Here is a 67424-nt window from a genome sequence, read left to right as displayed (position 1 = left end):
AGATGACATCGTGGTAAAATCTACCTCGGGTATGAGTCATCTCGATCATCTAAGCCAATCATTCGAAAGAATGAGGAAATATGGCTTGAAGATGAATCCCCTTAAATGTGCTTTCTTTGTGCAGGCAGGTGATTTCTTGGGTTTCGTAGTCCACAAAAAAGGGATAGAAATCAACCAAAACAAGACAAAAGCCATTATGGAAACCAAGTCTCCATCCACGAAGAAAGAATTGCAGTCTTTATTGGGTAAGATAAATTTCTTGAGAAGATTTATCTCTAACTTAAGTGGACGCACCCAAGCTTTCTCGCCCCTATTACGGCTTAAGCAAGGAAAGTTCGAATGGAGTGCAGAACATCAAGAAGCTTTCGATCAAATAAAGCAATACTTGACGTGTCCACCAATTCTCATTCCCCCGAATGGGAAGAAGCACATGCGCTTGTATATCTCAGCATCAGATAAAACAATAGGCAGCATGTTAGCCCAAGAAGATGAGAACGGCATCGAAAGAGCCATTTATTACTTAAGTAGAGTACTCAATGATGCAGAGACTAGATATACTGATATAGAAAAACTCTGCCTTTGTTTGTATTTCTCTTGTATCAAACTTAAGTATTATATAAAGCCAGTTGACGTCTACGTTTCATCTCATTGTGACGTTATTAAACACATGTTATCTAAGCCAATACTACACAGTCGGATTGGCAAGTGGGCTTTAGCCCTTACTGAATATTCATTAATATTTCAGCCTCTCAAGGCAATGAAAGGTCAAATTGTGTCAGATTTCATTGTTGACCATGCGGTGGTTGAGAATCATCAACATTATGTGGATTTGAAACCTTGGAAGTTATATTTCGATGGTTCAACACATAGAGAGGGTACTGGTGTTGGAATATTGATAATTTCTCCTGATGGAATTCCAACAAAGCTCAAGTATAAAATTGAAGGTCCATTATGCTCCAATAATGAAGCTGAATATGAAGCATTGATTGTTGGACTTGAGGCTTTGTTAGAATTGGGGGCAACCAGAGTCGAAATTAAAGGAGACTCCGAATTGGTCATCAAGCAATTGACAAAAGAGTACAAGTGCATCAAAGAGAATTTGATCATGTATTTTGTTATTGCAAATAGGCTACTCAAGAAATTTGAATACGTGGAATTAAAACACGTATCAAGAGTGAATAACCAGGAAGCAAACGACTTGGCACAATTAGCCTCAGGATATAAAGTATCAAAAGAAAAGTTGGAAGAATTGATTGAAGTAAGAGGAAGAGCAATGTTTACTAAACTTTCGCCAAGTGATCTGGAGAACTCACGATTGGGTTATGCCAACAAAGAACAATTCGAGGTACTGAATATAGATTCATTAACAGACACAGATTGGAGGAGTCCAATTATTAACTATCTGAAAAATCCTTCGACGGATACAGACAGAAAAATCAAGTATAGAGCCCTGTCATATTATCTGATGGGAAATGAATTGTTCAAGAAAACTCCTGAAGGGGTATTGTTAAAATGCTTGGGAGAAGTAGAAGCATACTTGGCTCTGTCGAACGTACATAGTGGGGCATGTGGTGCACATCAAGCAGGGCACAAAATGAAATGGCTTTTGTTTCGATATGGGATGTATTGGCCTTCGATGTTAAAAGATTGCATAGAATTTGCAAAAGGGTGCCAAGAATGCCAAGAACACGCAGGTATCCAACACGCCCCAGCAAACGAACTAAGTACGATAGTAAAACCATGGCCTTTTAGGGGATGGGCACTAGATTTGATTGGAGAAATTCACCCAAAGTCCTCTAAAGGCCAAAGATACATTTTGGTGGGAATAGACTATTTCACAAAATGGGTCGAAGCAATACCGCTGGCAAATGTGGATCAAGAGGCTGTGATTGAGTTTATTCAAAAACATATTATATATAGGTTTGGAATCCCAGAAAGCATAACAACGGATCAGGGATCAGTCTTTACTGGACGAAAAATGCAAGACTTTGCCAGAGAAACAGGTTTCAAGTTATTTACTTCTACACCTTATTATGCTCAAGCAAATGGCCAAGTTGAAGCAGCAAATAAAGTAATAATTGGCCTTATTAAGAAACATGTAGGAAGGAAACCCAAGAATTGGCATAAGACTTTAGATCAGGCACTTTGGGCTTGTCGAACGTCTCCAAAAGAAGCCACAAATACAACTCCTTTTCAGTTAACGTTTGGACATGACACAGTACTTCCAATTGAGATATGTTTGCAATCAGTAAGAATACAAAGGCAAGCAGACATTCCTCCCAACGTATACTGGGAATTAATGATGAACGAGTTAGTAGATTTGGACGAAGACAGGCTTCGAGCATTGGAAATGATAAAGAGGCAAAAGGAAAGAGTGTCCAGAGCATATAACAAAAAGGTGAAAGGTAAAACTTTTGTTAATAATGATCTAGTTTGGAAAGTTATTCTACCTATAGATCGAAAGAATCAGGCACTTGGTAAATGGTCCCCACGTTGGGAAGGACCCTTTCGAATCTTAAAAGTATTCTCGAACAATGCCTACGAAATAGAAGAGTTAGCAGAAGATCGCAGGATCTTAAGAGTAAACGGGAAATACTTGAAGAGATATAAACCTAGCATGCATGAAGTAAAGATTGCAAAGACGTAGACACTTAAAGTACTACGAAAAGCCAAAATGGTCAGGCATGTGTCAAAGTATACTTCACATTGATCAAAATGGCTTTAGAATCAGAAAAAATTATGGAAAGAAAAATCAAAGCACCAAAATATTCTTTTCATTGCAAGCATGGAAATACATTTCATTACAAAAAGATCCAGAAATAGGATCTGAGATTACAAAAGAGAGGAAGGCATAGACATACAAAAAGATTAAACTTAGACTCGCTAGTTAATTCTGGCGTCCAGACTGTCCAGAGATAGCACAGGAACAGGTTCAGCTTCGAACATATCCCTAGCCCCAGAATCACGCATTCTTCTCACTACGCCTTTCTTGAGAAAAATGTAACTAAGGAGTCTCCCGTATGGAAGGCAAGTTACACTTTCTCGACGGTCCACGCCGATAGCAACAGCTTTGACAAGACCTTTGAAGATCATCAAAGGTATGTTAATCTTTCTTCCCCGAATACCACAGAGAATAAACTCCAGATCTTCAACCATGATGTTATTCTCATCAATCACCCGAGGTTGAAAGTTGCCTACGAGCATTTGGTGCCAAATCCTGATGGTTTGTGCGCTGTAGCGATCACTGTCCATGAGTGTTCTCAACATGATATGAGTAGTCATGCTAAGAACATTATCATCAAAAGTTGCTCCGGTGTTATTGCATCTTATGAGATTGGCAATAGTGGTGGGGGTAATGCTAAGGTGAGCATGTCGAACGGATGAATCAATGGTGGCTCTACCTTCAGGGTCCATGCGTAAAGACGCATTCATCCAAAACTCTGCCACCATATTAGGGTAGATGGCACCCTCCAGGACTTCCTCAAAGTAGAAGTTCAGTTCCTGATTAGCAAAGAGATTTTCAATGTTAAGGAAATGACGAAGGAGTTCATCCTCATCAAGTCTGAACTCACCCTTGATGAGAGCTTTGAGATCGTTAAAGGAAAGAATTCCAGCCATTTCAGGGAAAAATGGTGTTTGAGAGGAAAGAGTTGTGTTTTCTCTTTTTTCTGTGTTTTGGTTTGGGGAAGAAATATTTGAATGAAGAAATAAAAGTGATATGGAACCCTTTATATAGAAGGAGAATACTGAAGGTTGGTTTTACATTTTTAATGAGTGATTAGACTGCGGTTCGTTTTTCAAAGTAAGAAGTTATGGCCTCCGCCGTTTCCCGCCCTTGGAAGTTGAAAAGTAATCATTAAACTGATGCACGCACGTCTGAAAACCGACGTTTTGGAGAAAGTGACATCACTTTTAATAATGATTATGGCTAGAAGAAGTGGAAACGTCAAGTCTAGAGGCAAGAGTGCTGCGAAGGATGTTCAGGTTCTACATGTTGTATTTAATAAAAAGCACTGTAGGAAATCTAAAGATATATTTGGCAGAAAATTGAAAGATTTGTTAAAATTAGTGCAAGCAAATATTATAGATAGAAATGGGAGCCAGGCGTACAAATATTATATGTCTCGATTACAAAATAAAAATCCAACAAATGAAACAAGATTGAAGACATCTAGCTAAAGTCCTCAGGGAGATTCCTTTTGATCTTCAGATATTGAGTTTCCCATGAGGACATTCGAAGGTCAATTAGTGCCCTTTGTTTCTTCAACTTTTCGATCTCTGGCACTAACTTCTGTGCAGTCTCGAAATGTTTGATTCCTGACTGCACCACTTCGAGCAAATCTTGTTGGTTAGATTCTTGGAGGGCTGCTTGGCTACTTTCAGCTTCCTTTATCTTGCCCTCGAGCATTTTTATTTCTTGTTTCCAGGAGCTGATTTTCTTCTCATATTCATCAATGGCTTTTTGATTCGCCGAATGTTTAAGCTTGAGGGCTTCACCTTGTTTTGTGGCTTCCACAGCAGAATTCCATGAAGAGTCATGAGAGGCCACTATCTTAGATAATTCTTTCTCGACATTTTGCTTTTGAAGAATGTCAGCTTGGAGTTGTTCAAGGAGAGAGCCTAGCAGAACAATCATCTCTGAGACTTCTGGGGAAACTTGAAGCAAATCTACTTTCTTTAAAAGTTGATTTAAGTTGTAGCTTTTAACAGGGTCCCGGTTGAGAACATCTACAAGATTGACCCCAAAGAATCTCTCTTTTATCTGTCGAAGAAGGTTAGGAGTATCTTCCTTGTCACTAGAATCTGCAGTTACAGCTGGAGAAACATCAGGCTCCGAAAGTGAAGAAGTATTCACATTCATGATAGCCCTTAGGAACCCAAGAGGATCAGTTTGTTTAAGTTGTTCAAGCTCCGAAGAAGTAGGCTTCGTAGGAGCAGGCGTCGAAGTTGTCTCAGGAATAGTTTTTACATCGGGAGTCGAAGCCCCTTGAGAAATTGGTTTTTCTGGTTGAGAAATCTCCTCCATGGCATCTTTTTCCGATGCAGAATCTTCGTTGCCATGAGTTTGCTGGTTCACATTGTCGCTGTCGGAGAATGGATGATCCTCTTCCAAATCTTTGCCTTGATGAGTAGGTGGGGATTCGTCAGTAGATTGGCTTTCTTCGATTGGCTCATTAGGCAATATAGTGGCAATTGGCCTAACGTCTTCGAAGACTGGTGAGAGAACATGGGTTCTAGCTTGAGAAGTATCTGTTTCGAACGAAGCCAAGATAATCATGAGGTTAAGCCTTCGAAAGTTTTAATTGAGGAAAGTTAAAGTTTAACAATTACCATAAAGTTTATCAACATCAATGGTGAGGCCAGGGTCTTTGAAACCAGAAGTAGCAGTGCCAGCATCATCCTGCAATAACAAGGTAAAATGCCAGTGCAATTAGTTAGTTAAAATTACAAGATAATATGTAAGACAAACGCAAGATACCTTGGGTGGATTATTGTCTGGGCTTGAGTTATGACTTTCCAAAACAAGAGCATTGCTGGCAGTCTTCAAAGGAGACTCTTCAGAAGACGCCTTATTGCCAGGAGAAGCAGCTTTTGAAGGACTTGCCTTTTTCCCTTTTCTTGAAGGGGTAACAGCTTTGTGTTTCTTTTTCTGTCCTTGTCTAGTTTGAGGAGGAGATTTGTCTTCACCGTCTGAGGCATTGGTCGAAGAAGCTTTACGCTTCGAACCCGTTGGGGGTTTCGAGCTCTGGCAAGTGAAAGATGAGAAAGATGAGTACCAATCACAGAGTTGCACCAGATTTAGAGTATGAGATAAGTATTTACCGTGGGCTTCTTGTCCGTGACGATCGAATCACTTTCGTTTGGTTTGTCGCTTTTAGATGCCTCAGACTCTTTTGGGGCAGAAGCTTCTTTAATCTTCCTCCTTCGTGCAACAGCTGTAGTTGAGACTGAAATCAGTATATCAGTAAAAGAAAAGAAAAGTCAGTCGAAAAAGATTGCCTTAATCCAAACCTTCAGGTATTGGAGTCAGGACACAAACGTGTTTAAGATCTATATGAAGATGTCCTTTGAAAGTATCCAAGGTATGCTTAGTCGGAACCACTCGTTCAGCGCGTTTTTTGGCACTCTCTTGAAGAATTTTGAGAGCATTCCCACACACGAACCAGTCTGGGAAAGGAGGACTTAGAGCCACACCAAAATCAGCACTTGGTAGTGGAGGGAATTTTGGAGGATGAAGTTTGAAAGCCACTTCATAACGTAGTTCTGGTCGAACATACGAGGGCAATTTCAATTTATTTAGTTTGGTGGAAAACTTTTCGCGCAAAGTGACTGCAGCCTCACGAACGGTCCGACTAAGATCATCAGGCCTATAGATAGTTTCAAAGAATTTTTGAAAAGCTTGGATTTCTTTAATATGAGTTGAAGTACCTTTTTTGAAGTTCTCCTGCACATCAGTGAAAGCTGCGGTTAGTTCTTGAGCAAGGCTATCAGCATCAAAAATTTGAGAGCTATAATACTCTGTCCACCATTGATGAAAATCTGGTGTAGAGTAAAAAGAAGGTTCGAAAGGAATAGGAGAAAGGTTGGCAACGCCAGTATATTTGTTGATTTTTCGTTCACATTCTTCTTCAGTCAGATACAAAGTGTGGAAACACATATGGTTCCTTTTCTCATATAAGCACTTGGGTGTTATTTGAGTTAGCCCAAAGTGCCTCGAGACCAAATTTGGTTGATAACACATGAGGATACATTGACCCTTTGATGGTCGAAGACGGTGGGAAAATAATCTTGGAGTCAGAAAGGCTTCCCAAATTTCCATGGATTCAGTTTGCTGATCTTGAGATGTTGGTGGAAATTTTCGAGTAAACCATTCAGGACCTATTATTCTGTGTACAAATGGGGCCATGGAAGGATCGAACTGATCACGCCGAGCAAACATCATTGAATACGCCAAGAAATGTTCATGAAGCTTTCCCATTTCCTCTTTTGGAGTTAGGTAAGCTAACCTGGTCCCTTCTATAGTTCGATTTTTGATTGTGCTATCTTCCTCATTGACATCTCCTCGAAAAGGAAGATAAGTTTCGAATGTGGCATTGAGCCACAGTTGCAATAACCAAAAAGGACCAGCATAAAGTAAACTGCCAGATTTGAAATTCTTGGTAAGATTCGCAGCTTCACTAAGGTTTTCGTAAAGAGACCCTAGAAGTAGTTGGCTGAGGTTGAGTTTTCTACCAGCATGCAACTGATTAGCCATGCAAAGGTACCTCTTTGCAACCTGGATAGATCTTGAGCAGAAGGCGCACCGTGAGAGCCATAATGCTAGAAAAGCAATATGCTCTTCGTCAGATACTGTCGCTTCGGTGGTAATATGGTGTTTCTGGATGAATGCCGTGTAAGTAACTTGCGAATCGTTGAAACCTATAGTGTCATTATCCATGTCATTGGGATCAAAGGTTTCACCAGTTGGTCGAAGTCCCGTAATAGCAGCCACATCAAAAAGTGTGGGGGTAACCATTCCACATGGAAGATGGAAGGTATTGTGAGAAGCATCCCAGAAATGAACCGCTGCTACTAACATGGGTTGGTTGTATTCTAAACCTGTTTTTGACAGTTGGATCAAATCGTATATCCCTAACGATTTCCAAAAGGACCCTTTTTGTTTCTCTACCTTTTCTAGCCAAGCATAATACAAGTCAGGATCTTTGGCTAAAGGGATTGACCTAAAAACTTTTACAGAATTGGTCATATAGTTTAACCTAATTTTGGCTAAAGCTAAAGGGGTTGCAGTTGAAGTTTTCTCAACATTAGCAGATTTGCCTAAAGGAGAACGACCGTCTTCATCTATCTTAACTTTGCTAACTAATGGTCTAGTCTTGTAATAAGCAGGGAAGAATTTATTCACAGATTGGATACTTTCACTCGGTAACGGACCCATAAAAGCAAGAGTTTTTCCAGAAAGATCAAAAGGTATGATTACCTGGGAAGCGTAGATTGCGCGTATTTCTTCAGTGTTAGGGTTTGGAACGAACTCTCGTTCCCCAGAACGTGTTGTTGATTGGAGCTTCAAAGCGGGTTGAAGAACATTTGAAGATGAAGCCATGGAAGAGTTTTTGCTAAAAAGAGCAAGATTTTAGAAAGAGTGAAGATATTCTTAGTTTTCTCGGTGTAGAAGATGAATGGAAGGCGGTATAAAGGCACAAGGTCAAATATTTAAAGGTTTAACGGAAACCCTTTTAAATCTTTTGGGTAAAACCCGAGAGACACGTGGCGGCTGGTGATTTAATCCAACGGCGGTCGAATGAGTTAGCTTCACTCCTAGTATGTAGGAGTAATGATCAGGAAGTAAGGTTAAAACGTGGGAATGTAAGTTATGAGAAGACATCTTTGAAAATGACAAGACGTTTCGGAAACAGTGTTATCAGTGATTATGACGTTAGTCAGCAGTCTTGGAACTTTCAAAGATCATAAAAACGAAATCTTATAATGACAAGAAACGCCTATTTCTGTTGATTCTCGAAACAGGCATTTATTGGGGGCAATTTGTTAGCTGAAGATTTCGTTTTATATTGTCCTTCGAAGGAGTTGAGAATCGAAGGAAAGATGGCTACTGATGGTCATGCCTCGAAGATACAGACTTCTAAGTTCGTTGAAGATAGTGAACACTGAAAGACTAATGAAAGCATATGTCTTCGGGACTTAGACAAAATTTATAAAGTATATATTTAAGTGTTACTACTTAGCGTGTTTTCATAGTGTTTTTACACTGCCACGCGTCGAAGATGGACTCAGGCGGGAAGATTTGAAATTCGAAGACGGTTTCGTAACCGTTCAAATACAGATGGCTTCGCTGGAAGTTCTGATGAGAAACGTGGCAGCAGATTAGTGTAGGACCGTTAAGGTCGAAACTAGTATAAATAGGAGTTTTAATGTTAGGATTCCGTGTGTTCATTTTGTACAAATCACTCACATATTTACTCAAGTATCAAGTGTTACGAGAAAGAGTTCGCTGAGAAAATGTACGTATGACACCACCATTTTAATACATGTGTATTGTGTTTCATTTTCGAATACATTTCTGAATTACTGCATTTCATTTATTTCTTGTCATTTACATTCCTGTATCTTTATTTTACTTCCGAATTTACTTTCATGATCATTTACTTTTAAAGTCTTTAACGTTTCTGCAGTTTAAGATTCTTTATGTTTTAACAATCTTTAAGTTTCATATGTTATGTTATTTATCTTTCTTGTCGAAGTTATAATTACATATAACGAAGCAATTACCAAGATTCTTGAATCGAACAATACTCATTGAAGAGGACAAATTACGAATATGATTCAAATGAACATTGATAACAATCTTCTTGACTATGTGTCCTAGGATCAATCTAGTCGATCCTGCAAGTAACCAAATCATATTTATTATAGTTTGGAAGACTAGCGGTTGTTTACCGGAAATCACCGTAAACACACTCATAAAATGAAAAAACCCCTCTCCCTCTACAAACTTAAAAGCTAACTCATCAACAATAATCATCCTAGCTAAAGCTTTCCTACACGCCTCAGCATCAAAATGGACACTGGTGAGAACACTACCAGATCCATTCCCTTCTTCTTTTTTTAGTTGTTGGAGAACAAGAGTCTGTTGAGTGGGATCAAGAGACTCTTTGGGAAACTTCTTACATTGGTTCAACAAATGATGTTTCAAATTACTAGTGCCATTTCTTTGTGAATCAGCGGCATACGTTACATCACACCAATTACACTTAACTCTTGATCCTATTTTTGTAAAATGTTCCCAAGTCCAAGATCTAGGCTTAATAGGTTTTCTGTTACCTGAATCTCCAGCAGCAATATTAGGATCATTGGATGTGGCCAACGTTGAAGCTTCTCCAACTTTCCTTTTCTTATTAGAATTTTCTTCATCATTATTTACTTCATTACTTGGTTCCAATGGAGTTGGAGGTTCGGTTATTTCACCCTGTAAAATAGGAAACACATGAGAATTTTTTTAACATGTAAAAATTTAAGATAATGCTACAAAAGTCAACCCAAAAAGCAGGATGCACAAGCTAATGAAATGAAAACAAATAAAATTAAAAGAGATAAACGTCTCTGTTTTTCTAGTCTGTTCCCTGTTTCAATTATATAATACATTATTCCATGCATATGAAATAATTGTTCCTCGCCCAATATACTACAATTTCAATTTCATAATTTAACTCATTGTATCAATCACAAAAGGACTAGCACCGCCACCCATAACATCAATTTGATTGATAAATTCAGTGTATCAGTCTGAGAAAAATTAAGGTAAAAATAAAATACTTAAAATTAAGTTTTGATACCTGAGTATGATTGCTAATAATATCAGATTGAGTTGATGAAGCAATTGGATCAGAGGACTTTTCTTGACTCATTCCTTTAAAATTTTAACGAATAAAAATTAGAACATATTGAGAAAATTCGAAATTAAATATCAGGAAATTCAAATGAATTAGAACAACTTACTGATATTTGTGGAGTGATGGTTTTAGAATGAGATTCAAAACCAGAAAAGAAATTGAGATGAGCTGAGAGTGAGAACCAAAAATTGAGATGAAAAATTGAGAACTGATAACTGAGAATTGAGATGAGAAGAGCCGCTGGAAACTAGAACTTAAATTGAGAATTGTAAGGAGCAAAATCGGCGGATTGAAACGGCTATAATCAATGTCATTCATTGTGAAATTAATTTGGAGGATATGATTGTTAATATGAGAGCGTGATTTTAGGCGTGGGACGATTGAGAATCTCGGAGAGTTGAAGATGTATGGAACGGCGGCTAAACCTAATTTGGGAGATTCGGAGAAATAATGATAAGGCATTGGAATAAATACCGGTTCGGTTTGGACCGGTTTGGTTCTCTTGCAGCCAACCGTAAACCGAACCGAACCGGTCGGTTATGCTATTTGGTGGTCCAATCACATCCAAACAATTTCGGTTTTTTTGGATTTTGGTTTTTTGGATTCGGTTTTCGGTTTTTTTTTGGATTGGATTGGATCTGAACACCCCTAATCATTTGTCTTTTTATATATCCTAAAAAAAAAAAATTCTAACAAAGTAAAATGATAATAAAAAATAAGTCTTCCTTTCATGCAAACAGATAATGTCTCTATTTTTGCAACCATCATTCACCGACGTTTCTTTATCTAGAATAATATCTTAGAATCTATTAAATTTAACCTTCAATAATGTTTCATCCAATTATCTAGAATAATATCATAGAGTCTATTAAATTTATCTTTCAATAATGCTTCATCCAACAAAGGATTCTGCTAGGAAAATATACTTTCGTCATTTTCCACCTATAAAAAAGAAACTCTCTAGACCACTTCTCCTTAGACACGGCCACTCATTCTCTAATGAAAGCCAAATCTTTCCATCACTCTAACGACTTTCTCCCACTATATTGCACCTCACTTATCTTACTGTCATACTTACGAACCAAGATCCTAGACCATAATTCATCATTATATGATCTATGCTTCCTACACCATTTGCCGAATACAGAAGGATTGAACCTAAATAACCTCTCCACCCAAACCCCATCATCTCAATCAAGACAAAATTTATCTTAGTGATTCTAGTGTTCTTTGCTTATATTGTCTAAAGTGAGGTCACAATCACAAAATTTGTATTATGTTAAAATCATGAAAAATATGAAACTTTATAGCATTAACCTAAGAGGACTTAAGAAAATTTAGGTACCTAAAGATAAAATTATATACATTACACATATGTTTAGCAATCAGATAAAAACAAGAATCTGAAGGGAAATTATAAGCAAATGTAGCGAATAAACAAAAAATGTCTCTTTGGTGGATCCTTACGAATGATTATCATTAGTGACCAAATGATTACTTCTTGGAGTGATGAACCTTTAAAGTTGATTTCACAAATTGATCACGAGAACTGCATGAATAACATCACATTTACTCAGTCCACACAAACAAAATACCTTCACTCATAGTCATAATGTTACTTAATTTGAATGAAGACTTAGAAAGAGAGAGAGTGATGATACGGTTTTAGGTTTAAAAAAACTAGAATTTCTAAAACTAATTTAGTCATTATTTACTTCAACACAAGAATTTTATTTATAGAACCACTTGTGTGGGCTACAAGTTGAACAATACCACTTAAGTACATTGTACCTTTTATCAATTTTTTCTTATGTGTGTGATCCTGTAGGTTGTCATAACGTTTACAATTATATTAAATCACATATTTAATATAACAAACAACGAGTGATATCTCACAACACATCATTTCTACCCAAGTGACACAAATTTCATGTGATCTAATGAAACCTTTATGTGATCATTATTATGTGTACAATTACCCATTTTTTCTCATGTCTATGTTGAACACAAGATATAAACCGTATAACCCTTATCCATTTTAATATTGAGCAGTTACGCTCAACAAGCTCTGAGGAACACTAGACTCTAAATCAAGATTCTAAAGACCAGATTTTAAAGACTCTCTCATACAAACTATGATTAATGTTTTTTATGTCTATGTGATTTTATTTTTAGAGATGCTGCTAGACTATAAATGGAGTATGTTCTATGTCATATGTGTCTCTTGATGATTGTAATACCAACTTATTTTTTACTTAATGGAATAATATTTAATATTAAGTTAGAGCTTTGCATAATTCACACTCCAATTTAAGTGGGATGTTACTCTTATTTGTCACATGTTTTAGTGTATATATATATATATATATATATATATATTTGATAACGTAAACTCACTTGTTTTTACGAAGGTCCATTTTAACAACATGCACCTTAAGGTGCATTTAACTATTTTTTAGTTAAAATTTACTAAAACACACCTTTATAAAAACAAGTGGATGTATTTTAGCAGGCTCATATGGAATTTGCTAAAATACACCCACTTATTTTTATGAAGGTGTGTCTTAGCAACATGCACCTTAAGTTGCATTTAATTATTTTTTAGTTAATACTTACTAAAATAGACTTTTATAAAAATAAATTGGTCTAATTCCAATTTCATCAATAATGAGAATTTATTCTCCATTGTTTTTCTTTTGGATACTAAGATTCTAAGAATAATCTTTCTTTTTTTTTTATTTTCATAATCTAAATATAATCTCTTGGACTTTCTAATTTTAATATACTTGATATTATATTTATTTTTCTTTTTTTTACTTGAGGTATGTAATTTGCTAGGTTATGTTAGTGTTATGTCGTTTAATAGAGGTATTGAAATTTGGTTATGTCTATGGAGTGACCCTTGGCTTTCGTACCGTACGTGTAAGGAATATTAGGTGAAAACTTCCATGAGCTGCTTGATGTGTTTTTTTATGGTATATTAGCTTTTGACTGAATTTGAGTTTGATGTTTTTTTCATGTTGCAAGGTGTCCTGGTATTGGCATCCAAGATGTATGCATCTATTGAATGTATGTTCATCTGATTTTTCACTTAGCTTGATCTGAACCTCTTCACTTAAATGCAGCTTTGATATGGTACTGATATTTGGGTGTTTTTCATTTGCAGGTTAATAATGAAATTGGTACATTGTGGGGATGGCTTTGCGTGTTAAAGTTGTTTGCTGCAGAATGATTAGGCCGCCGTAGGGATGTATTTGGTGGCGGCGTCAAGTTCAGCTCTTAGACTTCAGTGCAAGGACCGATTTGTTATAGCAGCGGGTATAACATATGTTTAATTTAAAATCGAGAAGTATGTTTACCAGAATGAAAGAGTATCTTTGTTTTGCATTAGTTAAATATTGGTTCTAAATTTGTATTGCATCATTAGAAGGAAGGGCATAGGGGTGTATTGATTCAGTTAAAAACCTTGACCAAAATGACTGAGTATATTTGTTTTGCAATCATGTCCAATGGAAAGCCTGAAATAGAAAGACTGTTACAACCATGTCCAATAGCTTCATCAAGGTGTAAACTTACAATTTATCATGTTCCATGTAAGTTGTAGTTAGTTACTCTATTTTTCCATTTAAGTAGCATTTACTCTATTCTTCCTGATATTTCACACTGTTAGATTATGTGGGTTGAACTAGAACTTTGTTGTCTTGTGTTTTGGAGTTTTTGATTTTGTTAGTGTTCTTGGGTTGTTTCTACATTTTCTACTGTTATGGATCTTGTGAGCATACAAATCAATATTTCATCTATGATATTCATTTGAGTGCCTTACTATATTTCTGAATGCCTTACTAACTCTTTAATCTCTCTGTTTCTACAATCTTCTAGAACATGCCTAGGTGACCATCCAGTATTGTTTGTCTTTGTTCAATTCTAATTGAGTGAGAAAAGCTAATTTAACTTAGAGGGTATGAGTATCCTTATTCTTCAAACTATGATTGGCTAACTATCTTTGTTTTGTATGCCTACAGCATTAGGTTCAAGGACTTCTAATACTTAAATTGAAGGAATTGATCAGTTTTCAAATAAAGCATTTAAAAGCAAATTTTGTAGACAGAATGAAGATCTTTTCCATCTTGCATTGCTTATACTACCGATGGGCTCTCCTTGGTGTCTATTATATATGTTTTCCATTGCTAGGTGTTTTCCTTACCAAGCTGTTGATATTCGGCCTCTGATTGCGCAAGAACTAATTCAGACAGAAAGGAATTCAGGAATCGCCTGGAATTGGATACTACCAACACTATCATATAGAATGGAGCAATGAGAGTGTCAGTACTTTTTAAATGTGTGGTTGTGTCAATGATTCACATAACATAAGTTTTGTTGTTGAAATTAGATGATGTTCTTCTTCCTCCATTTCTTTTTTTTAGATGAGCTTTATGATGTTCCTGGCTCTTCAAATTATAAATTCAATCTAATGCAAATTGTTTTGGAATTGGATTAACTTATTTGATACTTTCTGAGTGCAGATTGGTGGAAACAAAGATGGAAATTATGATAATAAGGAATTTCATGCTGTGGCAACAAGTAGTGTTGTAAATATTAAGAGATTGGATGGAAGAATCATGCAGATAACTATTCAATTGTGTAATACCAAAATGAAATATGACTGCAATTATGTAAATTGATTTTAACATAGTTGATGTCAATAAAAGTTATAAGGGGATTGTCCCATAAGTACAGTCAATACAATGTTGCATGAACATTTGAAGAGGATATCAGGCTCTACTGCAGAACTCCTATAGGCCAGTTACTAAGTCATGCTTGCAATTGATCTGTTGGAAATTTGTTGTGCATTAATATCCAAATAAACTAGGATTTGGAGAGAGGGATAAATTTATTCCATTTCATCTTTTATTCTTATACAATTTGACTTCAATTAAAAGTAGAACTAAAGACACATAACAACTTAAACAAATCATATATATCTCTTTCACTTGTGTAATTAACACTTTAACAATTTGATGAATGATAACAATTGGTATTAACAAGAACGCTATATGCTTATTCAATACATGGATGTCTCATTTTCATTTAAAGGTATGTTTGGTAGAGAATTTTATGGCCTAAGTTGTAGCAACAAACAAATGTTACATTGTAGACATATTAGTTTTTTTAATATATTATTCTGTATTGTCTATAAACCAATTATGTTATGTAGGATATTGTCCTGAACACAGAAGGCGTGAGAATATCCATTATCCTCATTGAGTCACTGTGTCCTTCCATCAGCTATAATACATCGAAAATTACAGCAGAATATCTCATTGACCCTTGGATAATAACCATATGATTAAAGAAAACCAACTTTTTTGCAAGCTGTGTTCACTGTTTTTCATCATAGCTTTGGTCCATATTTTGTGGGGTACAGGTCAATTCCACATCCAATCACTTCCATTGTGTAAGTATTCACCTTTTTGTTTATATTTGTTAAATAGTACAACCTTTGGCTATAAAACCGAAAGGTTAAATTACTCCCAAGGTCCTTTAAGTTATTTAATTGTAACAGTTTGGTCCTTCAAGTTTTTTTTGTAACAACTTGGTCCTTTTGGGTGATATCTGCCTCATTTTTTCTCTCATTTTAATCATTTAGACATGTTGATTGTTGTGTTTTTGGAAGCACTTCATCATTTTTACATCCCTCAAAATAATTGCATTCACAATTAGCATATTTTCTCGGTTAAAAAAGGATAATGGTGCACACATTTGATAACATAAAGAACCAAGTTATTACAAAAAAAACTTGAAGGACCAAACTGTTACAATTAAATCAATGTTTTAAAAACCGGACCGATCATCAAACCGGTAAGGGTACTGGGTCACTGGTTCATCGGTCGAACCACTGGGTCACTGGTCGAACCGCATGACCAAACCGGATTAAACCGGATTAAACCTGTCATTATAATAAAACTATATAATCCATTAAACCGGTATAAAACCGGTTGAACCGGATCATTCAATATCTAAAAAATTAGGCCTAATTAGTCCTGAAGTCCTTTAACTTAATTTCAGGTTTCACTTTAGTCCCTTACCTAATAAATGTTACATATAAGTCCTTTAAAAACAGTTCTGTTAGCTAACTTAATCCTTTCCGTTAAATTTTGAAAAAAAGTGATGTGGCAGGATAGCAAAGCATTATTTAAAATAGTGACTGAGCAATACTAATTTAAACAATATGTATACAAATATTCTTCAAATAAATAATAAATAATAAATAATAACAAATATTCTCCAAAATAAATAATAACAAATCTTCTAATAATCTTCAAATCTCTTAAATACAGTAATATATATTAACAAAAAAATAAATATATATTAAAAAATCTTCTCCAAAATAAATAAATAATTACAAATCTTCTAATCTTATATTAACAAAAAAATAAATATTTCTAAATCTTCTCCAAAATAAATAAATAAATAATAACAATTCTTCATATCTTTAAATCTCTTCAAGACAAGGATATATATTAACAAAAAAATAAATTTATATTAACAAATCATGAATAATTAATCACAAATGTTCTAATCTTCAAATCTCTTAAAATAAATGAATATATATATATATTAACAAAAAAATTAACACAGAAAACACAATCTCTTCAAATCTTCCACCTGCTTCAGATCTTCCATCTGCTTCAATAGTATCTCTTCAAATCACCATAAACACAATCTCTTCAATTCAAGATAATCTTTTCAAATCAAAATAAACACTAGTAAACTTAGAATCCAAAAAACCCCTAAACTCAGCAACTCAAAATCTCATTTCTTCAACAACCTCTTAAATCCAGAAATTCAAAATCTCATTTTTCCAACAAATCCAAATCCAAAAATACCCAAAAATCCAAACAGGGAGGGGATAAAGAAATGACGAAGGTAGAAATATAAGCTACCAATGATTTGCGATATTTCCATCACGGAGATTTTTGAGGTAAACTGAACGGAAATTTTTAACACATATCGGAATCAACAATGAAAAAACATACCGTGGGGCGGCAAGATCGAAGATGAAGGCGCGGTGGCGGGGAAGAAAACGGCCGCCGGCGGAGATTCTAGTAAACGGCAGCTGTTGTTGTTCTTTCGTATTCTTCGTTTCCCCTTTCTGAAAATTGAAAATAGGATGGGTTGTGTTTGAATCAGAATGAAAACGTGAAAAGCTATTGAACCACCGGTTCACACGAACCACCGGTTTTTCCGGTTCATGCCGGTTCGCACCGGTTTCCTCCGGTTCAACGACAAGGGCGATCCGTCAAGTGAACCCAGCCGGTTACCTGGCCGGTTCCCGGTCCAACCGGTCCGACCGGCCGGTCCGGTCCGGTTTTTAAAACACTGAATTAAATAACTTAAAGGACCTTGAGAGTAATTTAACCAACCTTTTCAAATTTGTACTTCTTATCTTCTAAAAATACACTTTTTATTATTCATTCGTACTTCTTTTTATTTTTATTTTTTTTACTAACTCCAATCAATATATTAAAATAATATTATTTAGATTTTGTCTTTTTAGTATACTCTTATAATAAAATGCATCACTTAGAACCTAATTTTTCTTAAATCATTTAAAACTACTATTTTATTGCCTCATCAATATATTTTTTATTCAATTTTAATCTTAATTTTTTAATATAAGTTAATTTTAATTTTAATTTTTGTTTTACTTAAATTCAAATTATTTCTAGAAAAGGAATATCGGTCAACACCAGTACCCGTGTGAACATACGAGTAACACACCAGTTTCGTGAGAATGCATAGGTAACCATTCCAAAATCATTGTGAACACACGGGTAACACACCAGTATCTGTACGGACGCACGGTTTTGATTATTTATTTGTCTTATTTATTAAATTTTATAAATCTTTTAATATTACAACTCAATGGATCTTAAAAAAAATAATTTCTTTCTATTTTTCACAATTGATTTTTTTACAAATTTTGTGTTTAATAGTTTTTCTTAACAATAGAAGTTTTAGAAAACTTATACAATTATTTGCAATCTATTTTTTTTCTTTCTTTTTATCAATAATATTTGGATATTTTCTAATGGGTTTGATTTCTCATGACTAACTTGTGACATATCAGCGGTCCGCACCAGAACCTTAGCGGACGCATGGGTTATTATAAATATATACTCTCTCCGTTCCTTTTTAAGTGTCATTTTAGCAAAAAGCTCTTCAACCAAGATAGTGGATTATTAGAGTTAATTTTCCTATCATACCCTTATTTATTTTTCTCTTTCCAAATAAATTCATTCATACACTCTCTTTTTTCAATAACTAATTGAAAAATGTGAGGTGGATTTATTGAGAAAATAAGGGTATAATTGACAAATTATAACATTAAATTATAAAACGACACTTAAATAGGAACAAAAAAATTCTTCTAAAACGACACTTAAATAGGAACGGAGGGAGTACTATTTTTGATTTTTTTTCCAATTTACTATTTTTTGTTTAAACAAATAAAACATTTATATTTCAATTTCATATGAAAACACTTTTCAATCTTTTTACTATAGATCAAATGTATCTGATAAACACAGTCCAACCCACACCACTATTCGTGCGAACACACGGGTAACATATCAGTAACGCGTGAACGCACGGGTAGCACACCTGTAACGTGTGAACGCACGGGTAGCACACCTGTAACGTGTGAACACAGTGTAATCATACCAAAATCCATGCGAACACATGGGTAACATACCAGTAACATGTGGACACACGACTAACATACCAGTAACGTGTGAACGCACAGGTAACACACCCAATAACATGTGAAAGCACGGGTAACACACCAGTAACATGTGGACGCATGGGTAATGTATTACTTTTTAAAAATTCTTTTAAATCATTCTCTTTTTGCACTTTTATGTAAAATTATTTTTCTATTGATGTTCAACTAATTCTGATTTTAAATATTTATTTATCTAATTTATTAAACTTTATAAACCATTTTATTATTACAACTCTATCAACCCTACAAAAATATTTTTTTTTCTTTTTTTTTTAACAATAGTTGTTTAATAGTTTTTAAGAACAATAGTTGTTTTTAAAAACGTAGGCAATTATGTACCCGGTCCAGTCCAAACAAGTACGGACGCACGGATATCCCACTTTCGATTTAATTTTATAACATACATTCAATTGCATATTACTCTTATTCATGTTTAGTAAGTGGAATCGAAAATATTTCATACATTATTTTTTTATTATTATACCATATTTTATAAAAAAAAAATTTGAATTATTTTTTATCAATTTAATATTTTTGCTTAAAAATTAAAACTTCGATATTTTAATTTGATATAAAAAAATTATTTGATAAACCAGATCCAACCCGCACCAGAACCCGTGCGGACGCACGGGTTTCCCACTAGTATATATATATATATATATATATATATATATATATATATATATATATATATATATATATATATATATATATATATATATATATATATATATATATATATATATTTGATAACGTAAACTCACTTGTTTTTACGAAGGTCTATTTTAGCAACATGCACCTTAAGGTGCATTTAACTATTTTTAGTTAAAATTTACTAAAACACACCTTTATAAAAACAAGTGGATGTATTTTAGCAGGCTCATATGGAATTTGCTAAAATACATCCACTTATTTTTATGAAGGTGTGTCTTAGCAACATGCACCTTAAGTTGCATTTAAGTATTTTTTAGTTAATACTTACTAAAATAGACTTTTATAAAAATAAATTGGTCTAATTCCAATTTCATCAATAATGAGAATTTATTCTCCATTGTTTTTCTTTTGGATACTAAGATTCTAAGAATAATTTTTCTTTTTTTTATTTTCATAATCTAAATATAACTTTTTTAAAGAATAAAATAAAAATCTTTGAAACTTATCTCATTTCTCAATATTCCTACCTTATGTTTTATGAAAATGGCTACTCTTTATCATTGCTCGTTTTTTCTCCACGATGAACCTAAACTTACAAACAAACCCACCAATCCAAACCAGAATCCACCATCTTCCTCTTTCACCACAAACCAACAGATTCAAATGCATTACTGCAAAAGCCACCAACGAATCAATTCCACTGCCAACCATGTCCGAAATTCTAGAATCATCAAAATCACAAAAACTCGACCTTCACCTCCAAACTCTAGGACCCTTTTTCAGAATCACAGCAAAGAGTTTGATAACAGATAGAGAGCTTGGAAAAGCTGAGGGCTTGATAAGAATCTGGTTCGGAAAAGGTAGTATTCTTCACTTGGACTCTATTAAACTTCAAAGAGAAACACTTGGCATGGAAAAATCAATCTTTGGACTTGGTTTGTATATTGGAGCTGTTGCTATTCGACATGGATATGATTCTGGTTGCAAAACTGCACAACTACTTGCTATCAATGATTCTGATCTTTACCATTCTAAGGTCCTCTTCTTAATTACCAAGCTTATCCCTAACTTCACTATTTTGTTTACTATCTGCTATATAGACTTTGTTTATTATAAAGGGTAGATAGGTCATTACCTGTTATGATACATTGGATTAGTCCTAGAATGGTTCTTTGATGTTTTTTTTTTCTTTGTAAAAACAGTTGATTAGGTTCTACACAAGACTTGGGTTTAAACCTATTTATGAAGTGACTGGCTCATCTATTGGGGATCTAACACACATGCTTGTTTGGGGAGGAGTTGGTACTCGCATGGATGCTAGTGTTGAAGAACTTATGATCAAATGGTGTAAAAGATTTAAAAAGACAAGTGAGTTATATCATTTCTTATACATGTTGCCGGAGCCGTCTTTGAGGATCGCATAGGGCCTAAAATTTGTCACCCTAAATAGGGCTCATAACATAATGCCACGGTTAAATCATGGTTAAATATAACCTTTATTTGTTTTGTCATAGTTAAACTGCAGTTACCAATCACAGAGTCTCCAAAAACTTGAGACGAATCTGCATATTGCATAAAATGGATAATGCATTTGTCTGTAAAATGTGTGCATTTTAGTGATTATATAGCATACAAGAGAATACATTATACATATCTAGATATATCTTCTTGCAAAGACTATTCATGATTATTAACTATATAATATTTATTCATTGTTTGTATTTATTTTTGACAGTGTGATTTGCTGCTTATTCAGGTGTACGTGAAATACCAAACTAGCCCACTAAGATTCTCAAAATTACAGTTACAATGAGGAATGAGAAGGGCTATTATTGATGTATAGTTGTATATTCTTTCATTTATCTATTGCCAAACTGCGGTCTGCGGATATGTATATTTACAGATTCTCTGGCAAAACAGAAGGTAACTGGTAAAGATTTTGAAGGTAACTATGCTTTTCTGATTGAGAAATTGATAGTATAGATATGATTCTTTCGTATGCAAGTTTAGTAATTTTCCTTGTGGAAAACAAATCTAGTTGTGGTTTTGGTGGAAAATTTGGTGCACAGATTCTTCAATTCTGTTGCTAGGTTAGATGGTCCACAATAAAAAACTCCTGTATAAGAAAATTCACATTCTTAGTTAGCTTAGAAGAAAATATTTAACCTCAAAATTGAAGGGTTGGATGAAGCTTTAACCTAAATTACAAGAAATGTTTTTCTCACCAATTTTAGCTCCTACATGCTTGCGAGCCAATCTGGAAAATATGTTGAACCAATTCGGTCGAGCAAAATGTGTATGTATCTGAAAATTCCGACAAAATAATATAATTTTTCATGATTTGGCTATACATATAATGCTCAAAGTTAAGAATAAGATGCACTTACAGGAGTCCTAGAAACTATGTCGATGCCATTCTTGGCATGGTTTAATGCCTGAATGACACTTAGTAAAGCCGAACGAACATCTCCCTCAGGATATACACTGGTCAGGAAGTTATGCATCTCCACAACCGACTTAAAAATATTACAAGAAAACTATAATGGTCAGAAAATGCTTGAAGATCTTAATTACATATTTAAGATAAGTTGCAGTTTGCATACATACCTTTTGTTTGGTTGAACCTACAATTTCCTTGATTACATCTCTAAACCAATCAAAGGAGTTTTGTTCTCTTGTAACCCAATATAAGTAAGCTTTTGATGGTGAACCCTTTGTTAAGCTGCATTCTCTGAGACCACTCTATTTTCAAATGTCCAAATGTGTCATTTGTTTCATAGAATAGAAGCAGAGAAATTGAATTTTAGGGAAGGCACTATCACACACACATCTAAGAAAAAAAATAGTAACAAAACAAAAGAAGTTTACATGATCAGTTTGTGACGTCTGGACACCATTAGCAACATCTTTGAGGATGCTAATGAAAGGCGTGGCTCCAATGCCAAGTCCAATAAGTACCAGAATGTCATACTTTACATGGTCTTGAGAAGCAGAACCATAAGGGCCGTCTATGTACAGTTTTGGACCCCCTTGTAACCCGGACAACACTGCCTGCAGAATATTGCACTAACAAATTTGAGACTGCAGAATCTTGAAAAGTATATACTTCTGCATTTTAGAAAAAATGTCATCTTTACCTCTTGGAATAGAGCATATATTTGGTAGCTCCAGTCACCGAGAGTTCTAATGTGCACACTGAGGTACTCATCTTGTGGTCCTGATGTCAAGGAAAATGGGTGCCTGAAAATTTAGCCAAAAGAAATTCAAAAATACTGCAAGAATGCCTTAGATTGATATTAGATGAAAATGGTGAAATGTTGAGTGTTGAATGAATACCATTGAAAGGGCGAAATTTGGGGGCACTGGATGAATATATACATGCCACTTCTGTACTTAAAACCGTCTGGTTTTTGCATTTTGAGGTGCAGAACTTTTCCTGGATAGAGACTAGCCTGCATGGAAAATCAAAGAAAGAAATCGGTAAATATTTGATCATATGAAACAGAAAAGTTAAACCTGAAGATTTTATGCATATTTTGAAGATAAAGAAAGTTGATCAAATACCTTCATAATATCAACTTCATAAGATCCTGATCTAATGGCTCGAAAGATCCTCTCTCCGGCATACAATAAAACTGGAAAAGCAATGTACATCCATGTCTGCATATAACAACCACCTAATATTAGTAGCATATATAATCATTACATTCTTCTGATTTCAATCAAGAAAGTAGTAACATTATAGTAACTAGAATGGAGAGGCATACCGTTTTCTCGATCCACTTGTCGGTTAAGAACAAGAACATGGAGTGAACAATGAGCAATACATAGACAACAACAAACAGATGGTGAGAATACCAAAAGGTGTTATAACCAGTGACCCTTCTGAGGGACAAGGGCAACACAGGCGACCGACGCCTTGGCCACTTTGTTGCAAGTGAAAACGCAATGGCCATTAACACCACCATCCCAATCCCACTTGCCACCTCTGTTGTGGCCAAAATTTCCATGTAGGTAGGTTGGTGGTAGCCAAATCCCGCCGCTATTGTTTGCCGGAAAATTGATTTGTCTGAATCACTAATTCTTGGAAAATCACAGGTAAGATGTGTCCCACCATGCAGTATCACACCCACCACTATTCCTCCTGCAATAAGCTGCATATATATTCCACAAACAAACTATCATATACTAATTAATTTAATTGGTAGCTATTCAAAGATATCAGATATCATATGTTTGAGTTGGTAGCTGTGCAGAGATATCAGATGCAGAGGGAAAAATACACTTACCTTATGAAAGTTAATGTTGTCATTAAAAGGAACAACATAGTTAAGACGACGATCCTTTCTTAACCAAGTGATTGTATTTCTACAAACAGGAAGAAGAACAAGAGCCATATTGAACTTCAATGTCTCAGCAGCACCCTTAGCAGTTGGAAGACAATAACCCATCACTTCAAAACCTGATCTTCTACGATACTGTTCAAATTTCCAAACAAACAAACCTAAACAACCTATCAACCAAATCATAACAACCCAACAACGTCTCCAATATGTTCTAAACAACACTTCTGTTTTAGACATTCTTTCTTGTTCTTCTTCATAATCATCACTCTCCTCTTGTATAATTTCTTTTAATTTCATTACTGGAGAATGTTCCTTTAATAAACTTGACTTCAATACACTCTCCATTTCACTTATCTACACATTTATATGTCACCAATAATAATTATTATATTATATTATATTATATTATATATATTTTTCATTATCATTATTAATAATTAATTAATAATTAATTAGTACTACCTCAATGTAGCCTTTGTTTTTCTTATCCACAGATTCCATTATCAAACCTGCATAATCTTCTGCTTCATCACGTGTCACCGATAGCTTATTTATAGAAGCGGTTAATAATATTGTCTGCATAATATCATCAATTAGTATAACTTAATTAATGTTTATTAATTCATTAAATAAAATAAAATAAAATAAAATAAAAAAATAAATAAAAACCTGTTTTATATCTGTCTCAGTAATTCTTCCATCCATGTTTCTGTTACACCTAAAGTCAACAAAAACAAAGACAAAAATTACAAAATTATAAAAATTAATTAACCGGAGTTTATTTAATATAGATGTTTTTTTTTTACATGTCAAAGAACATTCGCATTCTTGAGTTAAAAGAATCCTCATTCATCCGTAACCAAAAACTATGCAATTCAGTTTTTGTGATATCTGATTTCCAATCTTGGCATCCTCTTAGTGCCCTTAGCAATTCTCTAGCCAATTCTGGTGATGATTGCATTCCTATGCCTATAAATTAATAATTGAAAAAAAAAAAGATTAAATTAATCAGGTAGGTATATAGTAGATAAGAAAAATTGTTGATTAATTAATTAACATTAACATTACTCATAATTGAAATAAAGTAAAGTATATGAAAAAAATGAATAATACAAGTTGTCTTATATAGTGGCAACTTAGTGTATGCATAGAACATGGGTAAGGTGGCTAATTAAGTGCTTTATTGATTCTTAGCGGTGCCACAAGGCAAATAGAAAAGACATGAAATTGACTTATCAACGACACCGTTTTTGGCTATCATAATCGTCATGAATTATTATTATGATCATTGAAACAGTTTTGAGATGATAATAATTAATGTTATGAGTATGAATTAAATTAAATGTTTGACTTAATTAATTTCATGTATTGTCACACTCACCAATGCAAAAACCGAATTCGGGCCATGACATTACCGGTTCAGGGGAGTTTCCGGTCCAAGCGACTCGGTCGAACCGGTTTTCTACATCCTTCCATTTCAGTATTCCGCCGTGGCCGAAAATATCATTGAAGAATCTCATTCCCATGCTTTCAATAGCTTCATTTTTTGCCACGTGGCTGTGGTGTGAAGCCTTGAACCCGGTTCGAACCGGAGTGAATGAATGGATAGCATTTTGAGCAGTGTATGAAGAAGTAGAAGAAGAAGAAGTATTAGAAGAAGAATAGGAAGAAGAAGAAGAATAAGATAATGATGAAGATGAAGGTGATGATTTGAAGAGAGCTAAGAGAGAAGTTTTGGATTTGACATGTTCTTCATCCATTTGATGAGTTTTGATGAAGAATGAAGGTTTTATGATTAAGTTATGTGATGTAATGGTGAAATGAAATTTCTTTCATGAAAAGAAAGTGATAATATAATTTTATTTTTATTAAATAGTAGCTTAGAGATAATAATTGAATAATTGAATTAAAGTTTGACCCTAAAAGCAGTTAGATGTTAGCTGGAGTTTGCAAAATGGATTAGTTTAAAATTGTATAGTAATAGAAGAAAATGGGCATTTTCTTCCCATTCTTTTCATGAGAGTATAATTAATTTTTTTTGGAATTGAGTGGTTGAGTAAGAATAGATGAAATACAAGTTTAATGTATTATTTGTATGGTTTGGTGGGAGGGTGTGGAATATGCTGTATAGTTAAATGAAGCTAAGTAGTAGAAGTTTTGGTGGATGTTAGTCAAATTAAGTGAGGGTGGGTGTAAGTTTAACAAATCCACGGCAATGAAAAGTCTGTGACATGTTACATGTGTGAGTGTTTTTTGTGTGTGTTGTTTGGTTGATTTGTTAGGGAAAAAGGTACCCTCTCAAACCATAATTATAAGTAAATATTTTTCTTGGTTCATTGAATAATAAATATACGTGGTCTTTTATGTATCATATATATATATTTATTACTCATAATTTTAAAACGAGAATTTTTTGTTTATAATTATGACCGGAGGAAGCATCAGTATTAAGAAGAAAAGTTAAAAATTCATTTTTCTAGTATATGCAATTTTGAGGCACCAGTCGACATAGTGCTATGTATTATTTTGGGTAAGAAAGAAAAACTCATTACTCATATGTCACTATCACTATGTGTGATGGCTTTTTGTGTCTAATTGGCTTAGACCGAGTCATCGAATAACATGCATATTATGTATGAAGCAAATATCTATTCAAAAGTAAGTGCTAAGTACTAGTTTATATTGAGAGTTTGATAAAAATAAAATTTATATAAAAATAAAAAGGGAACAGACATAAAGAAATAAAAGACAAACATGATAGACTCATACTGTATTCATTATTGTAAAAAGATGCGAGCCATTTATTTGATGGGATAGGCTATTCTCAATACTGTAGCATTATTGTTTATTAAAATAAATGTTTATGTATAATAAACTTATATAAATTATTTTTAAAATAAATAAATAAATAAAATTATTGATTTATATGTCTTAAGCTATTTTTATAAATTATCTAAAATTAAGTTACAAAAATTATAATTGGATAAATATAAATTATAAGTTATAATCTCATGTTTTAAAATAGAAGTGTGAATGTTCTGTTGGTAGACTCTTTAAAAGAAAAAAATGGGTGCTCCTTCTGAAGTAAATGTCTGCATTTGCAATGTCAGAGATTCCTTTAAAACAATGAATGAGCCTATGTCTGACTATGACTACTAACACCGCTACGCATTTTCAACACAAATTTTCAAGAGTGTTTTGTGAGAGTATTTTCTACTACCACATGCGCGGGTATGGATCCTCTCCATTTCCTTAAAAAAATGGAAAATTCCATTACTATAGTTTTAGATGTATAAAATTAAATAATCATTAAATATATGTCACATGTGGTGTTGTTTACACATAAAAGTATAGTAATGGAGTAAATGGAGAGAGAAAAAAATGGAGAGGATTTTAACCCCATATGCGCTACCTTGTTTTATTGAGGAATGTTACTTAACGAAAAAATACATCAACGAAATTGCTTGCAAATTGGGGCATAAAAATAATTGTAAAATATAAAATAGCTACGACAATATTGTTTTTTTTTTTTAGCATGTGATATATACGTACTATCTTGATACACATTCTTCACAACTTTTTTTTTTTTAAAATTTTATTTTTATACATTTTTTACACACCTTTTAGAAAGTAAATCTTTGAACTTAAAGAGCAAAGAGACAGCTGAAGCCAGAGACGTGTGAATTTAAAAATGGTGAATTCTTATCTACCCAACTCAAAAAGTTGGGTAAAGTTACCTCCAATGTAAAATCTCTTGAAAACATCAAATAATTGTATGATTTTATAATTAATTAAATATGTTAAAATTAAATGGGATCTTTTAATTGGTTGAAGGTACTCTACCCAACTTTTTGAGATGGGTAGAGAAGTTGTCCCCTTTAAAAATAATATGTTATCGGCAGCTCATAAGACTTACGCATCAAGATCAAATCAACATTGAGGAAAGGCACGAGAAACAAGTGTAACATTGCTCAAGCACGAAATACGTAATTCGACACCGTTCAAGCGCAAAGCACATAATTTTGACCTCCTGCTAAGTTCTTACAGTTAGATCTAATCGCACAGTGATCCATGCGAAACGTCGAATTAAGCGGAAGCAATTATAACTGCCTAAATTTTATAAACCTATGCATGCGTTAAATTTAAGGATTTTATTCGCTCTCACACTCAAACTACTTCTCACTCATTCAATCATTTGGACGTTGGAGTACTAACCTTGTAAATCTACTTCGCTCTGCCGCATATGAATCTCATTTCACTCCGTCATCAATTATTCGGGTTCATGAATGAAACAATGGCGTCGTCTGAGAGAATATAACATCTAACTCCCGTAAAATTCCACGAGAAACCATGGTTTCTTCACCGTGATTCACGAAACATCCAATCATTGTCTTGTTCGAATCATCGATCTAGCTCGTGAAACAATGGCAACATCCAAAGCTACTCGATCATCTGATCAACGCAGCGCCACCGTTATAGTCACTGCAACAATCAATATTCCTCCTACGGTAGAGAATGATTCTGTCCAGATGACCTCTCATTCTACTACAAAATCCAGTCCCTCTGACAATCAGTCAAGGTTCCAAGTCCTTCCGATTTTCCAGTCTTTTTCAACAATAACTCCAAGGCCAAACCTTGAAGCAACCTACATCACAACCGTTGATTTTTGGAAAAGAGATGCTTCAAAGCCTCCAAACAGCTGTAAGCCAAACTAGGTATGCATGGGGCTATCGATTTTCTTAATATTGTCTATAACATGGTGCTACAACATAGTTCACACTTTCTATCAGAAATAGCACTTTGAATCAGAAAAAAATTACATTATGCTCCTCGTATGGACCATTATGTACACAAGGCTGCCTCACAAGATGATCAAGCATTTGAGTAAAAATTGATTCTTATTGACACCATTTTTTCATGCAAAATCGTCCCTATATCCTCATACCACAACCTACATTAAAAGCACCATACCCCGCCACGTGGTTCCAAGGGAAAAGGAGATATTCACACTCCACCAGAGAATCTTCATCCCCACTGCACCCTAACGTTATACTACTTTTGAAGAGATGAAAGGCACGATATCAAGGCTCTGGCTCCCAAGAGGAAGAGGAACATGTTACCGAAGTGGATCATTGGTAGTAACATCTCTAAATCTCTCGAGAAACCTCCCAAGTTGGAGAACTACGATGGCTCGGGAGATCTAGACGAGCATATCAAGCATGTGTGGGGATTTATGAGGGTTTTTTCAAAAATTGATCATCTAAGCGGAACAATCTTGATGAACGGACCTTAATTAAATTATTAATCACAAACAAATATCAAAGTTTTGATTATCGAAATACCTTTTAAAACGTGGTTTAACTTTGATCAAGAATGTGGAAAATATCATCATTTATACAAAGTCCATGCAAGTACAAAGGAGAACGTGATGCTAATTGTTTTTTCGAGAATGGCGATAACTAGGATTAGTAGATGAAAAACTCCTTTAGTTATATAGAGTTTCTAAAACTATAATGCTCTTAATTTACAAATTTTCAAAATAAGTCCAATCTTAATTATATTTAATTAAACTTTTTTAATTAAATAAAAATTAATTAAATTAAATCATATTTAATTTAATTAATTGTCAATTCTCATTTATTTAATTAAAATATATTCAATCAAATAAATTATATATGTGTTAATGTATTAAATAATTTAAATACTAGGATTAATGAACTTTTTGGTCCCTCTAAATATTTCAGATTTCGTTTTTAGTCCTTCTAGATATTTCCTTCAAAGAATGGTCCCTCTAAAATTTTGCATCAACACTTTTGGTCTCTCATGCTAACTTTCGTTAATAGAGCTGATGTAGCACTGCCACATGGCAATGCCAGCATGACAAAGATGCTGACATGGATGCCACGTGGCACTCTGTCCCCATTTTATTATTTTTATATAAATTTCATTTATAGCGAAAGATATTCCATCACAAAATTCGTTGCTAACCTGAACATCATATAAAAACCCAAAATTTGTAGCTAATCCATAGCTAATTTTCAGCTAATCTGTAGCTAATTCCTAGCTAATTCAAACACATCATTCTTATGACCTAGAATTTATTTTTTTCATGATTTTTTTGCAAGAAAGATAATCAAGTTATAAGGATATCTCTCACCATTTTTTTTTACTTGAGATGAATTAAATATGAATTATTTTACAAAGTCAAATTTCTATATAACCGAAACAAGGAAAACGTTATCATATGATTGATTTTTAAGCTATTATTTTATATGAAGTTATATCATAACATATATAAAATATATGCAAACTTTAATTGCATTCTGAATAAGTCTCGGATTATTTTGATTTTTTGATCAAAACACATATGTCTTTCGATCAGAAAATCAAAATAAATTGAGACTTATTCTAAATGCCATGAAACTTTTCAGATAGTTTTTATGTGTTATCATCTAATTCCTTGAAAAATAGTAGCCTAAAAATCAATCATATGCTAATGTTTTTCTTGTTTCTGTACTAAAGAAAATTGACCCGTAAAAAATTTATATTTAATTCATCTCAAGTAAAAAAAATTAAATTTTTGTGAGAGATATCTTTATAATGTGATAAATGTTATTGCAAAAAATCATGAAAAAAAAAAGGTTCAGGTCATAAGAATGATGTGTTTGAATTAGCTACATATTAGCTGCAAATTAGCTACAAATTAGCAACAAATTCTGGGTTTTCATATGATGTTCATGAAGGAATATATGTCGCTATAAATAAAATTTATTTTAAAAAATTAAATGGGGACAATATGTCACGTGGCATCCATGTCAGCATCTTTGTCATGTTGGCAGTGTCATGTCAACTATGTTAACGAACGTTAGCATGAGGGATCAAAAGTGTAATTGAAAATTTTTAGAGGGACCATTTTCGCTACCGCGAAAATTCAACAGAGTCGCCACTGGCATATTTATCCTGAAAAGGAAGGGAATGCCAGCAAACCAAGAAATAAAACAACGGCCTCACGACCAAAGAAAAAGTTAAGGGAGTCGATTACGCGAGGGGAAGGTATTAGCACTCCTCGCGCCCATCGTACTCGATGGTATCCACGCTAGTGTCTAAATCTATGGGTGTGTAATAAATTTACGCTAATCTGGACTAAAAGGAATTCAGAATGTAGGGAAAAGAAAGGATTATGCTCGCACGGGCCCTACCCCGCTGCCTACGTATTTGTTTTGCAGAATCAGAACTACCGTAACTCGGCTCACATGTTTTAGTTTGTTTTGTGTTTTTTAGGTGAACGAGTTACATTCGCACTCCGCTGCTCGACCTTTGGAGTCTTATTCTTGGGAATGGAGCGGAAATAACAAGCTCTTAAGAAAAGAAAATCAAAGAGTGTGGTTTGTGTTTTAAAGAATGCATGAGGAAAACCTAAGTTAAGGGGGGAAAGCTTGCTACCTATGTTATCATACAAAGGGTATATGTCTAAACTAAACTAGCAACCTACGGGGAAAAAGCGAAAGTAAACAAGAATATCACACAAACGAGTCTTGCTCGTAAAACTAACAACCTACTGGCACTGGCCAAGTAGTAGAAAAGCGGTCCCGCCATAGCCAAGGGGAGAGGATCACCTGAGTCAGCCAAGCATTAGACCTCGCGAAAATGATCGGGCCATAGACAAGAGGAGCGAGTCCCTCTCGGCAACCAAACCGTCAAGGATCCAAAAGGAAAACGGTGCGTGCGTACACCGAGCATCAACGTCAGTCAACGTGAGCTATAGAAAATGCGGGGGTCTGATTGCATGAACCCTTTTCCTGACATACTCAATAACAGGATCTTGTGCTAGTTCATAAGCAAGCAACGCGTAACGTGCGCTTACCGAACGGACTCGATGAGACTGGGCGGGGGTTGATTGCTAACCCTTTCCGCGTGCCTTCCACGAGGACTTAACGGAGTGCCTTTTAGGTCTTATTACACCATGACTCCCTGCCGCAAAGCACAAATATATACACACCAACAAAAACAGAGCCTCTTTCGAGGGCTTGGCCAGATGAATGCCTAAGTCCTACTTCTCATGTTAAAGGATGATGCGAAAAAGCGATAAAGTGCAAGAAAAAGATAAAATGAAACGGAATCAAAACCAAACGGATTATGATCCGTAAACTACGACAGAATAAGAAAGAAAACCAGAGATTCCGCAAGCGAGCTAGCAAAGCAAGAGAAAATAATCAGCACACCGATTAGCCATGTAAGAAAACAAGGGTCGACGTCGTGAAAATAAATCACGCGTCAATGTACGCATCGAGCATAATCACAATACACCTGCAAGAGGAAACATGCAATCCAGACAAACAAGTATAAAGTGAAAGGCGTGTCTCCAAGATGAGAACACGATACGAAGAAGTGGATTTGTGTCTCGCAAATAAAGCGGAACACAAATGAAATAAGCATTATCGGTAAGCATCTTTCTAAATGCCTTGCATACTAGCACAAAAGTTAGATATAACAAAACATCGCAATCGGAATTGCATTATTGCATTCTAATCTAAGAGAAAATGAATAACTAATGCAAACATGAAATGAACAACAAAATGTCAAGTGGAAAACAAAGATGAATAAACCACAATCAATCAATACCAATCATCTCATAAGATATCATGTTTCGCAAGCTTTCCAACGATATAAAGAACATGCAAATCAGAGTTACGAGTAACAAGATATGAAAGATTGAAGTTAGGAAGTAAAAGAAGCAAAAACACAGCTCTAGGTCGACCTACCCTCGACCTAGGTCGACCTAAATGGTCCAGAATCAAATAAAACAGCTTCAGGTCGACCTAAACTCATCCTGGGTCGACCTAAATGGTCCAGAATCAAAGAAAACAGCTCCAGGTCGACCTAAACTCATCCTGGGTCGACCTAAATGGACCAGAAGCGCACAAGAAGGATTTAGGTCGACCTAGATGGAGCTTACGTTGACCTAAACAGTGCCAATTGCCAAAAATCGAATTTTTCTCGCAAGCAAACATGATGCCATTCTTCATGAATGTTCAACATACAAGCAAATATCAAACATGCAATGCTATGAGTCAAGAGCAAACACATTATTCAACAAATTGATTGGTCTTTAAGTGCAAAATTAAACATTCTATCAAACAATTAGCATGCAAGCATTGAATCGTAAGCATTGTGATTATATCATCAAGAGCTAACATTATCAAACCTCAAATGGCATCAATTAAGTGTAGGCATCATGAATTATCAATCCACAATAAATTATCACGTGCTAGTACACAAATTTAAGAGCAAATGCTTCACATAAACCAATTATCAAACACTTAACATGCAATTTCTTGGATCGTAAGCAATACACATGCATCATCAACAACAATTAACCGGTAAATCTCGAATTCAATCAAATAATCAAGATCAACACGAATCATTCAATCAACAAGTAATTATCATTATCAATTATCATAGATCTATCATCCACAATCAAAAGTCATCATTATCAATGTCAAATTAAGCAACAAAATCAATGATCTAGCAAGGTTTGTAGTGAATTTACTGGATCAAATGAAGAGAGTGAGATCGGATGAACACGGACGCGAACACGAACAAAATCCAAGAGATGAGATAGAGAGTGGCGCGTGAGATACTTGTAGAGGGAGAGAGATGCGATTTTGATTTTCAACAATGAAGGAGACTCTTGATTCTTGCTTTGACCTTCATTTGTTCTTGAGATTTGATCTTTGAATTGATGAAGATTGATGAAGGTTTTGTGAGTTTTTGTGGTTTTGATCCAAGAAAATTGAGAGAAAGTGTTTTTGATCTTTTGGGTGAAATTGAAGTTATGAGAGAATGTGAAGAAAAATATTTTATATAGTGTGAGTGGTGAAATGTCCAAAATGCCCTTAATTATCTCTTTTTGTCTCGTTTTCGAGGAAACGCGAATCGGTGCGAAGTTCGGAAACGGGACCACCTTCAACTCGAAGATGACTAAATTTATGACTCATAGCCGCGAGAATCGTCTCAACCCGATAAGCGATGAAGAAATTACGCGCGTTTGAATGACGAGAAACGCCGATTCATCTGGCGCGACTGTGCAGAATTTTGTGCGCACCGCTCAAAGAACTCGATAAAACTCATCCCTTGGCTCGAAATCTGAACAAGCATGTGTGACGAAGAATCGAAGCTAACAAAATTTCCGAGAAAATTCCGCCGGAATGGACTTCATACGATAAAAATCGAAGAAGTTATGAATTTTCAAACTTGTTGCGACATACCCGAAAATACACTTTTCACCGAAAGATTACGACGTTCTTCAAAATGCCGGGAGTTTTCAGTGCATAATTGGTCTTCGGTTTGAACATATGAAATCTCGGTAATGATGGCACGGAGCTACAATTGAAATCTCGAGGGAATCGGACAAGCGGATTATGAGATATGAACTTTTTAGTGTTCGAAAACCTACATTCAACACCATTTTTCACTGTGAAATCTCGAGTAATTTGCAAAGTCGACAACCTTCCTCATGGAATTGGTTTCTGAGTCAAACACGAAAGTTGTAGATAACGTCGAAACAGTCGGGGCCTCGCGGGAACTCAGCTCATATCACCTTCCAAATAAGACTTGTGAATTTTCTCGTATTTCCACTATATAAACCACATTTCACACCATATCTTCTTAAACCCATGAAAAGTTTGTATTATTTTTTCTTCCTTTTTGAACGACGAAATAAACGTCTTGGATAACTTATAGCTTAACTAAAGAGGACAAATTTTGGGGTGCAACAACCATTCTTTGAAGAAAATATTTAGAGGAACTAAAAACGAAATCTGAAATATTTAGAGGGATCAAAAAGTTCATTAATCCTAAATACAATACACATAATTAAATTAAATATTATTTAATTTAATCATTCATTTTACTATCAATATTTTATGGGTTAAATGGCTTCCACCCCCCTGTAATAGTAGCGAGATTTGGTTTTCCCCCCTATTAAAAAAAAATTTTGTCCTGGCCCCTTAACAAACAAAGATTCCAAAATGAAAAACCTTATGGAGCCAGATTCTCTCAATTTAGCATACGTGGACAGAATGTTCATGTTGATGTGGCATGGGGTGACACGCTGGCACTTTGCATTTTATAATTAGGGCCAAATGCAAATCCCCCCTTAGAAAGTTAGGGTTTTCCATTCTGAAAAAACTGCAATGGGGAAGAAGAAGCGTGCTTCTAAGAAGGTGCCGCCACCGTCAAAGCCGTCGGAGAAGTTGTCAAAGACGAAGCTAGGGAGGAAAACGAAGAAGGAGAAGGATGCAGAGAAGCAAACAGAAGATGGAACATCCGTTCACATTGTTCAGGTATGTTTAGTTAGGTTATGGTACCTCCCCTGATGATTAGGTTTAAAGTATTGGTTTTTAATGTGTTTTCATATGATTTCAGTCAAATGATATGTTCAATGCTGTATTCCAATATGGTGGTGAGTTTGTGCTTCTGAACAACGGTGATACGATTTACAGAGGGGGTGTGTCGTCGTTAGTTTCTGAACTCCGTTTAGAAGAGTTTACAATGGATAGTGTACATAGGTTGGTGATGGGTTGGGGGTACCGCGAAGGGACTTATAGAATCTGGACTCTAATTAGTGAAATATGTGAAGATTATTTTCAACTTAAAAAGGATGACGATTGTTACGACTTTGCTGCATATAGTTGTGTTAATCGAATAGATGGAGAACTTTTCATAGAGCATGATGTTGATTATTCTGTAGCATCAGTCATGTCGCCTAGGTGTGTCAATGAGGTTGTTGAGATGGAAGGAAGTGATGAAGATTATGTTGAAGGTTTAGGTGACAGTGAAGATGAGAGGGCCACTGCAATTCTTGATGGTTTTGAAGGGATTGATATAGGTTTACCTATGAAGGATACTACAAAAGGTTTTGAAGATATTAGTGAGCCTAAAGAGAAAAAGTGTGAGGAGGATGAGTATCTTAGTGATGAGTTGGAAAGTTCAGATCCAGATTTGTCAGATAGTGAGAAGGGTAAAGTCAAAAAGTTTGAAAAGTTTAGAATGGACCGTTTAAATAAGGATTTTAAATTTCAGTGGGGCATGCAATTCAACTCCCTAGATGAATTTAGATATGCCATACGTGAATGGTCAGTATTAAATGGGAGAGAAATAACTTTTACCAAAAATGAAAGTGATAGGGTAAGGGTAGTGTGCAGGGCCAAATGTGGGTTTTTAATGCTTTGCTCCAAAGTGGGCCATAAGAGGACTTTTGCTATAAAAACCATAGTAGACAAACACACATGTGCTAGGGTTTTAGACAACAGATCTGCAAATTCAAGGTGGGTTGCTAAGGCGGTTTTGAAGAAGATGCAAAGCTCACAGGATGTTAGAATCACTGATATTATACAAGATCTGAGGCAAAATTACTCTGTAGGTATAACTGTGTGTAGGGCTTGGAAAGCAAAACTCATAGCCAAGAAGATGTTGGAGGGAGATGCAGACAGGCAATATGCAATATTGAGGAGGTATGCTGCAGAATTGCATAGAGCCAACATCGGGAACACATTGTCAATAACTGTTGAAAGGCCAAATCCAACCATCCCACCAAGATTTGGTTCTTTTTATTTCTGCTTTGAAGGATGTAAAAAAGGATTTCTAAATGGTTGCAGGCCTTTTGTTGGTGTGGATGGCTGCCACTTGAAAACCAAGTATGGGGGTCAGTTACTAATTGCTGTAGGGAGGGACCCTAATGATCAGTATTTTCCACTTGCTTTTGGGGTGGTTGAGACTGAAACAAAAGAAAGCTGGAAATGGTTTTTGGAACTGTTGATGAATGATGTGGGCCATAGTAGCAGATTTGTCTTTATATCAGACCAACAAAAGGTATGTTTTAATGATTTAAGTTACATCTACTTGTTGCATTGTTTGATGAATGGTTTATGTGTGGCTAATGGTTGTAAAATTTTAGGGTCTTGTTGCAGTGTTTGAAGAGATGTTTGAAAGGATTGAGCACAGAGTTTGCTTAAGGCATTTATATGCTAATTTCAAAAAAAAAATTGGAGGAGGTGCCCTAATTAGAGATCTCATGATGGAAGCTGCAAAATCCACATACTACCAAGGTTGGCTTCAGAAGATGAATGAGTTAAAGTTGGTAGATCCTAATGCCTGGAGCTGGTTAATGGGTGTTCCTCCAAAGGCCTGGTGTAAGCATGCCTTCTCCTTTTATCCTAAGTGTGATGTTCTGATGAACAATATTTCTGAATCTTTTAATGCTACCATTTTAAGTGTTAGAGACAAGCCTATTTTGACAATGTGCGAGTGGATTAGGAAGTATTTGATGAGTAGGTGTTCTGCCTCATCCCTAAAGCTGAAAAAATGGCCTCATAAAGTAATGCCAATTCCTAGGAAAAGGCTTGATAAAGAGGTCATGCTTAGTGGACATTGGCTGCCCACCTGGGCAATGGATGAGACTTTTGAGGTGAATCATTCCTATAATGGTCAGAAGTTTATAGTTGACATTTCTAAGAGATCTTGTAGTTGTAATTTCTGGGAGCTGGTTGGTATCCCATGTAGACATGCTATTGCTGCTCTAGGTTTTAGACAACAAAATCCAGAAGATTTTGTAGATCATTGTTACCACAGGGACAAGTATGCCATATGCTATAGTTTTGCTATAAGCCCAATTAATGGTGAAGAAATGTGGCCTGAAGTACAGTCTGAGCCAATAATGCCCCCTATGTACAAGAGAGGTCCTGGCAGGCCAAAAAAGTTAAGGATCAGAGAATGTGGTGAAGATGGTGCAAGGAGGAGGAGATTGCCAGGTGTATCCTATAGGTGTACTACATGTGACAAATTTGGTCACAATGCTCAAACTTGCAAAAGCACAACTCAAGATCCCAATGCACTTAAGAGAAAGGTATGTCTACTATACTTATCATGTATGTTGAAATAACAAATCCAAATATGTATATTGAGTTAACAATTTCTGTTTTTGTCTGATGAAGAGGAAAGTGAAAGTGGAAGTTCAAACTGGTACATCTGAGGTTTAGACTCAAGGGCAATCTGAAGTTCAAACTGAAGGGCAAGCTGAAGGACAGGTTGAAGGGCAGGCTGAAGGACAGGTTGAAGGGCATACTGAAGGGCAGGTACAGGCTGAACCACAAACTGAACATGTACAAGACACTGCAGATAATGGCTCAACACAAGTCAACACTGATTTTTTTGGAGACATCACTGATGAACTGCTATCAAGCCTTCCAGAGATTAACTCTACCCAATGTTCTTCTGTGAATGGCAATGCACAAAGGAAAGGTAAGGCAAAGATGTCACCTAAGAAGCATATCAAAAGGAGGACAAGTGAGAGACAGAAATTGTTCTGGTTTAAGAAACCAATCATAGGGCCAGGTGCTAATCCAGATCAGCCAATGACTATAGGTGATGAAGACAACAATGATGATGACTCAAAGCGTGGAAAGAAGAAATTAAAGAAGAAGTGTTAAGTTTTTAGATGCTGATATGATATGTCCTAGTTATGTAATTAGCTAGTGAACATTTGTTTTTTACTTATGTTTTGTGTTGGTACAATGATTAAGTTTTTTGGATGTACTGAATTATGAATTTGGTTGATGTTGGAACAATGGTTATTTTGATATGTAAGACCTGTTAAACTAAATCTTGTTAACAAATTTCTGTTATTTTGGAACAATGGAACAATGATTATGTCTCATATGTTATACTGAAATATGGCAGACACAATTTAAACAAAACTTTTCACCAAAATATAAGACCTTTTATCATTGATTGAGCAAACACATCAGTACACATCATTACAAATCATTACACCTAATTTGGAACAACACACATTACATTACATATAAGTGTACAGTACACCCATTACAATCCAAGACATAACCAACATCACTTTCAGTTGGGAAATTCTTCTCTTCAAATGAGTCTGCTTCACCTTGGATTTTTCCAGCATTGCTTCTACTAACTCATTCTTCATTTTTGCCAACTCACAATGTTTGCATACTTGTTCTGAAGGTGTGATTTCATCATCCCAAACAAAAAGGTCACAACTATTGTCCATCTGCAACGACAATACAATACGATTACGACTTAAATAACAAAAAAATTCTTGTCTCCAGCTTACGACTTAAACCCAGCAAATACAATACATACGATTTATACATTACGACTTACCCCTGCATTTCTGCACTTCCAGAATTTCCGGTTGCGATTTTTTACGGTGTTAGCTACCCACATCTTCATAGGACGACTACATCCACATGTAGGAACATTCGAATGGTAGGAGTTGCAGCTAACGGCACTTTTTCTAGAAGACATTTGGTACGAAGAAGACGATGCAATGGGGGAAGAAGTTTGAAGAAGATGATGCAACAGATGCAGAAGCGTGAAGAAGATGGTGATATGGAGGTACAAATCTGGAATGAATCGTGATTTGGGGATATGGTGATATGGAGCTAGCTTATGAAGAAGACGGTGATTTGGGGATTTCCTGCATTTGGCCCTAATTATAAAATGCAAAGTGCCAGCGTGTCACCCCATGCCACATCAACATGAACATTCTGTCCACGTATGCTAAATTGAGAGAATCTGGCTCCATAAGGTTTTTCATTTTGGAATCTTTGTTTGTTAAGGGGCCAGGACAAAAAAATTTTTTAATAGGGGGGAAAACTAAATCTCGCTACTATTACAGGGGGGTGGAAGCCATTTAACCCATATTTTATGCGTGTGATCCTACATATTCTCGTAATATTGACAATAATAGTTAATCACATGTTTTGTATTATAATTAGTGAGTCAATATCTAGCAACACGTTACTGTTATTTAAGTTATGAGAATGTCATGTGATCTGACATAACCTTTATATGATTATAATCACGTGTATAATTTTTTTTCCCTTATATCTATATTAAACACATTGCATAAAATGTCATCCTCGTATAGTATAATATTATATTTCTTGATCTCAGAGTATATTTGATAACAACAAATAAACTTAATATCTCATATTGACTTATTTGAGCACGGTTATACATTTTACATTCATACTCAATAAAAAGGCCCATAGATATTACTCTTGTGTATGTAGGAGGGGGAAATCCGGTCTAGGTCACTCATGTCCATCAACATGATTTGTAGAGTATTCATCAACCATCTTTATGGTTATCCTGTAATAAATAACGTTTGATTGAGGCACTAAATTATTCGACTCCACATCTAGATTCTATAGTGATTTCAAGTCGAATAGTGGTATACACCATTAACACTATGAAAAAAATTTATGACGCTTACATAACAAACTATGTAGTATTTTTATGGTGGGTTAATCTAGTATAAATATTACTCTTAATATTTATACCTATGTGAAGATTTGATATCACTTATCCATGATCCGCAAGATACAGTCACCAGTCTGCTCACATAATAGTATTTATACATAATTGTTGTCATATGTGATGGTAAAGCTTGGCCTGAGATGCTCTAAGAATATTGTTCTTATATTTATTCATGTCTTATGATTAAGTTAAACTTAATGTGTCAATAAGTAAACTAATTATTCTAAGGATTATATTGTGTCATATAAAAATAACACAATAAATACAATGCCTCATAAGTGTGTGCGTATGTATATTAACAAATAACATATATTAAGGTCCTGATACAAAAGAAAACACAATCTATATTGATTGGATTTTAGGGATTACTTCAAAATCTCTCACAAGTAATAGAGTCAATCAGATATTAACTTAATAATTATTTACTTAGTGCGTGCATCAAGCATCATCTAAGCAAGATATTTTAATAGGGTATAGGAAATTATTTCCTATGTTGGAACTATACACCTCTTCCGATTTCAAGTTTTGATCTTCTATCGAAAAAGAGATTGAAGTTTTAAAATATACATATATAGATTGCAAGTGAGATCTAGTTTTTTGTATTTGCAAGATTAACTCATTATCATCATAAGGTGAATTCTTATCTACCCAACTCAAATAGTTGGGTAAAGTTACCTTCAATGTAAAATGTCTTGGAAACAACCAAAAAGTATACTATTTAATAATTAATTAAATAAGATAAAACTAAATGATGCAATGTGATTGGTGGAAGGTACACTACCCAACTTTTTGTGATGGGTAAAGAAGTTGTCCCCTCATCATAAATAATATCAATGAGATTTGTAATACAAAAAACATAACTTTAGTTCGCTCAATTATGAGCAAAGCGATCCAAATCATATATTTGACCTTTGTACTAAAAACGACAATTGTTTGAAACCTTTTTCATTTTACACAATTGACATATAAGCATAATATTTATTTTATACTGAGATATGGATATATTGTTCATCGGTTTAGAATAACATCAATGTAACTCCTTTCCAATGATACTTCCAAGATTCTCTTAAGAAATGAATAACATGTCCTTTTAAGGTATTCAGGGACCTTCTTGATACTGATATAGTGATGGACACTTTAATCAACTTGGCACTTAGTGTTTATGCTCATAGTATATGGTTCAACTAGTGCAATACGTATCATGGTGTACATGATTGATCTAATTACCAAAGCATATGGATGATTTTCATGTACCATTCTTTTAATCGAATGAGATAAGCTATTCTCCATTAGACAAAACATTATGTGATGCATGTAACAATCTTAATTTCAGATCATGCATATTAAGCGTCTTCACACTGTGTCAATATATGTACCTAGGCTTAGGCCGAGGTGCATTAACAATCTATCTCTATAGATTCAGATTCCTGGCCTTTTAGAAAACCTCACCTAAACATTTCATCAAAATCATTTCCTCAACAACTTCCTACATTTACGGTGTAGAAAACTTGTTTTGTTGGTTAGTATGTTTCCTACATACTATACTAGATTAGTTCAAATACTCCCACCGACATCCTTGTGCGCATAAGATTTAAATTAGACATTTATCAATTCAAATCTTCATAATTCTTCATTAATAAAAATATTTTAACTCCAAAAAAGTTATTTTATTCCATAAATGGATAGATACATCTTATATATTTTTCTAGCATCCTCTAGATTTACAAACCTTTCTATATGTGTCACAAACATCTATGAGGTCATTCCAATTAAGGAATTTGTCCTTGTCCATTTGTGAGCACCTCTAATAAAAAGTTCTTGGGTTATTAAATTGGAGAGTCTAAATAAAGTGAGTCGACATATTAAAAATATGATGAAGACTGCTTGATTGAATTGTCACTTGGTGTTAGTTAGACCTTCTTAGGAGCATCCTTAGTTTTTACCGACTCCGCTGGTGGTTTTATATTTGTGGTTTCCGGATAGGCTATCTTTTGCAGCTTCTCTTTGATGTGAAGTTTCAAGTTATAACCAGCTTTCAGAAATCTCTCTTGAATCACCTCTCATTCTGTCATAATGGATATATTTGATGAACCCTCCCGAATCACACCATTATCATCAATCTGGAGCCTTTTTCTAGTGCGTGTACACCCCACCCCATCCATACATATTGGTCGATCAATTTTATCTTCTAGAATATTAGTGTTTTACGCTTATAATTGTATTTTTAATATATAACTAATGCATTTTATTTTATCCTTATCTATAACGTGTGTTTTTATTTGTTACCAATTTAGAGAATAGTAACAAAAAATGCCCAAAATAGAGGAAAATTGAAGATTCCGCATACACTCGGATCTAAGTCACTTGCAAGGAAGCAACATGAGTTGGTATGTCTAAATCTATATATTCTTGATTGTATGCTTGAAGTAAAAATAATTAATATTTGTTTTTATTTATAGGAAGCGAGAGATGGGCGATCATATAGCAGAGGAGAAATGTATGCAGTTTCACATAAAAAATCTGACAGGTCTTTTGTCAATGAAGATGCATACCACAATAATGTAAGTACAAGTTAATTTTTAAAAAATATTTGTTAGTCTCCTTAAGGTTTGAGAAAAAATCAAACCTTTTGGCATCTCTTAGAGGTGGGGAGAATCTGTCTGAAAGCTGATTAAATTAAGTTGAGAATTGTGATTATCTTGTTGTGTTCTACTTTGTCTCATGATACATATAGTTTATGCTTAGCCAATTTTGTTGTGTTCTACTAAGTAACATAGGAACTAAACGAGTGAATAACTATCATTAGGTTCATGATTAAATAAAAATATCCTTGCTGTCAAATAGTTTCTCTCATGAAACAAATAGTTTGTCTCATAAAAATATCCAATTTTCTGTCTCATGAAACAAACAAGTAAAAATGTGCAAATTCAGATGAGTTTTGATGTATCAGTAGTCTATGTAATGCCTAAGGCAGCAGTTGACAGTTTACACTATATGATTATATGCTTCACCCATGTTTATCCATTCTTCAATTTAGTCGTTGGTATTTTCGCCACGTCTCATATTTGTAAACATGACAGCAAATGTCAATTAAATTTCTAAGTCATTGGTTCTCCATTATTAATCACAGCTGCACATGAATTTAGTATTGGCGGATAAACAAATATACATTGTTCATTCACATTAGCATTTAGTAACAAGTAATGTAGTGAAATGTTGAATAATGCTGAAATGTTGAATAACTATATAACAGGGTCTTTATTTTTGAATACAGACATGCTTAATTTTTTAATAACTATAACAGGGACAGTGCAAAATATAGCCATCATAATGTTGTAATGTATTATATATAGCCATGCATAATGTTGAATAACTATAACAGGGTCTTTATTTTTGAAATAAATCAAAAGAGTAGCCCAATTTTCTTTTTTGCATGTGCAGGAAAAATTACAAGCTGCAATTAAGGATTCTGTGTCTGAAAATGAGGCATTTCAGAAAGTATTTGGAAAATAACATCCTGGATATGTTCGTTGTATGGGACTTGGAGTTACGCCATCTCAAATTAATGGATCTACGAGATCGGGGTCTTCTTTGGAAGAAAATGAAAAAATAAAGGAAATGCAAGAAGAAATTAATGCACTTAAAGAGAAGAATTCAAAAATTGATGAATTGATGGATGCAGTCGCATTCTTAAAGCAAAGGGACAATGCTATGATAGAGGAAATTGAACGCTTAAGGCAAATGCAAAATTCTAGCGGAAGACAGGTATATTATTTTGATGCATTTAAAATGAAAGCTCATGAGTATTATTTTAAATAGTATTATTTTAATGCTCTTTTTCTTTCAGGGATTGGAATCATCTGCTGATGGTAGACGTTCTTCTGAGTCTAGCTACCGAATTGCAGATAATAGATCATCAGGAAGGACAAATTAGACGTTGCTATGAATTAATTAGATTATGAACTTTCCTATGTATTTTTGGCACTATGAATCTTGTTATTATAAGATTAGGAGTTGATATGTTTTTCGATTTTTTGTATTACATGACATGATTATGGTACTCACATTTTTTTGATATCACAATGTTTATTTGGTATTACATATTTTTATATTAGAATTAATTTTACTACGTTTAAAAGTGATAGAAAATCAAATAAAAAATATTACAAAACAATAATAACATAAATAGAAATAATTTAAAGAAAAAAATAATACTCATATTAGTAGATTATAATTAAAATAAAAAATATTTAAAACACACTATAGATTAAAATTAATAATGGTTTAAATTGTTGTTAAAAATAAAAATTTAATAATTAATAGCGTTTTAAACCGTTACCAAGAAAATTATATTTAAAATTTTTATAATAAAATTACGACGGTTTGAACAGTCACCATGTCACACACATGACAGTTTGAAACCGTCACAATTAACATCAAGAAAAAAAACAAACGAAATTTCGCGACAGTTGGTAACTGTTACAATTATCAGTTTACGACAGTTCCCCAACCGTCGTGATATAGAACGACAGTTGGTATAACGGTTTTGACAACCGTCGCAATTCAGCCTCGCGACGCACGTTTTTGAGGCAGGACAAGAACCGTCGCGACTCATAAATTAGGACGGTGCTAACCATCGCAATCTGGTAAAATGAACTGTCGCAATTCAATAATTTTCTTGTAGTGTCTTTAAAATTAAATAAGCATACAGAAGGCAATGATTTTCAATGTGTACAACCACACTTGGAGTTATCTTGACATGTTTTTTCTACTCGCACAACTTTGTGATAAATAAAGTTCAATCCCGCTGGAAATATATTGTCAACCAACTGCGAATACATATTACTCTTTGAATTTATGTTATAATATTATGATGTTGCAACCAAATAATGTTTGTATCTCACTGTGTTGATTTTGAATAATTTGTTTCACTAATTTCCAACCTTGCACAAATCCCCTTTACTATTTTCCAACTGGTTCTTCAATGTAGCGTGAGCAGATTTAACTCTATTAGTTATAGTGTTTCCAAGGTATCTAATCTGATCAGTCCTTGCACAAACAATTTTCTCCTCCACCTTGTCTAATATAGTGCTTTTAACAAATTGTAAGAAATTTAGATATTTTGCGCAAGCCCTTCTGAACTGCATGGCCAATTCGAAATATAACTACTATGTAGAAGAATTTTTATTATAACATTTCAGGCATTCATTATGCTTTTCAAAATCTGACTAAGTTTAACCACTTTCTCGTCTTCACCCTTGATTTATTTGATTCCAACCATAGGCTTAAGTCTAACTCTCATAGTTTTTTATTATATGATACCTACACAGTAAAGCATATAACGATCGACAACAATCGCATGTGGCATGTTTTCTCAGTCTTTCAACAATTTTAGACACACTTTCAAAGCCCATGTAACATTATCCTCTTTTTCACATTCCAAAAACACAGAAAACTGAATAAGTCATCTCTATAGAAGTAACACCAACTATTTCTAGAATAGGAAGCACGAAATTGTTAGTCTTGTATGTTGAATCAATTATCAGCACAGTGAAAAATGTGTTGAATAACTTCATGAAATCGAGATGAGCTTAAAATATATCTTGAACAATGATTACATCTTCACACACTTTGTACATGATACATAATAATCATCTTCTAACAATTTTAATAATTGTTGCATTTCATATCTTGGACATTTTAATGCCTTGTTATTTTGTATGCGAACATTGTATACTTGCATAATATTTTCGACATTTTTAATGCGAACATAGTATGTATTTTGGTTTGAGTCATGTTCAAGGTCATTTCATAAATAAGTTTCTTCCCTTCAGTATTGAGACGACATTCAATCAGATGACCATCTAACTTGTGACTTAAACCATGATTATGAACCCCAAAAATTTGTTTAAATGTTCATGTATCGTTTTTCTTATGATACCCGCGTAACATAAAGGACATTAAAATTTCCTTGTTTTGTTGTCTTTGTGTTTTAACTTTCTGATATATTCTTTATACTACTCAATTCTTTCTCATTTCATCGTAACAAATGTCTCTTCTATCAGAACCTGAATCTAACCTCCTGATAACAATGCCGACCCCTAATTTGATAGCCTCAGTGCAGATCTATGCAAACATATGTTCATGTAAAGTAAACTCGTGTTTATTGGTAAGTTCTTTTCGAACATCGACGTGGACAACAACTTGTTAGGATAATTCTGAATCACCGTCTTTAGATACATTAACTTTAGTCACAACATCAGGATATTTGATCACATCATCAGGATGTTTCGTCACAACATTAAAGTGCACCATAACTGTAATCAATGAAAGAAATAAGATAATTCCAATCAATATTGAACAACTTCAGATTTCAATTTTCGGACCAACCCTTATATAATTCATATTTCAATTTTCACATTATGCATTCATGGTACAGATAGAAAAAACATATTATTTATATGATCAATAATATAAATGTACATTATATTTTATTCCAACTGATATTGTTTTTTTTATGTAGAAATATAGTTGAATTATGTTTGCAAGTGAAAATTTGATTAAGAATATAATGAAATTTCATAAGGATTTGAATTATTGTGTTATGATCATAGAGTGTAGTACCCATACAATGCAATATTCGTTCTTCCATCTTATGTTTTCAAATCCCAAAATCTGTAAAATATATATGGATTTCAAAATTCGAACTTTTTATCCCACAATGAAAAGATTGTCATATAATTGATACATCCAAATTTTAAAATTCAAACGGTACACCTTTTTTTATCTACTCCACTCCACACCATATTTTAATTGACTTAAATGAGGCTAGGCTAAATAGGACATTATGCCCATATGCCAGCTAATCTTAAAGTAAACGGGAATCACAATGGTATATGAATAAATTTTAGGTGAACACTCAAGTACCCATCATATTATATTAGGTATCGGTATCCTGTATGACATGTCCAATTTTAATAGGTCTACTTATCCAATTTAAATTTAAATTATTAATATTAATTTTATTTATAAAAAATTATTATATTAACAATGATTAAACCATTCTATTAACCATCAACTCCACTTTATCGTTTTTTTCTTCTCTTTTGCTTATTTTCTTTTCACAAACCCAATATTTCTTCCTTCTTCTTCCTCCTGCCGTTCATCTCCATTTTTCCGGAAATTTACTTCTTCTTCCGACTTTCATCTTCCTCCTTTTTCATCCGTTCATCAATTTAATAAATTTCGGTGAGTAACTTATTTACTTCAAATATTCAATAGTCCAACTATTAAATAAGCTTAATTATATAATATTCATCCACCGATATTATTAATAAAGGATCAGTAAAATTAATTCAAAATTGTAGTACAATAAAATTCTCTAATTAACACTAATTAATTTAAAATAATGATTCAATTTAATCTATCCATAATAATAAATAATTTGTGACATAAATAAAAACAGTGTGGATACAAAACACCATCAAATCCCAAAAGGTAATGAAAACCCACTGCCTCATTTTTTTAATAATAGTTTCTTTCCTTGAATCATATTTGTGCCACTACAAAAATTACACTCTGCTATGAAAACTTTTAGTTGGGCTCCAAAACAATTAAATGAAAAACCTACACCTTCAACATACAACTTCTTGGGCATTCACCGAATACCCGATATTGAAAGGCACTACTGCCACACTTTAACCGAAATTGGTTTGATCAAAATGGGAAGCGTAAACCTTAATATTGCGTCGACGTAGCGAAAGTTATTTCTGCAATAATATAAATTTCTTTTTTAAATTTTTTTAAAAATTATTAAATAAAATGTCAATTAAATAAGACAAATAGCCTATTTTAATTGATCCACTTCACTTGGGTATTGGGACCCTTTGAAACAAGCAGGTACCTAAGAATTTACCTACATTTTAAAGGTTTTTCAACTCTTTTCTTTCCGTCTAATTAGAGATCAAAAAATTAAATAAATAAAAAAGCTTAAAATATATTATGTTAGCCCTTTACATCTATTTAACAACAAATATTATAAAAAATTATAAAGCAAATAAACAAAAAGAACCAATAAGATCTATTTGAAACCATTTAAAAATCAATATGATATTTTTAAGAATTAAGGACAAAAAAAATCCAAAATTAAGAGACAACTTAAAAAAAGTTATTAAATCAATTTCTAATGATTATTAGTTCATAATTTACAAACTAAAAAAAAAGATTTTTGTCACTAAACTACAAATAAATCTCAATTTAAAAACTAATAATAGAATACCCGCAAATCCGTGGTTAATGGTGTGATACACACAAAACTAATAATGAAATACCCAAATCCGTGTGAAGTGCATTCACAGTTAATGGTGTGATACACACTTGTTTTTAAAATATAATAAAAATGTAAATAAAAAAATTGTTTTACTAAAGTAATTTATTGTTTTTAAAAGGATTTTTGTCATTAAGCTATAGATAAATCACAATTTCTTTGACAAAAAAAAAAAGGACATAAAAATTTATCCTATAATATTTGAGTTTTTGTCTAAACCAGTTTGCAATATCAATTTAAATTAGTTTGAATATAAACACCTCAGGTGAAAAACATTTTAAGTATTGAACTACTAAAAAAACATTTTAAGCATTGTCAAAAGAAAAATATGAAGTATACTAGCATATTTGACATGACAACTGCCACCAAAAGGACTTAAAATGAAAATTTGAAACGGAATCTTAAGTGCAGAAAGCCAGAAACTAGTAATTATCACTTAAAAATAAAGGAGATAAATAAAATGCCCAGGCAGTGGGATAATTGTTGCAAACACTTAATTGATTTTTACATGCTGTTTAAGTACCTCAATTTGGGTCAAATGATAAATCACCTCAAGTTGAGCAGTAAAAATGAGATGACCCTAGCTTAAAGAGATAAGGGAAAATATGCTTGAGATCGATAACATTCTCTGCCATGTTTTGTAGGTCAACTACCATGCCAGAAATCAGTATCTTGCTGAAGTCTTTTGAAGTTTAAGAGGGGCATGCTAGAGGTAGTACAGGGACGGTAGAATATTACGAACTAATCAGGCCCTTTTGGCAAAATTATCAGTGTCGTCATCATTGTCATCCTTAAAATTTCCCAAATCCTCATTTACATTGCCACTGTCATTGCTATCAAGGTGTCCACTGCTGCCAAATCCTAACCCCCCACTTCCATCATATCCACCAGCAGAGCCAGCATCACTAACTGCACCGCCAAAGTCAGCGGGAAAACCACTGCTGCCATCATTCCCATAATTCGCCCCACTTCCACTGGGAGGAGAATAGTTATTGCCAGCATCACTGCCCCCATAATTCCCACCAGGCCCAGAGCTGCCTCCACCATATCCACCACCCCCGTAACCTCCACCATAGCCGCCACCACCACCGTAACCACCTCCACCACCACCGTAGCCACCTCCACCGTAACCACCGCCGCCACCACCACCATATACGCGAGGCCTTTCATTAGCATAATTTACCCTAACTCGACGACCATGAAGGTCCTGAAAATTTAACACGTAGTGAAACACTAGATTAAAAGATACAGCATATTACGAGTCATTAAATTTGCAAAATTATTAAAAAAAAAAAAAAGTTAATAGAGGATTAAATTAATAAAACTATATAATGATAAGCATTGTTAAGGAAAAAAACACATTTGCACGCATCACCTATGATTAACTAAAAATGTATCCACATCAAACACAAGTTAGATAAATTATTCTACTTAACTTGCCTATCATGTGATGGAAAACTAAAGAGCTCGAGGAAAGGTTGTCAGATTCTTTTGAGTTTCTAGCAATCAACTAAAATGTTAGCTTTTAATTTGAAAATAATAATGAAAAACTATAAATCCACACTGACATGTAAGCTGGTGGTGGTGACAGCCAACAAGACAGTGCGGATAGACATCATCCATCATCTAGATATGCCAAAATAAGGCCAATAGGCATGTCTACCATGATGTTGAACTGTGCTTGAGGTCAGGGAAGCAATTGTCACCACTGCAATTGCATGTATTGCGACTGACTCATTGACTGTCACTATTCTTTAAAATTTCAAGTCTCTTAAAATCTCAAGACTCACTATGATTAAAATATTCCAAACCCTTGAAATTTATTCTGGACTTACCTACCACATTAGTAGTAATATGAAGATTGGAAAATGATTTTCATGAGCACTATAAATAAAGCCTATCAAAGCAAGATGCAGGAGGCAGTATGATGGGGATTTTATAGTAATTAGCAAAACTATCATCTATCATCTACGCATCATAAACTAACACAGCAGTTTTAAAAGATGCTATAGGTTGGTTCACATTACTTGTTAAGGACAAAGCACTAAAGAGCAATCACTCTCCAAACTATCAAAGTATCAACACACTAAAAGATAAGGTGCATAAAAAGCATGCATATATTACCATAAATTGAACGACTAAAATTTTTAGCTTCAGCAAATAAACATGTTCATTTCACAATGCCCGCACATCTAATGTTAACAGGTTGTATTACCTGACCATCCAAGGCCTGAATAGCACTAGATGCCTCCTCAACTGAATTGAATGTGATAAAGCCAAATCCCCTGGATCTACCGGTTTCGCGATCCATAATTACCCTAGCTACAAAGAGTGAGACACTAAGAAGATTAGTACTACCAAGCAAAAAACAATTGATAAAATAAAAGAAATCGCAGAGTCAAACTATATACCATCAAGCACTTCGCCGTATCTTGAAAAAGCTTCCCTCAAACTTGGCTCATCAGTCGAATACGAAATACCTATGACAGACAAATGCCAAATACACATGCAGAAAAAACCATTATATCAACTATCAGCCAATTAAACAAGAATAAACATTTAAAGAACCAAACTAAATTAAGGTATTTCAAAAAGCACCCCCTATAAAAAGCTTTGTGGTTGGAGCAGAGCACATGCATCTTATAGCCTGGAAAACAGATGGGGTCGGACGCAAATCCGAAATAATCTTCCTGTTGTTTGTAGCTTGTCGAAGAATATTCCCAAGTTTACCAAAGAAAGCCATTATTGGGACCTGTAACCTGAAGAAAAACAATAAACATAAGTGGATATATTCAGTAGAAATTAATCAAAATCAGTATCCAAAACATGATAAAACCCTAGTTTCACCACAACATAAGAAAATAATTCTTTCTTTTAGTTCAAAACACTAATTTCAAAACTTCTATTCTGTAATCTCTTATTCAGCATAAAACGATAGAGAAATTAGATCATCGGTTATAATTGTAAACAGAAAAGTAATAGCTAAACATGTGAAATCAGTTAACAGCTCAGTTTGCATCAGAACGAAGAATGGTGAAAAAAATCATCTAACAGTAGAAAATGAAGCGAATCGGAAAAAAGAAAGAACGAAACTAGAAATTAAACAATGAAGAAAAGCGTGAAGCGAAGCACGGAGAAGAAAATTACGTATTCGTAAATTACCTGAGTTGTAGCTGAGCTTGTCTGAGTCTAAAACCCTAAGCAAGATATTTGTATTTTTTTTCTGGTTAAAGGAGTGGGTTTATGTAGAAATGCGAAGAAGCTTCTGAAAATGTATCCATTTTTGTCTTTTAAAAAGCATGGGCCTAGGCCCATCACTAGTGGGGAGTTGTTGTTTGCACCCTCCGAAGACACCTTCCCAGATATCAATTTTTGATATTTGTGAGGAGATACTTTGTCCCTTCCCGATCATCAATATTGAGGGGTTACTTTTCACATCTTTAGTGATAGCTATTCTTGTAAAATTTATATTCTTTGAGACGCACGCAAAATACGTCACATTTTTTTAATAAGTGAATCACTCATTTTATTTTGTCAAAAATTAGTTTAGAAATGTATCTTCATATTGATAAAAGGGTGAGTTCGTATGTTCACTTCCATAATAATTTTTAGACATATTTTGAACTCTTGGGAGTGTGTTTATTTTACAATTTAGAGAATAATTCAAAAGTGTACTTTCAGACTAACCCTTAAGATAGTTAGGCTATTTTTGGGAGTTTGGAGGGGAGGAAATGACTTTAAAAAATAGGAAGAATTGAGTGAAAAGGATAAAAAGATTTTGGGTAAGAGGGTTTTGGAGGGTTTGAGTTTATTCATAACACCAAAAACTCCATAAAATGGGGGAACTCAAAAATTATATTGAATGAGGGTTTTGGAGGGTTTTGAAGGGCTTACATAAATTTTCCAAATATCTTTTAGGTTGTTATAGTATTCTGAAAATTAAAAATTTAGTAATGATAATGACTCTTTTATCATTCTAAACAAAATCATTTTTTCAAAAAATGTCAAATATTTTCCTATATTTTTTTAAAATTTCGTTTTTTGAAGCCTTCCCCTCCCCTCCACACTCCCAAACATAGCCTTAGTTTTCACCTTAGGCAGTAAGTTTGTCATAAATTTGTCATTTTTAAAAAAATCTTTAATTAAACTATACACTGATGTAATCAATTAAAATGTCATTTATTAATTCAATTAGAATCCATAATCAAATATTATTATTGATAAATTACAAACCATAAAATAGATATTATCAAAATACAAGTAAAAGTGAACTATTGGATATATTTTACCCCCTAATTCCTTTTTTACCTCTTGTACCACGAGGAATTTTGTGTCTCGGCTTTTATGGCATGTACGACGGTCATCCCATGACTTTCTTCCTCAAATTCTTCTATTTCTATGCCCTTTCTCCTAGTGGCCACAATACGATGACATGCATGTAGCACATCAACGACATAGTTCGCCCTAGCTTGCTCCTCTTTCTGTATCTCCTAATGAGCTAGTTTATGTAGATCCCCTACAATATCTAGTGTTTAATAAGGATGTGACACTCTAAAAAATCATTGAATGTAGCCGAATGTATAACTTCATGGTTGAGGAGCTGATATATGTGCTTCCTCTAGTACCAAATGACTATAGAAATCAACAAAATCACATAAATATCTCTACGAACGACAATGGGAGAAACAAACACAAAGACCTATCCATTAATAAGTACTATAAATATGTTGTTATGATTCAAGTCCTATACAAGTCAACACTCATTTTTAAATCATCCACGCTATCTTTTTAATAATTTAGTTTGTTTCTGTTTTTTTTCTGTTTCCTTTTTAAGCCTTTTAACAAACACACATAGTAATATTCTATATACATATAATATCAAACGGGGGTTGCTCTTTCCACCCTTACGCGTTCTCCACATCACGTCTGAAAATGTATATTCGGACGCATCTATTTCACATACACCTCTGACAAAATTGCTAAGAAACCTTTATTTTGTTAAACTTTAGTTCGGAGATGCATCTCCGCATACATAAAAGGTTAATCTGGAGAGACATCTCCGTAACCCCTCTGAGTTTAATATTTTGTGAGCTTTTCAGATATGTAATTCTAGAAATTGCTCTGTTAGTTCTAACGAGAAACATATGCAGAATGGAAAAACAACATACATTAACATTGAAATAAACATTACATAGATAATTATTAATGTTAACATAAATGTACCATTATATGTCATTACAAACGAGTGATTCAGGATGTTGCAACATTCTTATAATATCTTCGGCTATTCTTTGAATCGTCGCATATACTTCAATCAGACCATTTGTTGAGTAACGGTAAAAGGTACTTCACATAACCTTTAAATCATCATCCGTCTTAGTTCAAGCATGGTAAAACATATCTTCCATTCGTTATCAATCGACAATGAACAATACTCGAGCCTGATAACTCTCGATTTTTTAGATATCGCAGGAGAGTATTCAGTTTGAATTTTAGATGAGTGAGCAGTATGTCCTCGGAGACCCTAAACTGAAGTGAGAAATTTACATCATTGAAATACACAAATGCAAGATATATTCATTATGGTTTTTGTAAAGAAAATGGAATAAGAGACCCTATTTATAAAAGTAGTTGAGCAATAAGGACCTTACAAACCATATCATATATAGAGGAAAGAATTCGGAGATACATCTCCAAATTTGTTTTTTTTAAAAGGTTTATCTAAAGATGTACATCCATATAATTTCATGTTTTGTTTTTTGTTAAGGCAAGGAATAAGGGATGAAATGAATGAGCTTTACTTGTAATTCTAGCTTGTTTTGCTCGTTTGAAGTGATAAAATATAAGAATGATGTTTTGGTGTTGAAAATTTGATTGAGAATGAAATAAAATTTTTGTAAAATGAAGTGTTGTTTTAGCATGAAGACGAAGATCATGCAAGGTGGTGTTTTATCCAATTTTCTGCTTGGCATTTTCAAAGATGCATCTTCAGAAATATCACGGAGTCGTTTATTAAATCAGCTTGGTGAAATAAAACACCATAAAAGAGTATAACGGACAATTCAGAGATGCATCTCAAAATACACCCAAATATTATAGGGAGAGATGCATCTTCGGACCATATTTTGTTCAAAATAGAATGAATTTCATAATAACGTATTTTGGTGTAATTTAAGTGCGTCCGATAATACATCTCCGAATACATAAAGAATATTTTCAGATTTTCAAAAATGTGAAATGCACATATAAGAGTCGAAATAGCAAACCCCAGTATACATGGTGCAAATAGCAAACTCTGTATATATGATCTTTAGGCCTGGCCCATTATGAGAGAATGGGGGTAGCAGAGAACACAAGCGTCCATGATTGTCATCACAACAGTATCAAAGTACTTCCTACTTTCGATCTGAACTCTCTGTTTACAACAATGGCAGAAACCCAAAGACCTTCATCTTCATCAACCGTTCTCGACACTCTAGGCGAAGAAATCGTTAGAATCATCACCCCTGTTTCAATCTGCATGTTCCTCGTTGTAATCCTAGTCTCAATTCTCAACACAAACGATTCCCCAACAATCTCCACCATAGCCAACATAGCATACGACGAAACAACCTCAGATTCTTCCTGGGACAAATTCCTCGGCGCACTTCTAAACTCCCTATCCTTCGTCGTCGTTGTAACCTTCACCACTTTCTTCTTAGTCCTCCTCTTCTATTTCCGATGTATCAGGTTCTTAAAACTCTACATGGCTTTCTCTTCATTCGTCGTTTTAGGTTTCCTCGGAGGCGAAATTTCTGTGTTTTTGATTCAACATTTTAGTACTCCAATCGACTGTATAACGTTTTCGATTGTTTTGGTTAATTTCGCTGTTGTTGGTGTTTGTGCTGTGTTTATGTCGAAAATGGCTATTTTTGTTACACAAGGTTATTTGGTTGTTATTGGAATATTGGTTGCTTATTGGTTTACTATGTTGCCTGAATGGACAACCTGGGCCATGCTTGTTGCTATGGCTTTGTATGATCTTGCTGCTGTTTTGTTGCCTGTTGGGCCTTTAAGGCTTTTGGTTGAACTTGCTATTTCGAGGGATGAAGAGATTCCGGCTTTGGTTTACGAGGCTAGGCCGGTGAGGAATGATAGTTTGGATCCGAGTGATGTTGCGGCTCGGAGGAGGTTATGGAGAGAGAGGAGGATTGAGAATTCTAATCTGATAACTGAGAATGAAAATTCTGTGTTGGGTGGTAGTGGACTCAATGCTGAACAATCACACTCAAATCAAGACGTGGATGCTGTTGTTAGTTCAAATTCAAACAGAAATGCTTCGAATTTGAATTCTAGTAGCTCTTATGGGACAGGTAATTTGGTAAGAGCAGAAGAGGGGCGAGTGCAGGTTCGAGAAACTGATTCAGATCTTGCCACACCCTTGATTAGTCATGGAATGAACACACAGGTTCCTGGGAGAGAAGATGCTGCGTCGAATGAGAATTTGATGCTGGAGGGAATTGGATTGGCTTCGTCCGGTGCAATCAAATTGGGGCTTGGCGATTTTATCTTCTATAGTGTTTTGGTTGGCAGGGCTGCAATGTATGATTTTATGACAGTGTATGCGTGTTATCTTGCAATTATTGCTGGTCTCGGCGTAACTCAGTGGCGGAGCCAGGATGAAAATGTTGAGGGGGCCAAATACTAAAAACAATATATATTACAAATCTTATTCTCATTTTATTTTCTTGTAAGTAAATAATTAAATTTTTAAAAGGTATATTTAAAGTTTTTTGTGTGAAATAATATGTCAAATTATGATACAAAGTTTATTGATATATTGAAAAGTCACTGAATCATTGTCAATGCAATATTATTTTTTATATTATAATATTTTGATTTTAGAAATGTACTCTTTTTGTAAATTTTCCTTTTTATATGTTATTTATTATTTGATTTTATACATTATACTAGATTCAAAGCAATTACTAAGAAAAATATAACAATCAAACATTTGTGTGTATAAAAAGGAGAAAAAAAACTAATAACTAAATAATTTATGTGTATGAGAGAGCTTTAAAAAAGAGTAATGTTATTTATTACAAAATAAATTGGAGAAGAAATGCAAGAATTGATATATGTTATAATTTTAAAGGAGAATTTTTAATTTATTTTAAGTTCTTTTTTAATAGGAATCATGGGATGGTAATGATAATGAATGGTTGAGATTTATTTTTGACTTTTTTATTTCTATGTTTTCTTAACAATAAGCATTTTCCTTTAAAAAATTATAGTCCAAAGTTTTTTGAGAAATTTAAAAATATAAGTTTTGTAAAATTAAAATTGAAATTAATTGTATGATGAATGAATGTGCATCCAATAAAATAATTTTAATTATTGGATTAGATGTATAGAAGTTTGAAAAGAATTTGCTAAATATTTAAAAAAGTACTTTTAATTATTGGATTAGATGTATAGAAGTTTGAAAAGAATTTGCTAAATATTTAAAAAAAGAAATGGTGAAAATGCACAAAATTATGCATGTCAGTGGGAGTTGATCCCATGACCAAAATGTGAAAATACGAGGCTATAACCACTTGGCTAAGATAACAAATATGTTCTTTTTCGCATAAACTTTTCTTAATATAATGTCAGATAGAAAAAAAATGTATATTACACCTATTTAAAAAAAATATTATCAAAACTTTGGGGTGGCCATGGCCACCCCCTGTCCTAAGGTAGGTCCGCCCCTGGCGTAACTTTGATGCTTTTGGCTTTTTATCAAAAAGCCTTGCCTGCTCTACCTGTGTCAATAGCCCTTGGTGTGTTGTTTTATTTCTTGACTAGATTATTACTAGAAGTATTTGTAGTACAATGTTCATTGAATCTCTTAATGTTCTGAGGTTATAAATTATATTGCTTTGGCTCAGTTCTTGTATATTACATTATTATAGCTAAAGGTCTTAGCTTTAGTTTTCGGCTTTTGTTGTAAGACTCTTTAAACCTGTAATCCTTTCTTAAACTACTACAGTTCATGTAACATTAACATGTCTTACTTACAAAACATGAATGCTATTACAGATATGGATATAATTTGCAGCTAGTCTGTGCTAGTTCTATGTTGATTTAAAAGCCATGGGATATTGCTTGGCAGATAACAGAAGCAAAGAAAAATGAAGATAGGAGTCCCTTTAGTCATAAATGCTTGTTCTCTTTCCATTATGAAGGGAGTTATTTTATTTAACTGTGTGGTTTGAGGATAAAATGTAGGAAGAGAGCACATTTAGGGCTATAGGTCTAATACTTACCTAGTAGTAGAAAATGAGATGAAATAACTTCATTTCTTGCAATATAAGTGTGTCTAAGAACCTAAAAAAAAAACCTGTTGAAAAAAACTGACCTAGTGAAAATTTCAAAATCGGAGAGAAAATCACGACTGTTGTCAAATAATAATCAGACAATAATACTATTTAAAAATAGTTACAATACGTAATTTAGTCTCTCCCACCCCTAAGGCTCCTAGTACATACCTTCTCCAAATTAAATATTAAACTACATCTCATAACACTTTAACACGAGTATAAGAGACAAAAACAATCAATACAAATTTAAAGTGTTTTTGACTTGTGATTTTGTAATGAAGAACATGAATCTTGTATATAGTCATGGACTCTCTATTCCTTTATAAAATTAAGTGATGTGAGACTTCTTTAACATGTATATTTTCAAGCAATCCCAACAATCTCATCCTTGATTGAAAATAATACATTAATTTTCTGTTGTTTTCACTGACAGTCATAGATCAAAAGAACTATCATACTCCACCATAAAGAATATAATATTTGAAGTTACACCACTCCAAAAAAATTTACATTACTATCATACTCTACCATAAAAATATATTTCACTTGAAACTAAACACCTTTAAGAATTTCACATTGTCATTACCTGCAATCATATTACCTGCAATCATATACTCTAACATAAATATTATATTTCACTAGAACTTAAACCACTCTAAGAATTACACATGTCAAAAAATAGGTTGAAAATTTTATGGTACGACTTCCATGTTAGCCAAAAGCTCTTCAACCACCAACATAATATCATAGTACACCTTGCATCAATGTCAATCAATACTCATGTATTGATCACCAAGGATCACCTTCTATAATTCTAATTGTATTAAAATATCTTTTACTTGAATTTTCCATAGGTTAAAAATAATTATTCCATCAACTTTCTCTATCATAAACTGCACAGTAGAAGTTGTTACTATAGTTCAACAACTATTTTACAACACTACAATTCTTTTATAATGTTCAAGATCAAACAAAATTGCAACCCCAGAGTTTACCAAGAACTCTTATTCCATGATCGAACAAAAAAGCTCAGATACCAATTATTGGAAAAAACCGGCATAAAGAAAACCAAATAACACAATCATAATTAAAAAACATAATGTGAAAATGTGTTAAAACAAATATTTAACTACATCTCACATCACTCTAAACCAAGAGCGTAAGAGAACAAAAAATAAAATACAAGCTTAAAGTTATTCTGACTGGTATATTTTTTTAATGAAGAGGTTGAATCCATTATATGACTATAAATATCTCCATCTTTCATTACAAAATTAAGCGATATAAGATTTTATTGTAAACATGTATATTCTCAATCAATTCTAACAAAATGTTATTCTAGTATCATGCTCACTCATGGTTTCACATATAAATTTTAGGGTTTTAGAAAAAAAAATTCATACAAATTTTCAATTTTAGTTTTTTAGTTTTTTGTGTTATAAAATAATTATTGATCATAGTTTTATAAGCAAGCAACTAGGCCTATGTTTGGAAATATGGAAAAATCACGACAATACCGTGCGGTTGGTAAAGGCTACCAATAATAGCTTTTGAAAATCACTTTTCAGAACACACAGTGGCTATAAACGCGTAGTGGCGGTGGTCCACCACGTTTCCAAACACACGCTAATATTATGCCAAATCTAAATAAGGACAAGTTTGATTGTTTTTAAATTTTTTTTTTCTAAAATAATGCAGGATCTATCTGCCAGCGGAGAGTAATCTAGTTATTCAGGAGTTTGTTCATATCCCGCCATCGACATTAGAATTTCATTAGTAGAATTTTGTTAGTTATGTTTGAGCCTTTAAGGTATGAGAACTAGAATAAACTTGGATGTGTATTTTAAGAGACAAATCCACAAATCATCAAGCTAGGGAGTCACATGGAAAAACCTTATGCATAAAAGGGAGGGATCATGAGGCAATCATGTGATCTCGCTCGATCCAACTCGATATGACTCAGGCATGAATCGTCCGACCCAATCTAACACATATGAATACGACTCACATGAGAACGTGTTAATCCACGTATTGGGAGGGTAACTGAAATCTGCACAATTCATGTAGGATAAATGCACTCCTTATTAAGGGGATGAATGCTTCCACTTACTCCCACAATTTGGTTAAGTCTAGGGAATGTGTGGCCCAACTCATATAAGCATTTGAACTTGTCATCTTAGAAACTACTTGGATGAGGAAACGACTCTAAATACCCCAGACATGTGGTTTGGGGCATTCATTCATTTTTTCACATATATGGACTAAAAAGGTCTTCTTGCACATCTCATTGCAAGCAGGGTATGCTTTATTGTATTTACCATAAATACAAGTAACGACCAATATGGACCCTGATAAAACTAACTCGAACTGTGTTATAATCTAAAAAACCAACGTCTTTAGTCATTGTTCCACGATGGTGAGATGAGACACCGCTAACAGCAACATCAATGATCAATAAGCCATAACAGAGATGTAGGACGCTGTGGAAGAATTATTTTGCGCCAACGAAGCTTTGTAAGACAGCGTTTTACATCAACAACAACAACAAAATTAGGACAATACATCAAATGGTGAGGATATCCTATATCATTAGCCCTTATCTAGTGAACTTTAGGACGCATATGTGCCACAAAACTTCAAGTCATCGTCCTCGATAGCCTTTTCCGGAAAGAGCGACTCACAGGAACACATCACTTCCATCAATACTCAGATGACGATAATGGACGCCATTAACTGCCTAAAGTGTAAGATCTTATTTGGTACACTCAAGGAATTGACATTAAGGCGGTACGGTATATGAACCTACGTAGATTCTTAGTGACCAACTACAAAAATCTCTTGAGGAAGCTTATTCACCATTTCTCGCTGAGCAAACATCAAAAGGTCTTGACAACCAACATGTTCAACATTGACCATGGATACTTTGAATATGACTCTTCATGTACTTGTAACTTACAACATATATCCTATAAATAAGACCTATATTATAACGTAAAAATAACACTTATAAAAACTATATTCTTTTATTTTGCTCTTTATCAACTTCATTTATATTCTTTATATACTGGGGATAAGTGCGTAAGTTGGTAAAATACAACACATGCATTGAGAAAAACATTCACCTTGCTTGAGAAATACATATTGTGAGGATGGTGGTTTTGGATGGTTTATTTTATTGAGGTATTTGATTTTAGTCTTTGATATAACAACTTTTTCATTGGCATGCTTTATTTTGATGATATCATGTTATTGCCTTGAATTGTCTCCTAACAAATCATGAAAGTCTTAAAAGAATTAAATTCAAAACATGCTTGATGTGTATAAACCTTGTCAATTCAAAATTTTATGTTAATGATTTTGTGAACCATGTTTTTGGATGAAAGAATTTAGAGACTTTTGTTTGAGATCAAACAAATTTCTATGCCAGGGAGAGTTGATAAGTGCGTATTTTACTTGAAAATTATATTCAGTTACAAACACTTATTAAATTACTTTGCCAATAAGTAACCATAAAACTCCCAATTTGTGAACATATCTAGATTGTCCTGGATATTTGAATTTCTCCTAAAGATTTATTTATTTTTATATGCTAGGTTTGAAAGAATTAATGCTAGACAAAATGATAAAGAAACATTGCACTTAAGGCCAAAGAAACAAGACTTTCATGCATCACTTATCATCTTCATAGCCACTCACCTAACATGAGGACTCCTAAACCACCTCAAAACACCACCACACGAGGCTTCTCGTTGTCGGTGGCAAGCCTTAACCACCATATTGTGTCATAAGCCTACTAAGGTCTCTATGTCTCCATGCCCTTGTATGAGGAACACATACCTGTGCTTTTTGACCAGTACAAGACAGAACTTCTTGAGGCACACTCCATAAATCTCCACTCTGCCTCAAAAAATTATGGTGATGCCTATTTACCTATCATCCAACTTGATTCTCTCTCTATGCTCAAATCAGTATTCGACATAATGGATAAAGTTTAAGCAATGCTTAATCCTTTACCTATGTAATGACAGGTTAAACACATTTTCAAAATTGTCTTATGAAGCAACCTTCTCCACGACAATCTCGTTCGAATCAATCACTTCTCTAATAAAGTACAACTAGATGTACATTCATGACACACTTCATGACTATCCAAATGAATTTACTTTTGTCTGTCACAATATATCTTCACTCGTTCTTGAGTGATTCCTAACTCTCCAATCACACCTCTTAGCCATATGGCTTCATTAACTCCTTTAACTAGGGAAATACACTATGCTTGAGTTCTAGATAGTTCCATAATTGATTGTTGATTTCTTTCCAACTAATACCCACCTCAAACAACATAAACACAAAGTCTGACAAGGAATTTTTCGGTGTTCGTGTTTCAAACATAGTTGGCATCTACATATCCTTGTAAAAAATTTGTTTGCATAAATTTCTTTTGTGTATTTCAAACCAACCTTCAATAAACCATTCAAATACCTCATCACCCACTTAAAATCTTCCCAATGAACTTGACCCATATTTTTCATAAACATGCTTACTATGCTAATGGCATATGCTAAGGCAGGTATATTATAACTCATACTATGCATGATTTCTCTAACCCCATTTTTATAGAGAGTACTTTCCATCAAAATTGAAAGCTTAGTGTGATGGGTCAAATTTGTGTTGGCGGTTTAATCATCAATAATTATGAACTGATATGCCACTTTCATCAAGTAACTATATTGAGATAAGAATAATCCACTCATTTTCTGGTTTCTCATTATCACGAACTTTGAAGTAGTTCATTAACATAATATTTTATTTGGTACGTGTAGAAATCCGAAAGTGAGTTATCTTTTATTAGAATATTTTACCAGTTTAATGAATATTTTCTTCCTTTGAAATATAATTTTCAATTTTCAATTAATTAAATAATTATTATTTTTATTTAATGATATAAGGTTATTTTTCATAATAAATCAAAACATCAATAGTTCTTGATTATTTAATCGACTAATCACATTTTAATTTAGAGTTTTTAAGTATAAATTAACTAGGAAGTAAAAAAGACTTATTTTATTATTTATAAGTAACTAGAAATTGAATTGATTAGAAATTAAAATAAGTTAAAATTTAGTAAAAGTTGTCTTAGGAAACACTCTTTTTTTGAAGTGAAAGATCAAAATTAGGTGTAACGTTTTGAATTAAAATGCAGGGTATTATATCAACCAACAAAATATTTGTATAAATTCATCCAGAATAATAACTAACGAGGTATGTATATATATTAAACAACACACATAAAAATGGTCGAAAAGAAATAAATAGATGAAAATGGTGAATATAAAATTGATGATATTTAAGAAAAAAACAGGTGCATCAACAAATCCGTTGTAGTCTAGTTGGTTAGGATACTCGGCTCTCACCCGAGAGACCCGGGTTCAAGTCCCGGCAACGGAAAGATTTTCATCAATTTTTGAATTTGCCATGTAGTGTAATTGGCAAAATATTGACATGCACATGTGTAATTTTACACACAAAGACATAAAATTTTAAGAAATACTATAAGATGACATTTATCTTCTGATACATTAAAATATTTTTCTGTCATAACAAAATTCAAAGCATGTATATATATAATTAAATATCATTTTATCTTTTTTCTGTTCCCAGGTCTGAATGTTATTTGGAAGCATGTTTTGTGTTGGTTGCAGATAAACCACACACCAGGTGATTGGAATGATGAGCTTAATTGGATAATAGACATTTTCAAAGGGAAAGGTTAGGGAGAAAACATTGTAAAATGAGCTAGCTTTTGCTGGTGCAGTTGGTGCCACCAGTGCTGCAGGTGCCTTCTCTCCGATTCTTCTCTTCAAGCAAATTTCCTTTCCCTGCTAGCCTTGTTCTTGGCCCTCTTGGCCTCAAACTGATCAGACAATGTCTTCTTTCTTGCCTTCTTAGCCTTGGACTTGTGAATACTCTCCACAAGGACTCGCTTGTTCTTGAAGACATTACCCTTCATGTACATATCATGGTACATGTGCTTGTCGAATTTCTTTGTTTTTTGGTACTTGCATAACAAACGCCCGAAGACTAGGGCTGTTCACGGTTCGGTTCTTTCAAAAAACTGAACTAAACCGAACCGAACCATAATATAAAAGCATCCGAACCGAACCGAACCGTTTCAATTTTTTTTAAAACCAAACTGAACCAAAAGTTTTGATTTGGCATAACGGTTCAGAATTCCGAACCATACCTAACCATTAGAAGACAATTTTTCCAAACTGAACCATTTACTAAAGAATCGAACCGTTATACTTAGTTTTAATTTTTTTTTAATAAAAAAGTTATTTAAATTTATTTTTAACATTTTTTTATAAACTTTTTTAATATACTATTATACATAATTTTTAACTTAAAATTTTTTTTAATCTACATTCATAATCAAAATCTAAATTAATTCAAAATTACAAAACTCATTAAAAAAACCACAAATTAATCAACTTTTACAATGTTTGGATAAACAACTTATAGCACAAGTGCTTATAAAAATAAGCACCTATGAATAAACTTGTAAAGTCATTTTTATAGCAAAAAATAAAATAAAATGGTTTTTATATGTGTTATAAGTTGTTCTCATAAGCTATCTTGAAGAACTTATAAAAATAAGCTAAAAAAACTTCTAAAAAATGTCATTAGCTATTTTGATAAAGTCTCCAAACAATGTCACAAAACTTATATCAGTAGATAAGCTCAAAAGTGTCAATTCTAGTATCTAAATACAACTTTTCTTAAACCAAAATTCAATCGAACCATTTCTTAAACCAAAAGCAACTACAATTAAACTAGGGTCTTCTGAAACTCTTTTAATTTGCAAAGTCTTCATCATCATCAAGATTAACCAATGTCGGAGATGTTATCTCTACAAAACAAAATTAAAATTACAACGACAAGTTAGATATCACATAACCATAACCAAACTAGATATCACTACTAAAATGTAAATCAAAATTACAATGACAAACAAAAAAGATATCAACATAACCATAACCAACAAAAAAGGTACACTAAAAACAACAACAAAATCCAATATGTAAATAAAAGAAAAATCATAAAGATTTACTATAGTAATACAAAATGTTGTGAGGTTAAGCAAAAATCCTCATGATTCAGGAACAGCAATAATGGGAAAGGCTAATGGAAAATATGTCCTCCATATGAATCAATTTTAAATGGGGGAAGGAAGCTGTGTTTTAAAAACCGGACCGGTCATTGAACCGGTGAGGGTATTGGGTCACTGGTTTATCGGTCAAACCACTGGGTCACTGGTCGAACCGCACGACCAAACTGGATTAAACCGGATAACTCGGTTGAATAGACCTGCCATTATATAGGTATAAAACCGGTCGAACCGGATGATTCAATCTCTAAAAAAATATAACTAGCTTTTAAATTTTTTTAAAATATCATATCATAAATTCACAATTTCATAACTTAAATTCAAATTTTAAATAAAGGTATCACACATAACAAAATAGTAAAAAATTACAAAGTCTAATTACAACACAATCTAAACAAAGTCTAATTACAACATAATCTAATTGAATAGTTTATAACAAAATAACTCCAATATGTACCAAATTTAATTCAAAATAGGATCCTCCTAAAAAGAAAATCAAATAAAATTCAATATGTTTATGCTATTTAAGAAAATTTATTAGCAAAGATAACAAATAGACAATAAAGTTTTTAATTTGTCACTAACGAAAAAAACTATGTGAGAATGCTATTTAAGTAATACACTACTAAATATATTAAAAAAAAGTTAAAAAAAAAGTTTAAAAAAAATGTTAAAAAAAAAGTTTAAAAAAAAAGTTTAAAAAAAGTTTTAAAAAAAAAACAATTAAACCACCGGTTTTCCGGTTTTCTCGGTTTTCACCGTTTTCCACCGGTTTGATGGCATATCCGATCCGACTATTGAACCTGACCGGTTACCTGGCCGGTTCCCGGTTCGACCGGCCGGTCCGGTCCGGTTTTTAAAACACTGGAAGGAAGTACTAAGATACTTACACATCAGTAGCAACATAAAAAGTTATTGCTTCTCTCTAATTCAATTTTTCCTTTTCCCATTATTTCTTTCACGAAGATATAAAGTTGTAACAGTACACATACACGTTAAATGAGAAAAAATGAATAAAACAATGTCAACAAAAAGGTCAGTTGGAAGGTTTATAGGAGAGTGAATACTATTGTAAATACCCATTTTTTATGAATACCAATGAGAGTAAGTCATGTCAACAAGACACTTGAAGTTTGCAGGCATTAATTCAGAGAAAAGAGAAGAGATTTACTATAGTAACAGTTGCCTTTGAACTCACAAACTCATACACACACTATTTGCACAGAATCACAACATAAGCAACTGAATTTGATCCAGATATTTCAGTCAAGAGGTAAAGGAAGTATAGGTTGGAAAATTATAAATATAAAAAAGATTAGAAAATTGATTTACCTTGCTCTAATTGATGGATCTCATCAAGGTCCTCCTCAGAAAATAAGGAGATGGGTTTTCCTTTCAACCAATCTTGCGTGCAAACAAGCGCTTCCACCATTTTAGGTGTTAGACAAGTGCGATAATCACTAACAACCCTTCCACCCGTGCTAAAAGCAGATTCTGAAGCTACAGTAGAGGCGGGAATAACCAACACTTCTCGAGCTATGCTTGCCAAAACAGGATATCGAGTTAAGTTGGCTTTCCACCATCCCAAGATGTCAAATTCAGCTCCTTTATTGTATGGTACTCGTGCTTTCTTGTAGATATGATTCAATTTCACTCTTAAGATCAAACTTATGCTCAGTTTCTTGACTGTAGTGACAGAAAATATTATCATCATCGTCCTCATTCGGTGGTGTGTCTAGTTGGCTAGATTGAGAGTCATCAACACCTCGATATTGAGCATAAAGTTCTGAAAGAGAAGACTTCAATTTTTTTCTTTAGATCATCAACATTTCCAGTGTCAGCATATAAAAGACTAATATAAAACTCCGCAATAGATAATTTCACCCTTGGATCAAGAACAAAAGCAATCAACCGTAAGATGTTTATTGTGTCCGGATTTCTCCAATACTTGTTGAATTTGCATTTCATCTTCTCTGCCGTGTTTTTAATGTGCTCATTGTCACTCTCTAAATACTTGTTGATCCCCTTTCCAATAGAGAATACCT

General features: G+C 33.8%; 6 protein-coding genes and 1 non-coding gene across 11 annotated transcripts in view; 4 read left to right on the top strand and 3 right to left on the bottom strand.

The window, feature by feature from the left end:
* The first annotated feature begins 20357 nt into the window (after nt 1-20357).
* LOC131627760 (uncharacterized) lies at nt 20358-21816 on the top strand. 2 transcript variants are annotated; one of them, XM_058898619.1, is made up of 3 exons: nt 20358-20881; nt 21048-21213; nt 21581-21816. In XM_058898619.1, the coding sequence occupies exons 1-3, from the start codon at nt 20426-20428 to the stop codon at nt 21583-21585; spliced, it is 627 nt and encodes a 208-aa protein (XP_058754602.1). In that variant the 5' UTR covers nt 20358-20425; the 3' UTR covers nt 21586-21816. The 2 variants fall into 2 exon arrangements, with proteins under 2 accessions (XP_058754602.1, XP_058754601.1); XM_058898618.1 differs by having other exon boundaries at nt 20359-20881; nt 21602-21816.
* LOC131627759 (respiratory burst oxidase homolog protein A-like) lies at nt 21533-25999 on the bottom strand. Of its 3 annotated transcripts, none has more exons than XM_058898615.1 (14): nt 25573-25999; nt 24998-25160; nt 24861-24909; nt 24654-24767; nt 24135-24323; nt 23613-23999; nt 23410-23505; nt 23182-23297; nt 22983-23085; nt 22714-22896; nt 22453-22587; nt 22233-22361; nt 22071-22149; nt 21533-21961 (listed from the first exon to the last, which is right to left on the bottom strand). In XM_058898615.1, exons 1-14 carry the CDS (start codon nt 25949-25951, stop codon nt 21852-21854), a joined length of 2232 nt encoding a protein of 743 aa, XP_058754598.1. In that variant the 5' UTR covers nt 25952-25999; the 3' UTR covers nt 21533-21851. The 3 variants fall into 3 exon arrangements, with proteins under 3 accessions (XP_058754598.1, XP_058754597.1, XP_058754600.1); XM_058898614.1 differs by having other exon boundaries at nt 24135-24545; nt 25573-25998; XM_058898617.1 differs by having other exon boundaries at nt 24135-24545; nt 25607-25745.
* Nucleotides 26000-43015: 17016 nt separating this feature from the next.
* On the top strand, nt 43016-44596 carry LOC131627755 (uncharacterized). The gene is made up of 3 exons (XM_058898611.1): nt 43016-43105; nt 43986-44309; nt 44392-44596. The coding sequence occupies exons 2-3, from the start codon at nt 44079-44081 to the stop codon at nt 44476-44478; spliced, it is 318 nt and encodes a 105-aa protein (XP_058754594.1). The 5' UTR covers nt 43016-43105; nt 43986-44078; the 3' UTR covers nt 44479-44596.
* A 4726-nt stretch (nt 44597-49322) lies between these two features.
* Nucleotides 49323-52185, bottom strand: LOC131627754 (glycine-rich RNA-binding protein 2, mitochondrial-like). The gene is made up of 5 exons (XM_058898610.1): nt 52033-52185; nt 51469-51629; nt 51282-51350; nt 51086-51192; nt 49323-50077 (listed from the first exon to the last, which is right to left on the bottom strand). The coding sequence occupies exons 2-5, from the start codon at nt 51611-51613 to the stop codon at nt 49616-49618; spliced, it is 783 nt and encodes a 260-aa protein (XP_058754593.1). The 5' UTR covers nt 51614-51629; nt 52033-52185; the 3' UTR covers nt 49323-49615.
* Nucleotides 52186-55199: 3014 nt separating this feature from the next.
* Nucleotides 55200-57898, top strand: LOC131627753 (presenilin-like protein At2g29900). 2 transcript variants are annotated; one of them, XM_058898609.1, is made up of 2 exons: nt 55200-56514; nt 57592-57898. In XM_058898609.1, the coding sequence occupies exons 1-2, from the start codon at nt 55205-55207 to the stop codon at nt 57749-57751; spliced, it is 1470 nt and encodes a 489-aa protein (XP_058754592.1). In that variant the 5' UTR covers nt 55200-55204; the 3' UTR covers nt 57752-57898. The 2 variants fall into 2 exon arrangements, with proteins under 2 accessions (XP_058754592.1, XP_058754591.1); XM_058898608.1 differs by lacking the exon at nt 57592-57898 and having other exon boundaries at nt 55202-56711.
* Nucleotides 57899-63586: 5688 nt separating this feature from the next.
* Nucleotides 63587-63659, top strand: TRNAE-CUC (transfer RNA glutamic acid (anticodon CUC)). Its single transcript has one exon. It is a non-coding gene; the product is annotated as a tRNA-Glu (tRNA).
* Nucleotides 63660-67137: 3478 nt separating this feature from the next.
* LOC131627752 (zinc finger BED domain-containing protein RICESLEEPER 2-like) overlaps nt 67138-67424 on the bottom strand; it is a 1425-nt gene continuing 1138 nt past the window's right edge. The window contains exon 1 of the mRNA XM_058898606.1: nt 67138-67424. This exon is cut by the window's right edge and continues 1138 nt beyond it. Coding sequence (XP_058754589.1) covers nt 67138-67424 — 287 coding nt within the window.

Source organism: Vicia villosa, unplaced genomic scaffold (genome assembly GCF_029867415.1).
Source record: "Vicia villosa cultivar HV-30 ecotype Madison, WI unplaced genomic scaffold, Vvil1.0 ctg.000400F_1_1, whole genome shotgun sequence".
Lineage (NCBI taxonomy): Eukaryota > Viridiplantae > Streptophyta > Magnoliopsida > Fabales > Fabaceae > Vicia > Vicia villosa.
The sequence above is the reverse complement of the archived record's forward strand: the minus strand, read 5'-3'. Positions and strand labels throughout refer to the sequence as shown.

Coding starts and splice junctions, on each gene's coding strand:
- LOC131627760 (XM_058898618.1), top strand. CDS start 20,426: ATGAACCTAAACTTACAAACAAACCCACCAATCCAAACCAGAATCCAC. Junction 20,882..21,047: donor CTGATCTTTACCATTCTAAG/GTCCTCTTCTTA, acceptor TTGTAAAAACAG/TTGATTAGGTTCTACACAAG. Junction 21,214..21,601: donor TAAAAGATTTAAAAAGACAA/GTGAGTTATATC, acceptor CTGCTTATTCAG/GTGTACGTGAAATACCAAAC.
- LOC131627759 (XM_058898614.1), bottom strand. CDS start 25,951: ATGGATGAAGAACATGTCAAATCCAAAACTTCTCTCTTAGCTCTCTTC. Junction 24,768..24,860: donor CTGAGACAGATATAAAACAG/GTTTTTATTTAT, acceptor GATATTATGCAG/ACAATATTATTAACCGCTTC. Junction 22,150..22,232: donor ACATAGTTTCTAGGACTCCT/GTAAGTGCATCT, acceptor CGGAATTTTCAG/ATACATACACATTTTGCTCG.
- LOC131627755 (XM_058898611.1), top strand. CDS start 44,079: ATGGGACTTGGAGTTACGCCATCTCAAATTAATGGATCTACGAGATCG. Junction 44,310..44,391: donor AAAATTCTAGCGGAAGACAG/GTATATTATTTT, acceptor TTTTTCTTTCAG/GGATTGGAATCATCTGCTGA.
- LOC131627754 (XM_058898610.1), bottom strand. CDS start 51,613: ATGGCTTTCTTTGGTAAACTTGGGAATATTCTTCGACAAGCTACAAAC. Junction 51,193..51,281: donor ATACGGCGAAGTGCTTGATG/GTATATAGTTTG, acceptor CACTCTTTGTAG/CTAGGGTAATTATGGATCGC. Junction 50,078..51,085: donor TTCAGGCCTTGGATGGTCAG/GTAATACAACCT, acceptor TTAAATTTTCAG/GACCTTCATGGTCGTCGAGT.
- LOC131627753 (XM_058898609.1), top strand. CDS start 55,205: ATGGGGGTAGCAGAGAACACAAGCGTCCATGATTGTCATCACAACAGT. Junction 56,515..57,591: donor GCTGGTCTCGGCGTAACTCA/GTGGCGGAGCCA, acceptor GTCCTAAGGTAG/GTCCGCCCCTGGCGTAACTT.